General features: G+C 45.5%; 1 pseudogene; it reads left to right on the forward strand.

Moving 5' to 3' along the window:
- The first annotated feature begins 10,827 nt into the window (after window positions 1–10,827).
- On the forward strand, window positions 10,828–20,965 carry LOC129696076 (TBC1 domain family member 10B-like; annotated as a pseudogene).
- Window positions 20,966–72,089: the final 51,124 nt, after the last annotated feature.

Consider the following 72,089-nt stretch of genomic DNA (forward strand, 5'->3'; position numbering starts at 1 on the left):
AAGGAATGTTTCAAATGGCCAATACAAGCCCGAGATGGTTAGAGTATTCCAAATATGTAAAATGCCACAGATTGTCCGAAAGATTATTGCTTGGTCGCTTAAGTTTGAAGTCTAGTTTCATTGTTAAGGTAACATGGGCAATGCGCTTGCTTAATATCCTGTTTTGATTGATCGTGTATGTATTTGTGTTAAAATAAATGATCCTGTAAGAAATGATATATCATCATTATAAACCTGCTGTTCATGCAGTAGCAGTGACAACTCTGATAAATTTATCAGCTGTCACTTGGCAGAATTGAATGATAAAAAGATTACTTCACAATAGCATAGCTTAAATGCTAAAAGTTCGTTCCAATAATTCACTGATGTTTGGATAGGTTTATATTTCATAAATAAGGATTAGATGTTTGCCTCCAGTTGAATTTGGAGATTAACTTGAGCTAAATTTCAGCTTTTCTTTGGAAAGTCTTTGATTTATATTGCCATGACTTATGATGTGGCCTTTTCCAAATTATGCTTTTTTTTTAAAAAACTTTTGTGTTCAAATATTTGATAAAGAGAGAGATGTGCCCTGTCCTCACAATTTTGAAGAAAGAAATTTCTCATTGTCACTGAATACTCTATCAAATGTCTACGGGACACCTGTGGAGAGCAAACCGCCTGATTATGCACCACAGACTCGTTCAGTAATTCAAACGCTCAAGAAAAATAGAGACTGCAGAAAGTGACGGATATTGCCCTGTCCTCTTGGTACTGACTCTTCCAGAACTGAAACAATTTTCCTACAGGAAACTCTACCTTGCAGAAGATATACTAGTTTCTCTCATCAAAGATCTACAGCCATCTTTCTTCGCTCCATAATGCTGAGCCTAGCAAACCCATGAGTTCTTCTCCGCATTTTGTGTACCCTTTGGTTTTTCCAGCTCTGCATCCTTCCTTGAACACGAGCTACAGCACCTAGGCCTCTCTCCTCTTGCTGACAGTGGCAGTTTAGCTTGAGCTTCAGTACAGCTCCTCAATTCAAGTTCAGTGAGTTTATTGTCAGTGTCCCCTGTATAGGACCTTGCATTCTTGTCTTTGCTTAAGCACAACAGAAAATAGTAGGCATTACTACAAACAGATAATTGTGTCCCTATACCCGTATATAATATATACACACCCATGATTAAATAAACGTAAAGTGCAAATACCAGAACGTGTTTATTACTAATTCATAGTTTTGGTCTGACCAGGTCTAATAGCCTGATGGGCTGTGGGGAAAGTAGCTAGTCTTGAAACTGTGTGTTGCAGTCTTCATGCTCCTGTACCGTCTAACCTGAAAGGTAGCAGTGAGATGATTGTGTGGCCAGGATGGTGTTGGTCTTTGATGACATACGGCCAGCCTGTTGAGGCAAGCGACTGCGATACATCCCCTCGATTGGAGAAAGGTCAGAACCGATGATGGCCGGGGCAGTGTTACCTACTTTTTGTAGCCTTTCCCTCTCCAGGGCGATCAAATTGCCGAACCAAGCCACGATGCAACCGGTCAGCATGCTCTCTACTGTGCACCTGTAGAAGTTAGAGAGAGTCTTCCTTGACAATCCGACTCTCCGTAATCTTCTCAGGAAGTAGAGGCGCTCATGAGCTTTTTTGATAATTGCGTTTCTGTTCTCGGACCAGGAAAGATCTTCAGCACGCCCAGGAATTTGAAGTTCTTGACCCTTTCAACCTCGACCATGATAATGGGGCCTGTGTGTCCCCCCTCCTACTCCTTTCCTAAGTTGACAATCAGTTCCCCTTGGTTTTTGCTGGTGTTGAGGGCCAGTTTATTGCTCTGGCAACCATAGGGAGCATTAGCTCGTCTCGCTTTCTCTGTACTCTGACGCATCCCTAACATCAGTGATTACGCCCACAATAGTAGGTGTCGTCGCGAACTTGCTGATGGATTTTTCGCACTGGGTTTCGTCTATGCAGAGTCATGGGTATAAAATATGTACAGGCGGAGGCTGAGCACTCAGTCCGCCTGATGTGCTTCCGTGCTAATTGTTATCGCGGCTGCCACATTTCCACCATACGACCAGAACTGTGGTCTGTGGACTAGGCAGTGGCGGATCCAGTTTGGAGCAGAGGTATGCACCGGGGAACCAGTTTCTGCGAGTTTGGCTACCCAGCTGGAGGGTATGATTGGTTTAATGCCGAGCTTTAATCTGAGGACTACCAGCCTGACATATGATTTGCTTGTTGTCCAAGTGGTCCAGTGCGGAGTGGCGGGCCCAGCGAGATGCGCATCCACACCATTGATTTATTGTGTCGCAGTAAGCGACTGCAGTGGGTCCGTGGATTGGTCCGTAGTTCGGAGTTTGAGTTGCTCCATGATCCAACCTCTCAAAGCACTTCAATCCCCACCGCGTTAGATCTACTGGTCGATCGTCATTGGAGTCAACGTCACTTTCCTCTTCTTGGGCACCGGTATAATTGATAGCCAATTTTAAAAGCAGTGGGACCTCAGCCCGCAGACAGTGAGGGTTGGACAATTTCCGTAAAACTTCCCAGACGCCAGTTAGACCAGCATAGGTATTTCGAACACGACCCGGTATACCATCATGAACAGGGTTGCTTTTCGGTCGGGGTTCACCCCTCTGAAGGATTTCCTGACCATCGGCCTCTGTGACTGAGACTGAAATGGCCATCACAGCTACATGGGTGAACGGGATGGCACCAGCATTATTCTCCTCCTGTTAAAGAGTGCGTAAAACGCATTGAGCTCATTTTTTGGTTTTAAACAGTGAGTGATGTACACGGCATTCGAGCCCCTGCCTCCTGGTTTCGCCTTGTAGCGGTCATGCATTCGGCCCTGCCCAGCTGCCGAACATCTGTTCTCGTCCTCCATTTGGAGCCTTTTTGGCCTTTTTGATGGCCTTACCAGGTCGTATCTGGTCTTCATGTAGGCCACTCTGCACACCTTATCCACAACCTCACCTCAGTAACCAACCAGTAAGGCCTTTGCACTACTACTACACATTGGGTTTGCACAATCACAGTCTAATTTACTTCAAATAACTGACAATTAATTGTATATTATTTTGTTGCTGTTGTTTTTTAATTATTATTATTTTATTGGAAGCCATTGTACAAAACAGAATGACGTAACAGTTCTACAACTCCAGCACAGCTTCATTTTTAACATTTTACAAACAGAATATTGAATTAAAAACAGAAAGAAGGAAGGAAAGAAAAATATGAAAAGAAGAGAAAAAGAAAAGGAGATATACCCGTCGACCCCACCCCTGCGCGCCCGCTCACCCAGTTTAACAGTCAGTATTGAGTTTGTGTTCAACCATTTTATTGTTCAAGAAATTCAATAAAAGGAGAGCCGATATTTTTTAAAAAATGATCTGGTTTGTCAGTCAAGACAAACCTAATTTTTTTCTAGATGTAGTGTCTATCATTTCCATAATCCACATCTTCACTGAGAGGACTGTGTTCTTTTTCCAAAATTTAAGTATGTTTTTTTGATGCTGATATTAGACCGTAATCAAGAAAAACGTCTTTGAAATACCGTTAGTTTGACACATGCCTCTGATATTCCCTGTATTATTTGTTGCTGTTGTGCATCTAATCTGTGCCTTCAAAAACTGCAGCAATATAGACTTCCATTGTACCTGTTCAAATTCGATGAATATGACAAATAAACAGCCTTGAACTCTTTTTACATGGATTAGATTTAGTTCAGTGGAACTGCAGTTGTATAATTGGTGTGAGTGTTAATTTTTTCACTGTGGCATTACATCTTAGTGTGAACTAACAGATTATTTGGCTTTGACTCTGTCATCGGGGGGGGGGGGGGGGGGGGGGGGGGGGGGGGGGGGGGCCTGGCAGGGGGGGGGATGCAGTGGAGAGATATGTTTTTTTTGGCCTTCCAACACAACATGTGAGGGATGTTTATGTAAAATGTAAATTATGTGTGTCTGGGGTCTTTTGTTTGTCATGTATGGCGCAGAAACGGCATTTCGTTTTGGACCTCAAGGGGTCCAAATGACAATTAAATTGGGACTATTGACTATTGACTATTAACAGATTATTTACCATCTGACAAGGGACAGTTATCTACACCAAAGATCCTATAGACAGATCCTCTGCTATAGGATCTTTAATCTACACCACTTATTTATTTTGTTGTTCCCTTCTCGAACAGCTCTTTTTTCCCCAAGGCAATGAAACACAGTTAAAGTTTATGACCAAAAAAAATTCTTGAGCATTTTTCTGTAATTGGTCAAACCATGAACAAACCCTTAATACACTAGAGTACGGTCCAATTTTCCAACCGACCTCACTGCGGACATTAGACTTTTTCTCTTTACCAGTATGGTACAATATTGAAAAACTACAATCAGCATACTGCGCACTCTGGTGTTTTTCTCTTGTCTCTACATATTGTACGTGTTTGGGCTGATTATATTCATAGGAATATTATATTTATATTCATTGGATAGCACACAAAACAAGAGATTTTCACTGCATCTCAGCAGCCCTCCCGTGTAAACAATGGGACCAAATGGGTCGACTCAGTCTAATATCTCTCTATTTGTGTCCTAATCCATGTACCTGCCTTGCTTAAACATCGTGACAGTATCTGCCTCAATTACCTCCTCCGGCAGCTCATTCCATACACCTACTGCTCTTTGCATGAAAAAGTTACCCCTCAGTTTCCTATTAAATCTTTTCCACCCTCACCTTAAAACCTGTGTCCTTGGATTCTCGGCTTTCCTATTCTGGGCATCGACTCTGTGCAGCTACACAATCTATCCTCTCTTGATTTTGTACACCTCCATTTTTGACAACTCCATTTTGGATTGCAACCTTGTTGTGGTCGGGGAGCTTGTGTGTCTCAGTGGACCCTAGGGCTATGCCAGCGGGAGATTCATCTCCTGTTAGGGTCTCCCATGCGTGACAGGTCGAAGGGTAGAGGCTAGACGAAGAGCGATCCACTGGTCCTCCAGGTGGAGGTTGAGCTCAGGGCTAACAACCCTGTCTCGCAAAACAAATATGTTACGGAAACAGCAAATGAAAGGATCAACAATACTGGGTGTGATGGACTTGCAGGGCTATCGACACAATGGACCTGTCCTGGGTAGTGTCCAGAAGCTAGCCTCAACAGACAAGAGTGGAGAACCTTGTTGCTGCCCTACATGCCAGGATGAATAATAGGCAGTAAGTAAAAGTAAGTATTTTTGACCAACCAACAGTATCTACAATACCACCACTTTTGTGTCATCTGCAAACTTGCTAATTATGCCATATACGTTCTCATCCAAATCATTCATATAGATGACAAACAGCAATGGGCCCAATATCAAACCCTGAGGCACACCACTATTCACAGACCTCTAGTCCAAAAAGCAACTTTCCACCATCAACCTCTGCTTCCTGTAATGCAGCCAATTTTCTATCCATTCGGCTTCTCACCTTGAATCCCATGGGGTCTAACCTTTCAAAGCAACCTACCATGTGGAACTTTGTCAAATGCCTTACTAAAATGGGACTACTAAATGTTGGTGTGGGACTGATGATATAAGCTGCCTTCTTGAGGCAGTGCTTCCTTGGTAATGGGGAGGTGAGTACCCATATAACATATAACCATTATAACAATTACAGCACGGAAACAGGCCATCGGTCCTACAAGTCCATGCTAAACAGCTTTTTTCCCTTAGTCCACCTGCCTGCACTCATACCATACCCCTCCATTCCCTTCTCATCCATATGCCTATCCAATTTATTTTTAAATGATACCAACGAACCTGCCGACACCACTTCCACTGGAAGCTCATTCCACACCGCTACCACTCTCTGAGTAAAGAAGTTCCCCTCATGTTACCCCTAAACTTCTGTCCCTTAATTCTGAAGTCATGTCCTCTTGTTTGAATCTTCCCTATTCTCAAAGGGAAAAGCTTGTCCACATCAACTCTGTCTATCCCTCTCATCATTTTAAAGACCTCTATCAAGTTCCCCCTTAACCCTCTGCGCTCCAGAGAATAAAGACCTAACTTATTCAACCTATCTCGGTAACTTAGTTGTTGAAACCCAGGCGACATTCTAGTAAATCTCCTCTGTACTCTCTCTATTATGTTGACATCCTTCCTATAATTGGGCGACCAAAATTGTACACCATATTCCAGATTTGGCCTTGTACAATTTTAACATTACATCCCAGCTTCTATACTCAATGCTCTGATTTATAAAGGCTAGCATACCAAAAGTTTTCTTTACCACCCTATCTATATGAGATTCCACCTTCAAGGAACTATGCACGGTTATACCCAGATCCCTCTGTTAACCCCTGATGAATTGGGCAATGTCTACCACTTTCTGCAGCCTTTTATAGTTTTGAGTTCCGTCTATTTTCCAACCATGCCGTCATAAACGCTCCTCCCCCATACACTTAGAATTCCAAACATATGTGCTCTCTAAAAATTGACAAGGTGAACAAATGATAGGCCTGGTGCCCCTTTGTTCATATTTTGTATGATTTTATTTTTCAGCAACTCTGGAGACAAGTGGGTATTATGCTGCCTTTTCTGCAGACGCACCTCAGAAAGGACGAAGGTGCTCAGACCTACACACTCTCAGTGACAATAGGTTTGGATGTGGACTTGCCTGGTTACTTACCTCATCGCTCTTCAGCCAGCAGATGTAATCCCGGATGGCTCAAGTAATTAAAACACATAATTCTGATTATTTCCGTGATAGTTAAAACAGACTCAATTTTTTAAATATATTAAATTTGTAGGTTTCCGGATAGTATTCATTGGCCCTGGTTTACTGAACTCCCAACTTTAATATTAATCAACTCAATTGGCGGCAAAAGTAGTTTTACTGTTGACCGTTGATAATTTAAACTTCGGCGTTGTGGACAGCTTGGCCTTAATGGCCTGAATTCGTTGTGCCAACCTTTAAGCATAAGACCTGCAGATTCTGAGTATAAATAATCCTTGTAAGGTAGACAAACATGGCTGGAGTAGATTCCAGCGGGACGAAGTTGCTGATCACCTTGGCGACAGATTACGTTATGCGCGATAGGAATTAGGTGATCATTTTTGGGTTTCGAGGACCCTGTTTCTTGGAAACCTGCAATTTTATATCTCAGTAAATTTTTCTGTGGTCTGTGGATGCCTTTTTTTCCTACTCTGGAGTTTCCTTATGTCTTTATTTCTGATCCAGCCTGTAATCGTACCTTTTTGGGTTAGGTTTTGCATTTCCTCCTTGCGGGCTTTGGGAAGGCCATTTGTTAAATGGCTTCCATGACAGTAGAGTACTAGTCTTCATCTTGCATGGGGAGTCATGATGATATTATGTACTTTATTCATGTTCATAGGCAAAGTCCAACACCCCCGCAGTGGGCTGCACAATATCTTATCTGCAATCTTGAATGTGTATTGTTATTTTATTATTGTCTTGCCTTGCATGAGTCGTGAAGTGTCAAACTCATGGTTTGTGGCTTTCTGTGCCGTGTTGACTTTGCTTTGTGGCACTTGGGCAGTGAATGGTGAGGTTTTTGGTACAGGCTCTGTTCTCTAAAGCGTTTTAAATTTTGAAGTCTAGACTAGGTTTTAGGATAGTTGGCTAAGTGTGGGTCTGAGTGGACGTCTGGCAAACATTTAAATCAACCCAGCTTGATATTTATTATTTTATACCAGTTCCTACCCCGTTGGTGCTAAAAAATAAATCTTTGCGGCATGAAGCATGGTGTCCTAAAATCCATCAAGACATCGACTGTCAGAGTGGAGCTTATTTTGTCACCACGACTTGGGTATATTGATAATATCCATGTAAAGCCAACATCATTTGAGTATTATGTTTGTTGGCTACACTCTTAAATCCCAGCCACCTGGGAGGGCTGGTCCCCCAATGGAGAGTCCCTCCTGATCGTATTGTCACTATTGATGGCAGATGTTAAGGTGTTTGGACAAGGTAGACGGGCTTATTTGAAACAGTCGTGCCCGTCTGTGCAAGTTGGGTTTTTTGATGTCCGAAGCATCCAGGTGGCCAAGGCCACACAACAACACACATATAGGACCATTGAACACACACACACCCCACCAATGCACAGCACCCCACACACACTGGCAGCGGGAGGGACACGGATGAGTGTTTTGATGGTCGGGGCCTCGGATGGGCAGCTGCCGGGAGGAGAGTCTTCTTCCCAAGTGTTTGGATGAGCCCGTGGGCCAGTTTGCTGGAAAAACAAGAAACAGAAAACACAAAAAACAGAAGGAGAATGGGGGGGGATAGGTGCACAGGTGCAGGCAAGTCTACGGAGAGATACAGTATACTAGGAACGGGCGGCAGCCTTGTTTGGCGAGTGGAGCCAGGTGAAAGTGTGAATGGAATTGGTGCTAGATCGGGAGGGTCCGAGAACCACCTACTTCTGATGTCTGTTTTCAATGTGTTTTTATGCACAGAGAGCCATTGTCCTAGGGCAAATAAAGTTCATAATGGGGGTCAGGGTGGACTGGGGAGTTGGGCATCTGTTCTTTGGCGGTGATCTTCTTTGCCCTGCTAAGGCTAGTCGGAGGTGTAATGTCCATCAGGGAGGGGAGAGGGTAACCAATGATCCTCTTCGCTGTCCTGGTTACCCTCCTGATCCCTCTCCCTGTCTGCCATGGGGCAGCATGCCAATACTCATGCTGTAATGCAGTATGTTGGCTGCAGGCTCGGGGGGTCGATGGGTCGGGGCGGTAGAAAGGTCAGCAGCAGGTTAGAGTTCCAGGTTGTGCTTCCTGAGACCCTCAGGAAGTGCAGCGCCGCTTGAGGTGAGCCTTCGGAATGCACCGCTGTCGTGTTGTCCGTCCAGAATGTCAGCAGCGAGTAGTGGACGCCGAGAAACCGAAGGTTGTTGACCCTCCTCCACACAACTCGCCGTTAATGTGTAGGGGGGCTAAGTCGGTGCTGTGCCTCCTGAAGTCGACAATGAGCTCTTTTGTTTTCGTGGTGTTCAGAGCCAGATTGTTTTCTGAGAGCACCAGGTTGTCAACTTTCAGGACTTCCTCCTGTAGGCTGATGTCGTCTCACTTTGAAATAAGTCCGCCCACAGTAGCGTTGCGTCAGCAGCATTTGACGATGCGGTTTGTTGTTGTGGGCCCGGGGAGTTACAGGTCAGTAGGTGAAGAGACAGTATAAGAGGGGGCTTAGCACACAGCCCTGTGGGGAACCGTTACTGTCAACCTGCGAGTGGAGGAGAGGTGGGGGGCCACAGTCTCACAGGGGGCCCGGTTTGTGAGGAATCCTTAATCCAGGCACATGTGACAGTGGGGGTGGCGAGGAAGAGTGACCATTTTACCAATGAGGATTGTCCGGAGATGATTGTGTTAAGGCTGAACTAAAATCTCACAAACCATCACATCCGGCACTTAGCTCTCGCCCCTGCTCCATACATGAAAAGCTCCAATGACTCAGCACACCTGGTGGAGAGCTACGGGTGATGCATCTTCTTTGGTATCTGTTTTGGCGAAAGTCTCGAAGTCTGGTGGGGGTCGAAGTCCTGGTGTTAGATACAGGCAGCCTTGATGTGCTGGAGCGAACATCTCTCGAAGCACTTCGTGATTACCCCTAGTGAGGGGCAACAGGACGTTCTGCATTAAAAGGCTGGTGATGGTAAGCGTTACTTCGGCACCAGGGACGCTTGTGGCTGATTTTAGCAGGACGGATGACTGCCTGCCACAGTGAGAGATTGACAATTCTGGTGAAGATGAGAGTGAGCTGCGGCCTCAGTCAACGGCTGGGATGCACGTGCTGCTTCAATCCAGTCTCCGGAGCGCACGGTACCGTGGACAGTTTGGTTTCCCGTCCAGGATCACCCTTACAGTCTGTACCAGCAGAGATCATTCCTAAGCAGTGATTGGAAAATTCCTGTTGAATTTGAATCGAACGGGGGCTGGAGCAGGTGAGTCTGCGGATGTGAGCTTTTCAAGACGGCGAAGAAGATTAGCTTTTCTACCAACGAGTGGACGTGGGGTATTGTGACTTTGTGGCAAGGAAATCGGTAGATTACTGGCAATTGTATGAACCCGCGTCAGCTAAAGTGTATTGTATCCGAACAGTTGGACGTATGTAAAATAGGTTTTCAGGAGAAGCCATTTGCTTTTAATGCCGATGTTCGGCCAGCTCGCTTCGATGCACGGGCTGGCACGGTTCTAAAGGCAGCATCGCGTTAAGAATTGTAATACAAATACCCAGACATGGCGCCCGTGAGACCTGCATCTGATCCAGTGGGATCCTGAAGCCCGTTGTTTTTGCCTAAGCGCCGATGCAGAGAATGCTTTCTGTCCCACCTCTTGCTAAATAATACACAACATTTAGAAGGACTTTGGGAATTCTGACGTCTGGATCCTTCTCTCACGAGGGAATTCTATGCCTGTGAATATTTCAGTGCTGTCAGAAAATGTACTCCTATTTCAGGGTTTGGGCTAAGGGGTTCTGTAGACTACGCTGTAGTGGTAGGAAACAGCAGGTGAGCGCCTATCTCTGAGCACTGCCGAAGTCGTGGTTGGAAAGGGTGATTGGTTGCCTCTCCGGGTCATGGTGTCGTGTACCTATTTCTGCTAAATTCCCGATCAAATGCGTGTAAACCCGGAGAGAGGGGAGGAAGACTTGACTTGCTTGATGATAGGTAACTTGGTCCAAGCAAGGAGTCTACTGGCGTTCTGCAGTTGCATCTGCGATTTATTCAGACGCTGAAGTGAAATGCTGGAGTTCCTAAAAAAAAAATGGAAAGAAACCAGAAAAAAGAAATGTGTTCCTTATTTGAAAGGAAATGTCCTCTGCTGCCAAAAAAGAAGTAGAAGGCAAAAGATGTCCAGATCAAAAGAAATCCAAAGAGAGAAGAAAAGAAAAGAAAGGGGGAACATAGAAAACACAAGAAAAACAATTAGAGAAAGGGAAAGCGAGAGGAGAGCAGCAGGGGAGAGAAGGAAAAAGGAAAAAGAAAAAGAAAGAAAGGGGGGGGGAAGAAAAAAAAAGAGGAAGAAAGGAAAGAGAGGAAAGAGGAAAGAGGGAGAAGAGAGAAGAGGAAAGAGAGAGAAGAAAGAGAGAAAGGGGAGAGGAGAGAGAGGAAGAGGGTGGGGAGAAGAGAAGAAAGAAGGAGAGAAAGGGAAAAAAGAGGGGGAAGAAAGAGAAGGGGGAAAGAAAGGGGGAGGGGGGGAGAGGAGGGAGAGAAGGGAGAGGGGAGGGAAAGAGAGGAAAAGGAAGAGGGGAGGAAGAAAAAAAAAGAGAGAAGAAGAAAAGAGGAGAGAGGAAGAAGGAGGGGAAGAGAAGAAAAGGAGAGAGAGGGAAAAAAGAAGGAAAAAAGAGAAAAAGAAGAGAGAGAGGGGAGAGGAGGAGAAAGAGAAAAAGGAGAGAGGGGAGAGAGAAGGAGGAAAGGGAAAAGAAGGGAAGAGAAGAGGAGGAGGAAGAGAGAGAAAAAAGAAGAAAAGAAGAGAGGAGAGAGGAGAGGAGGAAGAGAAAGAGAAGAAAAAGAGAGAAGGGAAAAAAGGAGAGGAAGGGGAGAGAAGAAGAAGAAGAGGAAGGAAGAGGAGAGGGAGAAGAAAAAAGGGAAGAGAGAGGAAGAAGGGAGACGGAGAAAAGAAGACGGGGAGAGGAGAAAAGAAAAAGGAAAGAGGAGGAAGAAAAAGAAGGAAAAAAAGAGAGAGAAGAAAGAGAAAGAGGAGGAAAAAGAAGAGAAAAGAAGGAAAGGGGAGGAGGGAAGAAAGAAAAAGAGGAGGGAGGAGAAGGGGAGAGAAGGGGGGAGGAAGAAAGGAAAGAAGAGAGAAAGAAAAGAGGAGGAAGGAGAAGAAAAGAAGGAGAAGGAGAGGAGAAGAAAGAAGAGAGAAGAAAGAGAGGAAGAAGAAAGAAGAGAAAGGGGAGAAAGAAAAGAAAGAGGGGGAAAAAGAGAGAAAAGGAAGAGAGAAGAAAAGGAAAAGGGAGGGGAAGAAGAGGAAGAAAAGAAAAGAAAAAGAGAGGAGGAGAGGGAGAAAAGAGAGGGAGAGGAGAAAGAGAAAAGAGGAAAGGGGGAGAGAGGAAAAGGAAGAGAAGAGGAGGGAAGAGGGAAGAGAAGAGGAAAGGAAAGAGACAAAAGAAAACAGAGAGAGAGAAAAAAGAAGGAAAAAAAAAAGAAGAGGGAAAAAGAAAGAAGAGGAGAAGGAAAGAAAGAGGGAGGAGGAAGAAGGAGAAGAGGAGGAAGAGAAAGAAGAAGAAAAAGAAGAGAGGGAAGGAAAAGGAAGAAGGAGAAGAGAAAGGAGAGGGGAAGGGAGAAAGGAAGAAGGGGAAGAAAGAAGAAAAAGAAAGAGGAGAGAGAGAAAAGAGGGAAAGAAAGAAAGGGAAGAAAAGGGAGGGGAAGGAGAGGAGAAAGGAAGAGAGGAAGGAAGGAGAGAGAAGAAAGGGGGAACAGGAGAAAGAGAAGAAAAGAAGAAAAAAAGAAAAAGAGAGGAGAGGAGAAGAGAAGAGGAGAAAAGAAGAAGAGAGAGAGAGAGGGAGAAGAGAAAGAGAAAAGAGAAGAAGGAGAGGGAAGGGAGAGAAGGGAAGGAGGGAAGAAGAAAGGGGGAGAAGAGAGGGAGAAAGAAAGAGAAGAAAGAAGGAAAGAGAGAGAAAGAGAAAAAGGAAGAGAAAAACGAGAGGGGAAAGAGGGGGGGGGAGAGGAAAAAGGGGGGGAGGAGAGGAGGGAGGAGAAAGAAAAGAGAAAAGAAAGAGAAAGAAGAAAAAAGGGAAAAGAGAAGGGAGAGGGAGGAAAGAGAAGAGAGAGAGGAGAAGAGAGAGAGAAAGAAAAGAGAGAGAAAAAAAGAAAAAGAGAAAAGAGAGAAGGAAAGAAAGAGGAGAGAGAAAGAGAAAAAAAGGGGGAAAAGGAAGAAGGAGAAGGAAAAGGGGAAAAGAAGGAGGGAAAAAAAAGAGGAGGAAAAGAGAGAGAAGAAAGGAGGGAGAAGAGAAAAAAAAAGAGAAAAGGGAGGAAAAAGGAAGGGAAAAAAGGAGAGAGAAAGGAAAAAAAAAAAAAAGAGAGGAGAAAAGAAAGGGGGGAAAAAAAGAAGGGGGGGAAGAAAAAAGAAAAAAGAGAAGAGAGAAGGGAAAGGAAAAAAAGGAAAAAGGAAGAAAAGGAAAAAGAAAAGGGAAGAAGAGGAAAAAAGGAAAGGGGAGAAGAGGAGGGGAAAAAAAAGAAAAAGGAAGAGGGAGAAAAAGAAAAAAGAAAAAGAGAAGAGAAGAGAAAGGAAAAAGGAAGGGAAAAGAGAAAAAAAGAAAAAGGAGAAAAGGGGAAAGAAGAGGAAGAAAAAGAAAAGAAAGAGAGGGAGGAGAGAAGAAAAGAGAGAAGAAAAGGGAAGAGAAGGGGAAAAGAAAAAGGGGGGAAAGGGGAGCAACCAGAAAAGAAGAGGAAGGGGAAAAAAAAGGAAAAGAAGAAAGAAAAAGGGAGGAGGGGGAGGGAAGGGAGAAAGAAAAAGAAAAAGGGGAAAGAAGGAGAGGAAGAGGGGAAGAAAAAGAGGAGAGGGAAAAAGGAGAAAGGGGGGAAAAAAGAAAAGGGAAAAGAAAAGGGGAGAAAAAAAAAGGAAAAGAAAAAAGGAAAAGAGAAAAAGAAGAGGAAAAAGAAAAAGGGAAAAAGGAAAAGGGAGGAAGAGGAAAGAGGAAGAAAGGGGAGGGAAGGGGAGGAGAAGAAAAAACAAGAAAGAAAAAAAAAGAAAGGAGAGGAAGAAAGGGAGGGAAAAGAGGGGGGGAAAAGAAAAAAGAGCAGGGAGAGAAAGGAGAAGGGGGAAGGAAAAGAGGGCAGGGAGAAAGGGGAAGGAGAAAAAAGAAGGGAGAGGAAAGAGGAAGAGAAAGAAAAGGGGGAAAAAGGACGGAAGAAGGAAAAAGGGAGGGGAGAAAAGAAGAGGGAGAAAGAGGGGGAGAGAAGAGAAAGAAAAGAGAAGGGATAGAAAGGCTAAGGGAGAAAAAAAAGGAAGAAACAAAGAAAAAAAAGAAAAGGGAAAGGAGGGAGGGGAAAGAAAATAGAAAATAGAAATAAGAAAAGAGGAGGATAGAAAAGAGGGAGGGAAAAGGGAGAAAAAAGTGGAAAGAACTAATAAGAGAAAGGAGGAAGAAAAGGGGGAAGGAAAAAAAGAGAGGAAGAGGAAAAGAGAAGAAAGAGGGGGAGAGGAAAAAAGAGAAGAGAAAGGGAAAGGGGAGGAGGAAGAGAAGAAAAGGAAGAGAAAGGAAAGAGAAGAGAAGAAAGAGAGAGGAAAAGGGAAAAAATCAAAGAAGAGAGAGAGGAATCCAGGAAACGGGAGGAGGAAAAAAATAAAGGGTGGGAGGGGGGAGAATGGAATACATGAGGGGAAGGTGAAACGGAAGGACAGGTGGAAAATCGGGAAGGAAGGATAAAGGGAATATGGAAAAGAATACAACCGAGAACTCAAGAAGCACAGGAGGGGAAAGGAAACCAAAGAACACAAGGAGAATGATAATAAAAAGGGGGTACAAATAAAATCATATAATATAACAACTAAGTCAGAGGTCGCGAGCAGGTTGGAAGGTGAGGGGGGGGGGTGGGGCGACGGGAGGTCTCTAGAGGAACCAGGAGCGCAAAGAAAAAATATGGCTTAAAATAATAGGGGGGGCAAAGTATGACTAAACATGCGACAGAAAAAGAGCGATGTGGGACAACAGGGAGGTACGTAGTGGGGGTGGGGTGGGTGTGCACCCACAAAGCGGAGAAATAGACAGCGCGTTGGATTTCATAGGGCTTAGTTTAAAGATTAGCAAGTGTTTACGGACTTTCGCTTCAACAAAAAAAAACACTACTCGAGCTGGGCACCGAATCGTGAAGTTACTATATTGGGACAAAGACCTAGTACGGACAGGGCGGGGCCGGTATAGGGACGTGGTGAATTTAACGAGGGTGGCAGCTTCCACGGAGCGAGCGTAGATAGGGCAAAAACATAGACGGCAGATCATCAACGCTACTACATACTTAGCTACCCACAAAAACCATCTATGCAGTGGAGACCGCGTTGACAACCAGGGACGTCCCCTGGTCGCGGGCGGAAAAAATGCCATATGAGAGCGGTAGATGATGGGGCATAGGAGGGGGTCGTGACGCATCCTCTCCGGCGCACACAGGAGCGTGAGCCGGGTACGAATAAAAAAAAATACCATCAAGTGGCGACGCTGGACCGAACGGGTCAAAGTCGACGACATGGATCCCTCCCCACTCACTCACCCTCTACGCCCCCTCCCCCCCTCCTCCCCACCCCGATCCCCTCACCGTTTCCACTAAATGATCTTTAGTGCACCTCACCAGTCATTACGTGGGGGTAGACCTGTCCCCCCCCCTATAAGTGCGAACTCCTGTGTAACACTAAGCTCCCTGAGCCCCTGATCGGAGGGTGTCCATAGTCTGTCCCCGCGGAGCAGGGAAAGCGACCTGCTAGCTGCATGCTAGCATCAGGTATCCCGGTGTGTGAAAGCCAGGTTCGGTGATGGTCATAAACAGCAGTCACGAACATACGGATTCCAGCGAAGTTTGACACTTCCAGCTCGTCCATTTTGTGAACCAGGGATCTGGCGTTGGAGAGATACAAGCTCGGTAGAGGTGGCTTGTGTGGGCCGATTCCTAGCCTTTAGCAAAGCACCGGACCTGCGGCCTCGCTTCTGCTTCCTCTCCCTCCTCCGTCTGCGCCGCCTCCTAGACCCGACAACAATCCACGGGGAATGCACACAATTGGCCAGTCCTCCTCCATTTTCCCCCGTGGTTGGGACCTCAACCCTCCGCAGCCGTTGCTGCGGGCATCCAAATGGTAAAAGGACAAGGTACCAAGTCCAGGTAAGTCCAGAGTCGGCTCTTCCCCACCGGGGACCTTGGCTTTAAGTTGGTTGTAGGCCGCAGGCCGGCGGTCGAAGATTGAAAGTTTAAAAGTTCCATCCGCAGCCAGAAGCACGCAGACCCACAGGGCCGGCGGTTGAAGCTCCCCTCCAGGGGGTGAAGTTAAGACCATGCCAGGCCCCGCTGTAGAAGATGGCGTGGGCCGGCAGTGATGGCTTCTTCTTCCCCCGGGTCCCCCCCCGAGGGATCCCAGGCTGCGGACGCCGCGCCAGCAGAAACTCTGCAGACCGCGTGCAGCTTCAGGCTGCCGGCTGCCCCGGGCCAGCTAAACAGAACGCTACCCTCCGGCAAGCCCCAGCGAGGGCTCACCCGCTCCACGCCAAGAGTCCACGCTGCGTCCGCTGCTGAAGCCCCGGGCACGTCTCCGGGAAAGGCCGCGCTGATCCTCGCTGTTAGGCCACGGGGGAAGCGAACTGTAAAAAGTCGCCTCTCCATGGAGAAGGCAACCAAAACGGTTTCTCCATCACCCGCCCCCCCCATATCACCCCCCACACAAAACACACAAAGAAACATTAAATACATATTTTAAAACATACTAAAAAATAAAAAAAGTTGAAAAACTAACGCGCCACTGACAGGGCTGCCGTCATTGCAGTGCCCCCACCGACCTAGTAAGGGTGTTGCGGGCTGAAGGAACTGGTTTCCAAAGGGCTAGTATGGATATTGTGGGCCGAATAGATTCTTGGGCTGGCAGCTCAGTCACTCAACCCTGTTGTTGCCTGGCAGCTCAGCCGGTGTGCAAGGTCGCTAAAGACAGCAAGTCATGACCTCTATCTTAAAGAGACTGAACCACACCGACACTTCTGGGTTTTAAAGTCCCTCTCCCCCTCCCAACAGAAGGGTCGTGGCCTTCATGCCGTGATTGACAGGAGAGAGTATCTCTCAACATTTTTTAAACACTAATAACTCTTTTATTTTAAAGCGATGGGAAAAATCTTCGGCACCTAATGAATGGAGGGGGACTGAGTAAACATGGTCAAAAAATCACAGCCGTACGTGATAGCGTTTTTTTTTTTTTTTTTTTTTTTTTTTCTAAGATCAATATAAAAGCGCAAAACAGGAATTGGTCAAGGTTATGCTTTTAATTATATAGGAGGCAAAGCCAGCACTAATGAGGCAAAGCAGCACTAATGAGGCCAGGCACACTAATGAGGCAAGGCATCACAGCTTCAGCACTTCCAAACCAAACGAACACATGTTTAGGATTTCCAAATCAAAGGCAACACAGCTTTAGCATTTCCAATCTATATTTTCAAACCATATTAAGGACACTGCCAGGTCAATAAAACCACTCACACTTTAGTAGACATGTGTTCAGTGTTACTCACAGCCCAGACTGAGTGACGTGACGTGACGTGACGTGACGTGACGTGACGTGACGTGACGTGACGTGACGTGACGTGACGTGACGTGACGTGAACGTGACGTGACCCCTTTCACTCCCCCATAGTGCAGAGAACTGACTGAGGCACTCAACACTTCTGGGTTTTATAGTCCCTCCGGAAGGGGGGGTGGCCCTTGGGAGAGAGAATCTCAACATTTTTAAAACACTAATAACTCTTTTATTTTTCATCAATGGGAAAAATCCCCTTGCCCTGCGCAGAGTAAGATGGCCAAAAATCACAGCCGTAAGTGGCAGCGTTTTTTTCTAAAATCAATATACTGAACAACAGGAAGTGGTCAAGATCAGACTTTAGTAATATAGATTTTTTGTATATATATATTGCCTGTCATGACCTAAGGGCATCTGAACAAACTTCTGAAATTAAGCCCTTTTTAAAACATTGTCACTGATATAATATTTGAAATGTACAGCTAATTTACAATAAGCAAGGCCCTCAAAGCAGTAAGGTGATAGTAACCAATTAGTTGAATTAATAGGAAGGAACTGCAGATGCTGGTTTACACCAAAGATAGCCACAAAATGCTAGAGTTACTCAGTAGGACAGGCAGCATCTCTGGATAGAAGGGATGGATGACGTTTCAGGTCGAGACCCTTCTTCAGTTGAATGAGGTTGGTTAAGAAACAAATATCCAGCAGGATAATTAAATAGTGATTTTGGAGTATATACATTCCATGAGATGGTAGACATCTTGTTTACCATATCATCTGAAAGACAGTCTCTTCAAACTTCTAGAATATTTCCACAACGTTTGTTGGGCTGTCGTCCTTGATGTGTTCATGGAATTGGAGTGCGGGAACCATGGAAGAACATCTCAGTTTCTTTAGTCTCTCTATAAAACTAAATTCGCCCATTCTTGTAATATAATTATGGAATAATCAAAATATCCACTTGTGCCACACTTTCAGGGAGCTATGGACTTGTACCTCTCTTTGTATATTAATGCTCCTGATTCCTCTGCCAATTATTCTGTATGTCCCAACAGAACTTTACCTCAAATATTTAAAAAACATCCCCATGTCTGATTACATTTTCATCTGCTACCACTTTGCCCAACTTTTCACCTGGTCTATGTCCTACTGTTTGTTTAAACAACATTCTTTGCTATCTCCGACTCCACTAAAGTTCTTGGTGTTCACAGATTTACTAATCATAGCTCCTATAACCCCATCCAAATCATTTATATAATTTGCAAAGCACCAATCCCTGCAGTAAACTACTTGGATGCAGATTTCCAGTCAGAAAAGTACCATTCACCACTGCACTCCACCTCCTTTGACCATTCAATTTTACAACCAGTTCACCAATGCCCCATGTTCCCTTACACCTTGACCTTCTGAACCAAGCTCCCATGCAGGGCATTTAAAACATATTTACAAAAGTCCATATAAACACATCTATTGTTCGTTCTTCATCAATCTCATTGGTTACTCCTCAATAAAACTATCAGTTTTTAAAAAACATGTTAATTTCTTCTAATCAGTCCCTGCCTTTCCAAATGAATATAGATCCAATGTCTCAGACAACAATCCAACAATGATTCAAGAAAACCTCTTCTGTAGTCTTTATAAAATGTTCACACAAAGTGATTCTGAAATTTGATGTAATGTTATTGTCGAGATTAAACTAGTAATGCTTAAAGCATTCAATGTTTCACCCTTTACGCCTTTATTTATAAAGTTCAGGGTTCAGAATCTTCCTTTAGTTGTCTCATCAAGTCTCAGTACATTAAATGGTGTTTGTTTGCACATGTTACTGATGCAATTCATTCTGTAATTCCTGCACTTTAATTAAAATTGGATGATCAAGAGACTAGAATTGGAGGAGCCACACAGATTTTGTTAGGATTTAGTGTTGCAAGAGTGAGGAAGGGACAATGGCATGAAAATAATTCAGAACCTTAAATGAGCATTGTGAAATAATCAGAAAGTGTTAGAAATACTCAGTTGGGAAACCCAGAGATTTCCAGCACAAACATGAGTGTGGCTGAGAAAATCAGTAGGTGTGGGAAGGTTTTCTTGCACAAAGGACAAAATATCAGGTGGTTGGAATTTGAATGTGCATTGAGGAGAGAGATGGTGGCCTAGATTGATACAAAAGGAAGACAGGTGGGGGGGGAATGGTGCTCTGCGTAGAGTGGAGCTCATCAAAGTGATTGGTAAGTCTGATCAGTGACTAAATCAGTGACAAAACTTCTTCCCAATAATTTCACTGGAAATATTTGTTTGACATCCTGGCAAGCCTTAAGGGGCTATCCCACTTGAGCGACCTAATTGGCGAGTTCAGAAGACTTTGAAAAAATGACATGTGGAAGACCTCCTTCGACTATGTTGAAGACCAGCTCCGATTAGCTGCGATTAGTTATGACTAACTTTGGGAAAATTGGACACCGAATAGTGGAGAGTGAAGACGACCTCCTTGGATCTCCTTCAACCTCCCTTTGACGATGATGACTATCTACGACTACCTTCGACTACCTTAGACTAACCTCGATTACCTATGACTAACATGCCAACCTATTATGTCTAACCTACGAGTAAAAAAAAGTATCGATTTTTTCCATGGCGACCTTTTTTTACTCGCGGGCATTTATTTAACATATTGAGAAAAACGCCGCGACCTAGCTGAGGCCTCGAGTACACGGAGACCACTCTCGAGCATGAAGGACCATTACGAAGACCGCCTACGACCCTGAGTCGACCATGCTGCGAGTATGAGTCGAGGGCAAACTCGCCAGAACTCGCGGATTAGGTCGCCCAAGTGGGACTCAATTGCCCCAAAGATGAGATGGGAAATATTAAAGGATATGTGCAGTGTAAGGTTTGATACAAAGAGTGGTGGATGTTTGGAATGCACTGGTTTTGAAAGGCTTTTAGAGAGGCAGATGAATATGCAGGAAACAGAGGAATACAGATTACATGCAGGCAGAGATGATTAGTTGCAGAGGTGACTCGTCACCATATTCAACAGACAATATGGGCTGAAGTGCCTTGTTGCACTATTATATGTTCTATGTTCCTACAGCAGAAATTATGGCTTTCTGAAAGCAGATTATGGATAATCTAAAAGTAAATGAAAAAGTAAAGAATCAGAAATATGATGTTAAATGTCAAAAAATATATGCTTACGAAAGTAGCAATTGTATTTTCAATATATGAAAGTTTTGTTATACATTCCAAGCTAAAGATGTATGATATCTGATTTTTCATTTAAACATACTTCAGACATCTATTCTAGAGTTTTAATAAAGAAAAGAAACTCTTGGGCTTGTGCACAATCAGACAGTTTTTTAACTAAAAAAAAAAAATCTTATATTAAAATTCACACAAAGTTATCCAACATGGGAAAAGGCCATTTGGATTAATGCTCTTTGTCCTCTTCATAAACAACATTCAACATTCTGTGCGGCCATGAATCACATATTTCAAAATCTCTTATTTTCTGCCACTGTTGACACAATTTCTTTCAACAGCGGTAACATCTATCATTCAACCTTCCAACCTCTTTGTGTAAAGAATGTTTGACTTGTTTTCTGATCTAAATATTTGAGATTTATTCTTAATATCCATGTCCACTCAATTTAAACAACTCAATCATTGCAAATAATCTGTCTCTCTCTTCTATTCCATCTCTTCATAATTTTAAACAACTATAAAATTATAGTAGATTGAAAATGTTATCATCCTTCACTTCCATCAGATGGAATAAATAATTCTGTACAGTCACAGTTTCTCTCTTTTGGGCTGCAAGACAATTTATTTTGGAGTTCCTAGGGGTCTTATTTGATTTAAACAATATTGTATTTGAACAAGGTTTATTGGAATGGCTGCTAACACCCCACTGGAAGTCACCACAGCAGCTTTGTAGAATAATAAGTATTTCTTTGGTAATATGTTGCTGTTATGTGTTACTGGTTTGCCATATTTGACATTCTCAGCGGGTAAATTGTTTCTACACGAGCTGTTGCTTGGGGCAAGTGACAATTATACACATAATTTACCCAGTAATTTCTTTCTGATCTCTCATGCACTTCCCCACTTCTTTTGTGAAATGTCTTTGCAAGAGAAGAAATTAGGTTTCTTGTTTGAATCTCAAGGGTGAATATGCTTTTGTGTGAATATTTCGTTCCAGACAAATCTTGTATGAGAATCATCAACTTTCGATTAAATTTCAAAATGGTTTCCTCTAGATTATTCCCTGGTTACTTTAATGAAGGAACATTTGATTTTTTAAATTTGTATTATTCTGTTTTCAGTTTCAGCATCCAAAAGTAAGTGATTCCCAACATCCTCACATAATTTAGGTGCTAAAATATCTCTGAGGTAGCAAAACTGGTGACTTCTGACCGACATCCACTATAAACCCACTGACTCCCACGGCTATCTAGACTACACTTCTTCCCACCCTGTTTCCTGTAAGGATTCCATCCCCTACTCCCAATTCCTCTGTCTATGTCGCGTCTGCTCCCAGGATGAGGTGTTCCACACCAGGGCATCGGAAATGTCCTCATTCTTCAGGGAACGGGGGTTCCCCTCCCCAACTATAGATGGGGCTCTCACCAGGGTCTCTTCCGTACCCTGTAACACTGCTCTCTCCCCCCATCCCCCACTCGTAACAAGGGCAGAGTCCCCCTGGTTCTCACCTTTCACCCCACTAGCCGTCACATACAACAAATAGTCCTCAGTCATTTTCGCCACCTCCAACGTGACCCCACCACCCGCCACATCTTCCCATCTCCCCCCCCCCCCCCTGTCTGCTTTCCGCAAAGACCGCTCCCTTCATAACTCCCTGGTCAATTCTTCCCTTCCCTCCCACACCACCCCCTCCCCGGGCACTTTCCCTTTCAACCGCAAGAAGTGCTACACCTGTCACTTTACCTCCCCCCTCAACTACATTCAAGGACCCAAGCAGTCGTTCCAGGTGCAACAGAGATTCACCCGTATCTCCTCCAACCTCATCTATTGCATCTACTGCTCTAGATGTCAGCTGATCTACATCGGTGAGACCAGGCATAGGCTTGGCGATCGTTTCGCTGAACACCTCCGCTCGGTCCACATTAACCAACCTGATCTCCTGGTGGCTCAGCACTTCAACTCCCCCTCCCATTCCATATCCGACCTCTCTGTCCTGGGCCTCTTCCATGGCCAGAGTGAGGACCACCAAAAATTGAAGGAGCAACACCTCATATTCCGCTTGGGCAGTCTGCACCCCAGTGGCATAAACAGTGAATTCACCAATTTCCGGTAGCCTTTGCTGTCTCCTCCCCTTCGCAGCCCTCCCTAAGCCCTCGGGTTCCTCCTCTTCCTTTTTCCTTTCTTCTCCCCATCCTCCCTCCCCTTAATATTCAGGGTTATACATCCTATAGAAAGGACAGGCAGGTGGGCAGAGGAGGAGTTGCTCTGCTGGTGAGGGTTGGAATTCAGTCCCTTGCGAGAGAAGATATGGGGACTGAGGAGGTAGAGTCACTGTGGATTGAGTTGAGGAATTGCAAAGGCAAGAAGCACTAATTGGTGTTATCTACAGCCCCCAAATAGTAGCCCGGATGTAGGGTGTAAGTTGCAGCAGGAGTTAAAACTGGGATGTAACAAAGGTAATGTCACTGTGGTGATGGGAGATTTCAATATGCAGGTAGACTGGGAAAATCAGGTTGGCTCGGGACCCCAAGAAAGAGAGTTTGTAAAATGCCTTTGAGATGGATTCTTAGAGCAGCTTGTAATGGAGCTGACCAGAGAAAAGGCAATTCTGGATTTAGTGTTCAAGAAGGAACTGCAGATGCTGGAAAATCGAAGGTACACAAAAATGCTGGAGAAACTCAGCGGGTGCAGCAGCATCTATGAAGCGAAGGAGATAGGTAACGTAACGTTTCGGGCCGAAACCCTTCTTCAGACTGGATTTAGTGTTGGCCAGTGAACCTGATTTAATAAAGAAAACTCGAGATAAAGGAACCGCATGGCGGTAGTGACCATAATATGATTAGTTTTAATCTGCAATTTGAGAAGGAGAAGGTTAAATCGGAAGTGTCAGTGATGAAGTTGAACAAAGGGGACAATGAAGGCATGGGAGGGGAGCTGGCCAAGGTAGACTGGAAAGGGATCCTAGCAGGAATGACGGTGGAACAGCAATTGCAGGAATTTCTGGGCATAATCCGGAAGATGCAGGATCATTTCATTCCAAAAAGGAAGGGGGGTAGAAGGCACCCGTGGCTGACAAGAGAAGTTAGGGATAGAATAAAACTAAAAGAAAAGATGTATAACACAGCAAAGAGTAGCCGGAAGCCAGAGGATTGGGAAACTTTCATAGGGCAACCGAAGGAAACTAAACAGGCAATATGGGCTGAAAAGATTAAGTATGAGGGGAAGCTGGCCAGGAATATAAAGAAGGACAGTAAAAGCTTCTTTAGATATGTTAAGGGAAAAATAATAGCAGTCAAATGTGGGTCCCTTGAAGGCAGACACGGGTGAAATTATTATGGGGAAAAAAGAAATGGAAGAAGAGTTGAACAGGTACTTCAGATCTGTCTTCACTACGGAAGACACAAACAATCTCCCAGATGTACTGGAGGACAGAGGATCTAAGGGGGTAGAGGAACTGAAATAAATTTTTATGAGGCGAGTAATAGTATTGGGTAGGCTAATGGGACTGAGGGATGATAAATCCCCTGGGCCTGATGGTCTGCATCCTATGATCCTCAGGGAGGTGGCTCTAGAAATAGTGGATGCATTCGTGATCATTTTCCAATGTTCAATAGATTCAGGATCAGTTCCTGTGGATTGGAAATAGCTAATGTTATCCCACTTTTCAAGAAAGGAGGGAGAGAGAAAACGGGGAATTACAGACCAGTTAGCCTGACTTTGGTGGTGGGAAAGATGCTGGAGTCAATTATTAAAGAGGTCATAATGGGGCATTTGGATAGCAGTAAAAGGAGTAGCCAAGTCAGCATGGATTTATGAAAGGAAAATCATGCTTGACTAATCTTCTGGAATTTTTTGAGGATGTGACAAGTAAAATGGATTAAGGGGAGCCAGTGGATGTAGTGTATCTAAACTTTCAGAAAGCCTTTGATAAGTTTCCGCAGGGAAGACTGGTGACTAAAATTAGAGCACATGGTATTGGGGTTAGGGTGTTGACGTGGATAGAACATTGGTTGGCAGACCGGAAGCAAAGAGGAGTGAACGGGTCCTTTTCAGAATGGCAGGCAGTGGCGAGTGGAGTGACGCAAGGTTCGGTGTTGGGGCCGCAGCTGTTTACCATATATATTAATGATTTGGAAGAGGGAATTAGGAGCAACACTGGGCAGTTTGCGGATGACACAAAGCTGGGTGGCAGTGTGTACCTCTCACTGTGGAGTCCCCTACTACCACAGTTCTGCCTGACATCTGTCTCTTCAGCTTTGCTTCAGCGCCATATTTTGACTCACAGTCCTGTCTGCCGCTCAGAATGGCAGTGTCTTCTGTCCCGACAGCTTCCAAGAGGGTGAACCTGTTTTCAAGAGGTACATCCCCCGGGGTCTCCTGTACTCCAAGCTTCCTTCCCTTCCTCATTGTCACCCACCTGCCCTCCTCCAGTATCTTCAGTGTAACGATCTCGCTGAGTAGGTCCTGTCCAGGAGACTCTCATTTTCCTAGATAATCCAGTTGCCTTTTTCAGGAGCTGAACCTGGACAGACTTACCACAGTTGTAGCAGCCAGAGGCACCATCAGTGTGCCTGACTTCCCACATCCTGCAAGCATCACACTGAATCAGCTTGCCTGTCATTTCTTCGCTGTGTCTCACCCTCTCCAACTTTTGGTGTAGTCTCCTCCCTCAGCTTCCTCGCCGAAGACTCTAGAGCCAAAGACTTACATTTTTCTCACAAGGCAAAGACTCCCCTGAATATCTAATTATATGACGCAGGTCGCTTGTTTACATGGGTTTACTTTAGCTGTGGTTTCTAGGAATCAAAATAATGAAGGTTGTTTTTTATGTTGGTTTGGTCTTCTTTGTAGAAGGCTGAGCTTATGTTCCATAAATCCTTCCAGTTAAAGATGATGACAAACATAACAGCCTTGCCTTTCTTACTCACATGCTTTGCTCCATTGATGAGACAGTGGCAGCGGCAGGACTCACCAGTTGCAGCGGCCCCAACAGCCTGTCTGTCTTTTTTTTATTTTTTGTCTAGTTAAATGTAGTTGTTCGTGTTTTTTAATAATGTTTTTAACTGTGTATATGTGGGGGACGGGGGGGGGGGAGGGAGAAACTTTAAAAAAATCTCTTCCCTGCACGGGAGACCCGACCTTTTCTCTGTCGGGTCTCCGTTGTCGTTGGGGCCTAGCACAGTGGAGCGGCCTCCAACCAGAACGACCTGGGTGCATGCGGAGCAGGGGACTTACCATCGTGGGGCTGGCCGGCCTCGGAGCGTGGGGGGCGGTGGTGGCTCGCTGCTATGGCCCGACTCTGGAGCTCGGAAGCTCCAGCAACGCAGCTTCTGTGGACTGTCGGGATATCGGGAGCTCGCGGGTCTGGGTGGAGACTGCTTTCCAGAGCTCCCGCAACGCAACTTCTCCAGCCCGTCGCGGGGGTTGGAATGACCCGGAGCAGGGCCGTACATTGCCCGGTGTGGGTTAATGGCCGCGGGACATTCCAGCGCCCGCCGGGGGCTCCAACTTTGTGACATTTAGACCGGGAACGGGGCCGTACATCGCCCGGCACGGCCTAAAATGGCCGTGGGACTTATCATCGCCCGCCTGGGGCTTCGACATGGGAGAGAAAAGACTTTGCCTTCCATCACGGTGAGGAGGAGGTTTGATGGATGTTTCTGTAAATTAAATTGTGTGTATGTCTGTAGGAAATTGTCTTTGTTTGTATGGCTGTGGAAACGGAGTTTCGTTTGAGCCTCTCTGAGGTTCAAATGACATGTAATAAATATTGTATTGTATTGCTATTCAGGATGAGGATATTTATGAATCTTCGCAACATTCATAATCATAATAACCATAATCATACTTTTTTTGCCAAGTATGTTTTGCAACATACGAGGAATTACATTTGCCATACAGTCATACCAATAAAGACATACCAGTCATACATTAACTGCATGTTTGCCTCTAAACATTCAGAACTTACTGTAGCAGAGTTGCAGAGCCATGAACTGCAGCTAATAGGGTGGTTTAACTGTGCACAGCACACCGCTGTGGGCCAGCATGGGTCTTACATTGACATTATGTGCTTCCTATTGTGGAATACTGTAAGCCTTAAATTTACAGGCCATCTCAGAAATGAAAATGCAAGATAGTGGTGAAGGCAATGACCAGAGTTCTCTTTACAAGTCACTGATTGCACACTTGAAAAGCTACAATCTACAGGACTATTATCCAAGAATCAGAATTCAATCAGACTAAATAGACCATAATAAGCCAATAAATAAAACACATATTGGGTGGAATGGTCTATTTCTGCTTCACAAGATTAATTGACTAGACCACAGAGCTATGGCTGACACTATCAACCACTGTTGAAGCATAGCATTCTCAGAATAAAATATAATTTGATGGAGAGAGAGAGAGAGGGAGAGAGAGAGAGAGAGTTTTATTTTCATGTGTCGCTGATAGGACAATTGAATTCTTGCTTTGCTTTAGCACACCAGAACATAGTAGGCACAAATACTGAACAGATCAGTGTGTCCATATACCATTGCATAAATATATACACACATGAATAATTAAACTGATAAAGTGCAAATAAACAAATTATTGGCTATTAATGTTTTGTCCGAGCCAAGTTTAATAGCATGATGGCTGTGGAGAAGAAGCTGTTCCTGAACCTGGTCATTGCAGTCTTCAGGCTCCTGTACCCTCTACCTGAAGGTAGTGGGGAGATGAGTGTATGGCCTGGATGGTGTGGGTCCTTGATGATGCTGCCAGCCTTTTTGAGGCAGCGACTGCGATAGATCCCCTCGATGGACGGGAGGTCAGAGCCGATGATGGACTGGGCAGTGTTTATCACTTTTTGTAGTATTTTCCGATCCAGGGCGCTCAAGTTGCGGAACCAAACCACGTGCAAGCAATCAGTATGCTCTCCATTGTGCACCTGTAGAAGTTAGAGAGAGTCCTCCTTGACAAACCGACTCTCAATCTTCCCAGGAAGTAGAGGCACTGATGTGCTTTCTTTATGATTGCATCAATGTTCTGGGACCAGGAGAGATCTTCAGAGATGTGCACGCCCAGGAATTTGAAGCTCTTGACCCTTTCCACCATCGACCCATTGATATAAACGGGACTGTGGGTTCCCATCCTCCCCCTTCCAAAGTCCACAATCAGATCCTTGGTTTTGCTGGTGTTGAGGGCCAGATTATTGAGCTGGCTCCATTTGGTCCGTTGGTCGATCTCACTTCTGTACTCTGTCTCGTCCCCATCAGCGATACGTCCCACAACAGTGGTATCGTCAGCGAACTTGATGATGGAGTTCGCACTATGACTGGATACGCAGTCATGAGTATAGAGTGAGTAAATGATATTGCATTTCGTTGTCTCTGTACTGTACACTGACAATGACAATTAAAATTGAATCTGAATCTGAATCTAAAGCAGGGGGCTAAGCATGCATCCATGAGGTGCTCCCGTGCTGATTGTTATTGAGGCTGACATATTTCCACCAATATGAACAGACTGTGGTCTGTGAATGAGGAAGTCAAGGATCCAATTGCAGAGGGATGCACAGAGACCCAGTTCTGCGAGTTTGGTAACCAGCTTGTCAATGCAAACCAATGCAAAGCATATCAATGTAACGATTTTGATGAACATAATATATTACAATTTTGAATGAATAACATGATACTATAGTGGCATCTGCTGGTGCCTTGCGGTAGCCAAACCCTCGGATTGTCTGCTCCAGTCATGTGGGAGCGGGGAGCGAGATTCGCACGTATTTGTCGAGTTCATTTTTTCTAGCGCCACACTTGTGGATGCAACATCATTTATTGGCTGTCTTATCGACTTGCGTATATTCATTGTTTTACCGTTCGTAATAAAGTTAATTGAATTAAATCACCGTCTCGACTCGCCAAATTGGTGACCCCAACAAGTCAATCGTTTATTGGACACAGAGAATGCAAGCCGCCACCGTTCCCGACGCTTAGCAGAATGCCGTCGGCCTCAAGCTGCCGGTGTTCTGGGCCGAACAACCATAGGTTTGGTTCGCCCATGTAGAAGCGCAATTCCACCTCCATAGCATGGTGGTTGAGGACACAAAATACTCCCATGTCATCAGAGCACTCACGCAGGAGACAGCTTCGCGGTTATTGCATTTCCTGCAAGACCCGCTAGCACTCATTAAATACGAAGGGTTCAAAGCCCTCTTTCTTCGCACGTTTGGGCTCAGCCACAGAGACCGCTCCGCCTTCCTGCTACACATGGACAGTTTGGGCGATCGCATGCCGTCCGTGCTGAGGGCGGAAATGCTTGCCGTGATGGACGGCCACCGTCCGTGTCTGCTCTTTGAACAGGCCTTCTTGGAGCAGATGCCTGATGACATCCGCCTCATGCTCGCCAGCAGCGATTTCACCGACCCCATACAACTCGCCGAGAGGGCCGACGAACTCTGGCTGGCAAAACAGCAAGATGGCGGCTCCATCAACCAGGTTTCCGCTCCAGCGTGCCATTCGCCTCGGTGAGACCGTGGCGATGCCCTGCCCCTAACTTTCAACGCAGAGCTGCAGCAGCGCGCCGGGGTAAGCACAAATGGTGCTTACATCTCCTCCGCTGGGGCGCGGAGGCTCGACGCTGTCATCAACCCTGCTCGTTTCAGGGAAATGCCTCAGCCGATCATCTGTAGAGGCGATCACGATCGGCTCAAACAACCGCCTCTACGTCCGCGACCATCTCTCCGGAAGGCCCTTCCTCGTCGACTCCGGAGCGATAGTTAGTATCCTCCCACCGACCGGATGCGACACCCGTGCTGGTAAGCGGGGCCCAGTGCTCACGGCCGTTAATCGCAGCACCATCCGTACTTACGGCACGCAGTCCCTCACTTTTAACTCCCGCCCGTATGAGTGGACGTTCATTGTGGCCGACGTCGCACAGCCGCTCCTGGGTGCCGACGTCCTGCGGGCGTTCTCCCTCGTAATTGATGTGTGGTGGGGGTGCATGATCCCAACTGTACATATTCCCCAAAACGTCTGAAAGCAATGGCGAATGCAGACCGCTACCCGGTGCGCCATATCCAAGATTGTTTTGCCCACCTCGAGGGTGCTCCCTTCTTCTTCATAGTCAACCTTGTCCGGGGCAATAATCCGATTCCCGTTCACCTGGACAACGTCCCCAAGTCCGCAACGATCACCCCTTTTGGCTTGTTCGAGTGACCACGTATGCCTTTTGGATTAAAGAACGCTGAACAAGCATTGCAAAGGCTTATGGACAGGGCTGGGAGGGGTCTGCCCTTTGTGTTCATCTACCGATGGCATCCTGGTTGCAAGCCCATCCCAGGATGAGCACATCGTGCATCTTCGGAACTTTTTCCAGCGCCTCCTCGACCACGGCCTCATAATCAACCCCGCAAAATGCCAATCGGCCTCCATTTCATCTCCTTTCTGGGGCACATTGTCACACCTCAAGGTGCCACCCCTCAACCCTCAAACATCGAGGCCATTCCGCAGCCCCCTGGCCACGCACGGTAAAGGACTTGTAGAAGTTTGTCAGCATGGTGAATTTTTACCACCGTTTCGTGTTGGCAGCTGCCAACATCATGCGTCCCCTGTTCCAGTGCCTCGCGGGTAACCCGCGGGAGCACGAATGGTCCTCCAAGGCAAATGCAGCATTTGAGGGTGCCAAGACGTCCCTGGCTAACGCAACCATGTAGGTCCATCCGCGGGCCTCAGCCTCAACGGCTCTCACCATGGACGCCTTGGACGCGGCTGTGGGTGGCGTCCTGGAGCAGCTCGTCAATGGCCACTGGAAGCCACTGGCCTTCTTTAGCCGTCAACTGAGAGCTCCCGAGCGCAACTACAGCGCCTTCTACAGAGAGCACTTGGCGTTGTACCTGGCCAACAGGCACCTCCGCTATTTCCTCAAAGGTCGCATATTCAATGCCTTTACGGACCATATACCCCTTACCTTTGCTTTGGGTAAGGTCTCTGACCCGTGGTCTGCCTGACAGCAGCGGCACCTTGCTTACATGCCGGCGTTCACCACGGACGTTCAGCACGTCGCGGGCAAGCTCAACACCATTGCCGCTGCCCTCTCCCACCCTGCCCTCCCCTCCATTTCACCCCTAGACCATGGCGTGGACTACGATGAGCTGGCTGCAGCACAGCGTGCGGAAGCAGGGATGGCGACTACCGCACGGCTGTTTCTGACCTCCAGTTGGCCGATGCCCCATGTGGAGCTGCGGGCACCATGGTCCTTTGCGATGTCTCCACGGACCGGCCTCGCCCCATCGTCCCCACCAGTTGGCATCGCTGGGTTTTTGATTCCATCCATGAGCTGGCCCACCCATCCATACGGGCGACCTACACGCTGGTGATGGCCAAGTTTGTTTGGCATGGGCTCCCCAAGCCTGGGCCCGTGCCTGCATTCCCTGTCTGACCTGCAAGGTCCATCGGCACGTGCGGCCCCCGTTGCAGGATTTTTACATCCCCGCTGGCCGTTTCCTGCATGTCCACGTTGACCTGGTGGGCCCGTTGCCGGCATTCCGCTGCACCACGCATCTTCTCACTACCGTGGACCATTTCACGTGGTGGCCGGAGGGTATCACACTCTCGGACACCTCCGCCGCGGGCTGCGCTCGGGCCCTGGTGGCCAACTGGATTGCTCGGTTCAGGGTCCCGTCGGATATCTCCACCGATCGGGGGGGCCCAATTCACATCTGCTTTGTGATCTTCTCTAGCTCAGCTCTATGGGGCGCGGTTACATCATAGCGGTGGTCCTGTAGTGACATCTGATGGTGCCTTGGGGTAGTCAAACCCTTGGATTGACTGCTCTAGTCACGTGGGCACGGGGAGAAAGATTTGCGCGCCTTTGTTGAGTTCATTCTTTATAGCTCCACGCTGGTGGATGCAACATCATTTAGTTGGCTAGCTTCTCGACTAACGTTTATTCATTGTTTTACCGTTCGTAATAAAGTTCATTGAATTAACTCACCGTCTCGACTCGCTTAAATAATAGTAAATGATTATGCACACTGCATAATTTATGTTATTTATTACTTGAAGAGTAATGACTTAATTACATAAATAATTTGAATTACAATTCATGTTGCATTTATCTCAGCTGTCTTTAATTTGACATGGGCCTGTCCCACTTAAGTGACTTTTTAGGCGAATGCAGGAGCCTCTGCGCTCGCCACATGGTCGCCATATGTTCGCTAGTGGTCTCGGGTGAGTCACCTTTATGGTCGCAAGGGGTTCCCGTATTCTGGGAACTCGTCGCAGCCTCATGGGCCTGTCCCACTTAAACGATTTTTCAGCGAACTGTCAGCGACTGTCAATTTGCCGGCAGTAGCCTGTAAAACCGGGAACTGGAATGGCGACTGTCAGAGTAGAGCACACACACACACACCTCTCCTCCACTCGCAGGTTGAGTACCGGCTCCCCACAGGGCTGTGTGCTAAGCCCCCTCTTATACTGTCTCTACACCTACGACTGCAGTCCGGCCCACAACAACAACCGCATCGTCAAATTTGCTGACGACACTACTGTAGTCGGACTTATTTCAAAGGGAGACGAGGCAGCCTACAGAGAGGAAGTCCTGAAGTTGACAACCTGGTGTTAGAAAACAATCTGGCTCTGAACACCAGGAAAACAAAAGAGCTCATTGTCGACTTCAGGAGGCACAGCACCGACTTAGTCCCCCTACACATCAACGGCGAGTGTGTGGAGAGGGTCAACACCTTCTGGTTTCTCGGCGTCCATATCGCTGCTGATATCTCCTGGATGGACAACACGACAGCGGTCATCAAGAAGGCTCAGCAGCGGCTGCACTTCCTGAGGGTCCTCAGGAAGCACAACCTGGACTCTAACCTGCTGCTGACCTTCTACCGCTCGTCCATCGAGAGCCTGCTGACATACTGCATTACAGCATGGTATGGCAGCTGCACCATGGCAGACAGGGAGAGGCTTCAGAGGGTAACTAGGACAGCGCAGAAGATCATTGGTTGCCCTCTACCCTCCCTGATGGATATTTACACCTCCCGCTGCCTTAGCAGGGCAAAGAAGATCATCAAAGACAGCTCCCATCCTGCGTTTGGACTGTTCGACCTGCTGCCCTCTGGAAGGTGCTATAGGTGCATCAAATCCAGGACAAATAGACTCAGAAATAGTTGCTTTCCGAAAATTATAACTACTCTTAATTCAAATTCACACATGCACTGACTTCACAGCCCAACACCCGGACTTCCATCTGTATATATGTATATATGTATATAGCGCCACAGAATTGTGCACCTATCCCCCACCCCCCCTTCTCCCTTCTGTTTTTTGGTTTTCTGTTTCTTGTTTTTTGTACTAAATTATATGTATGCACTGAGTACGAGCAGCTTTCAATTTCACTGTACATGTATAATGACAATAAATGGCATATCATATCATATCTATATCTACACACATCACAATTTTTGATTGCAGAAAATGTTTCAGCACGTTGAAAAAATTGCGGCGACCATACTGAGGCCGCGACTCGTTCCCAGAATGTGGGAACTCCTCACGACCATGAAGCAGACTCATCAGAGACCAAAAATAGGTTGGCATGAAGATAATTGATAATCCTGTAGTCGTAGGTGCAGTTGTAGTGGGGTCGCCATGTAGTTGTAGGTAGTCAAGGTAGGCGTAGGTAGTTTTAGTTAATCGCCTTTGCCTACCGGTCATTTTCATTGGCTCAATGGTGAAATAAAACATAGGCGGGAGTTTTCAGAACCAAGGAAAACCGACCGGTAATGTTAAATGTCCACCGAACTTCACAGCTGTGTATCTCTGGCTTATTAAAAGTTATTTGGCTTCTTAACAGTTGTCTCCACTCCTTCTCCCCCTTTTTTTAAAGGACTTACTGTACACTGTGCTAGCCATCTTAATTACAGAGCCAACCTTCCTGTTCATCGTGGTGTGTGTCTGTATCACCTTGGCTTTGCACCATGTGAATGTCAGACAGCATTCCCCCCCGCTTGCCCTGGCCCCCGCCTTTGCGATGTGTTTGTGTGTGTGTGTGTGTTCCACTCTTGACAATCGCCGACAGTCCGCTGAAAAAATCGCCGGTGGCAGAGGCCCATTTGTAATAAAGATGACTTAAAAGGTACAGATTGAGGAACAATATTTTACTCCAGTAAAATCAGGCTTCATTCAGATTAATATCTCATGTAAACAATTTGCATTAAAATCACAGAGTAATAACATAGGCAACCATCCGCAATTACTAATTCTGAGGAGATTTCAATTGTGCTGTTTATTGATCCATGAAGAGAGAAATAGAAAAGCTTTCAGTCCATTGGCATAACAAGGGTAATAAAGAGCATGTTTGTTTGATGAGTTTGGATACTTCACAACACGAAATAACAATAAAGCAATGATATTAAATAGGTGGCGGGGGCATTGAAATATAATTGTGATGACATCTCTATAGTGCTACTGATGGCCCACAGCACCTCATAGATGACTAGCTTTGCTGTTAGATCTCTTCTTGATCTATCCCTTTAGACAATGATATTATCACATAACATGGTGGAGGATGTCCTCAATGTAAATCTTGGGCTTGATCCTCTCTTGTTTGTTTAAGATATTTCCATTGCAATTCAGCAATGTTTCGATGAAAGGTTTCTTTCTTAGTTGGCTGTAAGAGCTAATATAAAATGATATATGTGTTCTCAAGCCAGACCTAACATGTGTTTTGTGTTTTCTTTTAGCATAACGCATAGAATATAGAATAGTACAGCTCATGAAAGTGCCCACAATAAGTTAATATCATTTCCTCTACCCGCATGTGATCCATACACCTCCCTACACTGCATTTCCGTGCCTATCTAAAAGCCTATTAAATGCCAATATTATATCTGCCTCCACCATCAGCCCTGGCAGAATGTTCTGGACACTCGCCATCCCCTGAGTTGAAAACTTGGTCTGCATTTCTCCTTAATCTTTGATCCAATCATCTTAAATCTGTGCCCTCTAGTCATTGATATTTCCACACTGGGAAAATACACAATACAATTTATTTGTCACTTGAACCTCATAGAGGCTCAAATGAAATGTTGTTTCTACAGTCATACGCTCAAGAAAAAAAAAGACCCAAGACAAAAATGGATCTGACAGCCCACCCTATCTATGTCTGTTATTATTTTATACACTTCTATCATGTCTCCTCCTAGCCTTGAAAGTTGCTGAAAAAACAGCATACATTTTGTCAAACATAATTATAGCGGATCACCTCTGCACTCTTTCCAAATGCTCTACATCGTTCCTGTAATAGAGCTACCAGAATTTAAAAATATGCCAAAAAATATATTCACGATTTTGTTGCACAAAGGCACAGGCCAAATAAAAAAAACAATTCCCCACCAATAGAACCGTCCCATTGAATGCAGAGATTAAAACCATTACCATTTTGTATCTGAAGTATTAACTCTTCCTATTCAAACAAGAGGACATGACTTCAGAATTAAGGGACAGAAGTTTAGGGGTAATATGAGGGGGAACTTCTTTACGCAGAGAGTGGTGGCGGTGTGGAATGAGCTCCCAGTGGAAGTGGTGGAGGCAGGTTCATTGGTATCATTTAAAAATAAATTGGATAGGCATATGGATGAGAAGGGAATGGAGGGTTATGGCATGAGTGCAGGCAGGTGGGACTAAGGGGAAAAAAAAAAATTGTTAGGCATGTACTTGTAGGGCCGAGATGGCCTGTTTCCGTGCTGTAATTGTTATATGTTATATGTTTGAAGTTAGGATGCAGTGTTATTTGGTAAAGAATTGTAGACATTTTCCTTATATTTTAATTTATATTTTCAACCATTAAAGACAGGAAAAACATTTATAAAATTATTATTCTCTTTTTCTAATGGCCATTTGATTGGAGGTTAAAAATTAAAATTTAAAAAATCTTTATTTGATGATGGGGTTTTTTATGACAAAAGTCAGAATGCCACAGAACACAATAAAGCTTGGACTAAATTGTGAGGAATGTAATTAGGAGTTTCAGAGAAGAGTTTCAGAGAAGATAACAGTGCTTGCTGCGTGTTTGATGATGAATAAGCACAGTATAGGCGTCAGAAAAATATATTTAGTGATTAGATGGGCACAAAGCTGATGAAACAACTTAGATATGGAGAATGAATATATAACAATATAGGCAATGCAAACAAGCCACTGGATGGGAATGCATGATGAATGGCGAGAGATAGCACATTATGTAGAGAACAAGGGGATCATGGAGTATATGTCACAGATCCCTGGAAGTTGGTCGAATGGAAGATAAGGTGGTTGAGAGGGCATATGCGATACTTGCCTTTATTGGCTGAGCAGGACTACAAGAGCAGGGAAATCCTGCTGGATCAGTATAAAATATCATTGAGGCAATAGCTAGACTATCATGTACAGTTCTGGCCGGCACATTAAGAGGGTGTAGAAGAGATTTAAATGGATGTGTGAATTACAGTTATTAAAAGTGACTGACTAGTTTGAAGTTTATTTTTTGAATAAGGAAGGTATAATTGAAATGCATAAAATTATGAACGCTTAAACAGAAAGAACTACATTTCGTTTAGTGAATGATCAAAAACTAGTGATCTATATATATATATATATATATATGTTAATTTAAGCAGGGTTAGATTAGAGTTGAGGAATTTGTTTCAGCCAAAGATTAATAACAGGCTGGAATTCACTGCTGGTGCAGAGACACTAATCGTGTCTGAAGGTCAAATAGCAGATGCTGCAATCTTGAAGAAGAAGCAGTGCTGGAGGAACTCAGTGGAGCAGACAGACAGACAGACAGACAGACAGATAGACAGATAGACAGATAGACAGATAGATAGATAGATAGATAGATAGATAGATAGATAGATAGATAGATAGATAGATAGATAGATAGATAGATAGATAGATAGATAGATAGATAGATAGATAGATACTTTATTAATCCCCTCAGGGAAATTCAGATGTCCAGTAGCCAACACAGCCAGAACGTAAAGCAGACAAATAGATAAAATACGGCCAATACATAAAAGCAGTAAATACTTAAAAATAACCCAATAAATAACTATTAAAAATGCAAAGCATCCATGGAGGGAATAGCTACTGCTGTGGGTTGTGACCAGAGAGATGGAGAAAGCTGGAAGAGGGAAGTGAGGGCAGGGAAAATCCTGGCAAGTGATGGGTGGATATAAATGAATAGAGGGAACGATTGGCAGGGGGGTGTAGTAAGTGACAAAGGCCAGAGGGGCAAAGGAGACAAAAGGGTGTCAGATGAAGGAAGAAGAGGCAACATATATCCAAAAGATTGGAGGTGGAGATACGGATGTATGGGGAGAGGGGGAGGGGGGAAGAGGGGGAAATGAAAGGGAAATATGGAATTTGGGAATGGGTGGAGGGGGAAGGAACAGGGTGACTATGGTGGTGGAAAATGGTGGGAGAAACGTGGCTCATTGTGGTGTGGGGGAGGGGAAATAGAATGGAGGTAAGGAGTGTTACCAGAAATTGGAGAATGCAATGTTCATGCCATTGGGTTGTCAGGTCATCCAATCTTTAGTAATTCACCCCTTACCTCCCTTCACATTCACCTACCCGCCCTCCACACCAGTGTGCTCACATTCCTCCCACCTACCTAGTCACCATATTTCCTTTCTACTTCCCCACCCCCTCCCACTCATTCCACTTGTTCCCCTTCTCTCCTTGTCTGACACCATTTTGTCTCTTTCTCACCTCCCGCCTTTGTTGCTGCTCCACCCATCTTCCCATGGCTGGATTTAGATGAAGAGAGGCCCTAGGCTATTCCACGTGTGAGGCCCCTCCCAATCCCCCACCCCCACGATGAGAGGAAGATGGAAGAGTCCACCAGATTTACACCGATGTGCCGCCGAGTGTGGCCAATGATATAAGGGCTGGAAAGGTGCACTTTTTATTTATTGCCAGTGCTAGTGTCAAGTTATCGGCTTAAAACACTATTATTTAAAAATGGAGGGCAAGGAAAACTGAAGTGTTGTTTAGAGACTACAGTGCATTGTGACAGCATATGTAAGAAAAGCCTATGACAGTGCCAAAAAAATTATAAACCAGGCCCGTACAAAGCTTTTCAAAAAGGGGGTTGGCATGGCACGATTACACAAATGTTATGTGAAATAAGTGCACGCAGCGTATACCACAAGCGCGAAGCTTAAAGACCCTTGCAGCCATGACCCAGGGCCCACTTAAGGGTCCTGTAAGCTCTGGGGTTTTAGATGTTCTCTGGTGCATTCTGAGCCTTATTTTGGAGGATTTTTGCATTTCTAAGGGAGTAATCAGAGTTCCGGAGGCAGCACGCCGCAACGCAGGTGGTGAGTGGAGAAGGTGTCTGGGTGACAACACTTTGGCAGATTCAACAGGCTCTGATGCTCCTGTGCCAGCTGGTAGACCAAAACGTGAAAGGAGAATCCCCAAGAGATAAAACGATTTTGTGTTATAGATTATGATCCTGTTTATTATGATACTGTTCATTTTGATACTGTTAATTATAAAACTGTTTATTATGAGCAAGGAGTTTATTAAGGTTACAAGAGTGTAAAAAGTTGTAGCTGTAATGCATGTGTTTTGTGAGTTAAACACAAATGAAAATAGAAATATGTGATGTAAGAATTTAATTGGAAAGTATATTAGAAAGAACACATATTAATTTAAAGTTTAATTCTGGTAAAGGAGGGATGTCATGATGATGAGTCGTGATGATGATATGCAAATATCTTGACCTTTGTATCAGCTGACTTGGAGGTCAGATCGCATGTGCGCTGTGTAAGCCAAGGCAGGAGGCTATGGCTAAGTGAGATAATAAACACAGAGACCAAGGAATGTAACCTGTAAATATTGTGTCAGTATCATTATTATTCCACATCTGAGGCCAGGATGTGAAGGGTCACCTATTAATGTTCTCCAGAGATTCTGCCAGACCTGCTGAATTGCCCCAGCACTCCTTACTTTACTGGTATGAAATCTTATGGACCCTTACAATTTCTCCCTCCATTATTGTAGTGAACTCTATCCCTTACACAAATCGACTTGTCCCTTTTATGAAAAAACACCAGTTTGCATTGTCATGCTCTTTTTTTCTGGCCTGTGTTTTAGGGATTATTCAGGAGTTATAAAATTTTGTGTATGTAGCAGTCATTAATTCAAACAAAAACCAATCAGAAAATCTGTTCTAATATACATTCCAAACAGCAATCAGTTTGAAGTTAAAAGGATAGCTTTGCAAACAGAGGGACTATCTGGTTTTGAACCATTGTGTGCATACCTATGGCTGAAACAGACTGTTTTGTTAAATGTACGACGATGGCTTAAGTTATTTCACACCATTGTGATAAAGATGAAAGACGCCTCCAGACCAGATTTATTTTGCCACTTGGTACATTGGGCAAGGTCATAGGCATATGTGTAGAAATATGCAGATGCTTGTTAATATGCAAAATTATGTAAAATATTACACTACCTCCCACCTTGTTCTGGACTACACTTGCTCCCACCTGAATCTGGACCACACATCCTCTCTATGCAACATAGAAACTGCATCTAGCTTGTCCAATCCCTTAAGAATTTTATATTCCTCTGGACAACACCTCTGGATAACACCTTTCATCCCACCAGTCCTTGCACCAAACATATCATACACAACATTACCATCATCCTGCCATCTAGACTACACTCACTCCCACCATGCCTCTTGCAAAGACCTCTGGCTCTGCTGCAGCTGCTCCCAAGGTGAGACTTTCCATTCTAGGACATCCAAACATATCATTAGTTTCATGTGGTTTCTCCCTTCTGTCATACTTAGATCCATCACCTGTGTCTCCTCTGCATCCAATATTTCAGCTCTTGCTTCCCCTCCCCCTTGATGGACCAAGGATAGAGTTCCTCTTGTCCACATCTTTCATCCCGCCAGTCGTTGCATCACACAGATCATACCCCAACATTACCGTCACTTCCAATGTGATTCTCCCACTAGTCACAGCAATACATCTCCAGCTCTTTCCACATTACACAGAGACTGCTCTCTCTGCAACGTCTTGGTTCACTCACTTCTTCCCACCCAAGCTACCCCTTCCCCAGGTATTTTCCCCTGAAACTGCAGGAGATGAAACACCTGTCCTCATAGCTCCCCCTTTGCATCCATCGAGGGACTCCAGCAGTCCTTCCAGGTTACACAGAGGTTCATGTATACCTCCTCTAACCCTATCAACTGTATTCAATGTTCACAAAGCGGCCTCCTGTGCATTGACGAGACCAACCGTAGATTCGGCGAGCATTTTGTTGAACACATTTGCGCTTGGTCTGCCAAGGACTACTGAATTACACGGCTACTAACCAGTTCAACACCCCCCAACCCATTCCTACACTGACCTTTCTTTCCTGGACCTCTTCCATTGCCAGAGAGAGGCCACGTACAAACTGGCAGAACAGCACCTCATATTCCGTGGGTAGGTTACAATCCAATGATATGAACATTGAATTTCAATTTTTCAATTTTAGATTGTTTCACCATACTCCCTCCTCTAACAACCCCCCCTCCTCTTCCCCCCTCATCCCCCCCTCATCCCCCTTTCTTCTTCCCCATCCTTCCCCTGTCCATGACTATTGTAGCTAGTGAAATTGTAGTGAAACATCTGATGTTAACTTTGATCGTAAGAGTATGAAATGAATGTAATTGAGTAGAATTGAGTAAAGTATAGTTTATAACATAGATCCGTACAGCACTGGCATAGACCCTTTGGCCAACAATGTTTGTGCATGTGGGGGGGGGGGGGGGGGGGGGGGGGGGGAAACTGTTTAAAATTTCTTCCCTGTCTGGACTACTCACCATCGTGGGACTGGCCGGCCTCAGAGCGTGGTAAGCGGTGGTGACTCGCTGCTGCGATTCGACTCCTGGGGCTCGGAGGCTCCAGCAACGCAGCCGCGGGTCCGGTGGACTGGGACATCGGGAGCTCGCGGGTCCGGGGGGAGAGAGACCGCTTCCCGGAGCTCCCGCAACGCGACTTCTCCAGCCCATGTCGCGGGGGTTGGAACGACCCAGAGGGGGGACGTACATCGCCCGGCGCGGCTTCATGGCCGTGGGACTGACCATCGCCCGTGGGGGTTCCAACCTTGTACTTTCAGACCGGGAGCGGGGCCGTAAATCGCCCCGCGCGGCCTAAAATGGCCGTTGTACTTATCATCGCCCGCGTGGGGCTTGGACATTGGCGAGAAATTGAGAGCAGGGGAGAGAAAAGACTTTGCCTTCCATCACAGTGGGTTCACTGTGGTGGATGTTTGTGTGAATTGAATTGTGTGTACGTCTGTAGGAAATTGTCTTTGTTTGCATGGTTGTGTAAACAAAATTTTGTTTGAGTCTCACTGGGGCTCAAATGACAATAAACGTGTATTGTATTGTATTGTACAAGATTCATATCCATTTCCGGCATTTCCATGTGCCTATGTAAAAGGCTGATGACATCACAATGACTCTACGTGCTGCGTTTGTGCCACGAGCTGCCAGTCTGTGAACTGCCCGCCCCGCTCCCCTCCTCTCCTCCTTCCTCCTCTCACCCCTCTCCCCATCCTCTCCCTCTCTCCAACCTCCTCTCTCCCCCTCCTCTTTCTCCCTCCTCTCTCCCCTTCCCTCCTCCCTCTCCCCTCCTCCTCTCTCTCCCCCTTCTCTCTCCCCTTCCCTCCTCCTCTCTCTCCCCCCCTTTCTCTCCTCCTTTCTCACCCCCCTCTGATCCGCCCCCCCTCTCACTTCCCCCCTCCCCCCTCACTCCCCCCCCCCCCCCTTCCCCCCCCACCCCCCCCCCCCCCCCCCCCCCCCCCCCCCCCCCCCCTTAGTTAAACTCATCTGTCATTTCTCACCCATTTCTGCAGCTGAGTTATATCCCACTGTATCTTCAATACAATTTGAGTTTGGGAGATGCTTGAGAGAGAGTTTCAAAGAGAATGCCTGTTTCACATGATGAATTAAATAGATTACCAGCTTAGGCTCCGAGTGACTTTGTTCATAAGTTACATATTTATCATTACAGGTCCTCTGCAAAGGCATTTTCCCATAATAATATGGTGGTGCCATATGAGTTGTTGTTCTTTCACCATTCCATGGACTCAAGTCCAATTCTGACCCTTGTTCCTGTATGTTAAAGTTTGCATTCTCCCCACGTGACCACATTGGTTTCCTCCCACATCCCAAATGTCGTTGCTGCTGGCAGGGTAGTTGTTGGCTTTATCTTACAACTAGTGCAGGTGGGTTATAGGTGGGAATGAGTGTGGAGTTGATCGTTTGTGAGATAGACAGAGAGAGGCCAACTGGCCACTTTCTATGTCATGAGATGCGTAAAATAAATGAATGGCTGAAGGAGATAGCAAAAAAAATATTATATGACTCTCAGACTTACGGAATAGTAGTTTAACCAAACTATTTAAAGAGGTTCTTTGAGGGAAATGGAACCAAATGATGTGGCATTGTTATATCAATGCTGTAATGTTGTCATGTAAAATAGCTGTGTCCTGGCAAGAATTGAAACAAATTCCAAATATGATGCATTCAAATGTGAGTAGGTTTGTATGCTACAAATATTAAGTTGCAACATACAAATACGTTATATCACTTTGAAGTTGATAAACTGGATAAAGAAATAAAGAATTAGCATTTATATAATGTTACTAGACCAAGTGCAGACCCGTTGGGTCTGTTCCCCCAATGTGCTGCTGTGGGGGGGGGGGGGGGGGGGGGGGGAGACGGCATGCAGCATCACACACACTAACTATCTCCCCCCCCCCGCACTCTCGCTAATTACCCCCCTTGATATTATATTAATATTATTAATTTGCTCCTTTTACCCATTAACCACCCTATCTACTGATGCATAGCCCCCAACTTGCAGGCACACCTAGAGAGGGGGGGGGGGGGGTGTAGAGAGTGAGGGCAGAGAGAGAGGGGGCAGAGACACAGAGAGAGGGGTAAGAGGGAGAGGGGGATGGCGAGGAGGAGAAGGAGGGTGGGTGAGAGGGGAAGGAAAGGTGGGGGTGGAGGGGAGGAGAGAGAGAGGGTGAGAGTGAGGGGGAGAGAGGTGGAAAGAGGTGAGGGGGAGAGGTGAGGGGAGGGGGAGAGGTGAGGGGAGGGGGGAGGTGAGGGGAGGGGGGGGGGGAGGTGGGGAGCAGGGAGGGTGGAGGGAAGGGGTAGGGGTGTGTGGAGGGGAGGGGGGTTTAGGGGAGGGACAGTGGGGGAGGGGAGGAGGGTGGGAGAAAAAGAGGGGAGAAAGAGAGAGGGGGAGAGGAGAGGGAGGGAGAAGAAGGGGGGAGAGGAGAGGGGGTTGAGGACGGGGGGGGAAGAGGAGGAGAGGGTGGGAGAGGAGAGGGTGGGAGAGGAGAGCGGGGTAGAGGAGAGCGGGGAGAGGAGAGCGGGGGGAGGAGAGCGGGGAGAGAGGAGAGGGGGAGAGGGGAGAGTGGGGGGAGAGGAGAGGGGGGGAGGGAGAGGGGGGAGAGGAGAGAGAGGGGGGAGAGGAGAGAGGGGGAGAGAGGAGAGGGGGGAGTGAAGGGGGTGTGCTGAGAGAGGGGTGAGATGAGGGGAGGGGGAGAGATGGGGAGCAGGGAGGGTGGAGGGAAGGGGGTAGGCATGTGTGTAGAGGGGAGGGATTGTGGGGGAGAGGAAAAAAGAGGGGAGAGAGAATGGGGAATTTTGTAAAATCATTAATATCTCTGTCATTTTTCATCGACTGGAAAAATCCTCGGCACACACGCGGCGGAGGGGTGCTGTGAGCGAGGTGGCCAAAAATGACGGCCGTAGGTGGCGGCGTTCTCTCGGAAATCGCAGCACCAATCGCCAAAACCGGTCGAACAGACTTTTAGTAATATAGATAGATATTCAGGTCTCAGGACATCCCAAAGTGCTTCCCAGCCAATGAATTACATTTGAAGTATAGTTACTGTTGTAGTGCTAGAAATGTAGCAGTCAATTTGAACATGCCAAGGTCACTGTGCAGTGTGAAAAATGACCAATTAAAATGTTTTAATGCATTTGGCTGAGGATAAATGTTTCCCAGCATACTGGGATTATTTTTTTTTTGCGTGATTATGCGACTATAGAGTCTCTTGGGACATGTTTCTACATCAAAGGGGCTATATAAATGCATGTACTTCCTATCAAACAGAGCCAACCACTGCAGCAGAGAATAATTAATTAGATGACATTTCAGACAGAGGCAACTGACTATTAATTTATTTGAACTAGACTAAATGCCACTCTCTTGCGCTCTGTAGTAATGTGCTATCTTATAATTGGCCAACTTTTAATTCTTCATAAATGAGAGATTTGCAAAAAACTGTGCTCTCCTTGTGCAGAATAATGACAAAGGTACATTTTCAGGAATGATTTGAGGTATGAGGTCCTAGAAGTGACTGGTCATATCATAACTCTGGCTCTTTCAAAACAGGAGAAATCAATATATACAAGGTTGATGGAAAAACAAGTGGGCCACATAAAAATGTCATTATGTTATAAATGTCTTTACATTACTAAAAGGAGGGAAAATAATCAAAATTGATATACTATAGTGTTACAATGCTGAAATAAAATTCATTACCATCAATCCACAGTGGCTGACGAAAAAATGCAGATATGTTTATCAGCAAATAAAGATCAGTCCATTCTGTTTTCATAACTTTCTTTTAAAAATACTTTTTGATAAAGATGGGACTTCCTTGCACCCTTTTTACGTGCTTGCAAGGAGGCACATATTTTTTGCTCCTCAAGCTCTGACAATATCTGGCCTTCAGTTAAATTTATGGCCAGACATTGCCCTTTGAGACAATTATGGCCTCCCTAACATCCAAGCGATCCAGCTAAATCAAATGCTAGGGCAATGAAGTATGTCATATCTTAATATCTTATTTTAAAATCCTTCACACATACTGGTCAACATGCCTAGATCACTATCAAAGCAGCTGCTTTGCATATTAACCATGAGTAACTATTATTAATTGGACACCATTACCAAAGTTTTTTTGTAGATATTTAGAACACTCCTTGAATGCCACAGTCAATCCATCATAATTAACCTTATTATCAGCTTCATTGCCCATCCCATGATTGTCTAGTTATGTCTGTCTAATGCAGGAACCCCCGTAAAAACTGAGCAGTTAAAACAGCAGCTCTCTCACTAAATGATAATAGTACTTTTGGATTGGACTCAAGCTCTTGTGTTGAGAAGTGGTGCTCTAAAAGAGACGGCCAAAAATGTACTCCTTGGTCCCAGCTCATCTCCTCAATTGCTTCTTTGAATGCCACAATCTCAAAATATTATATTTTAATTGAGTGAAAAGGTTAGAGGTTTACCTCGGTTTACTTTTCTCTTTAAGCATAACGAACAACTTCATGGAATAATGCTAAATATGCAAAAATAAAATAAATACAGCAATTACCACAATTCCATGCAAGATGACCTGGGTGTCATGGTACACCAGTCATTGAAAGTAGGCATGCAGGTGCAGCAGGCAGTGAAGAAAGCGAATGGTATGTTAGCTTTCATAGCAAAATGATTTGAGTATAGGAGCAGGGAGGTTCTACTGCAGTTGTACAAGGTCTTGGTGAGACCACACCTGGAGTATTGCGTACAGTTTTGGTCTCCAAATCTGAGGAAGGACATTATTGCCACAGAGGGCGTGCAGAGAAGGTTCACCAGACTGATTCCTGGGATGTCAGGACTGTCTTATGAAGAAAGACTGGATAGACTTGGTTTATACTCTCTAGAATTTAGGAGATTGAGAGGGGATCTTATAGAAACTTACAAAATTCTTAAGGGGTTGGACAGGCTAGATGCAGGAAGATTGTTCCTGATGTTGGGGAAGTTGAGGACAAGGGGTCACAGCTTAAGGATAAGGGGGAAATCCTTTAAAACCGAGATGAGAAAAACTTTTTTCGCACAGAGAGTGCTGAATCTCTGGAACTCTCTGCCACAGAGGGTAGTTGAGGCCAGTTCATTGGCTATATTTAAGTGGGAGTTAGATGTGGCCCTTGTGGCTAAGGGGATCAGAGGGTATGGAGAGAAGGCAGGTACAGGATACTGAGTTGGATGATCAGCCATGATCATATTGAATGGCGGTGCAGGCTCGAAGGGCCGAATGGCCTACTCCTGCACCTAATTTCTAAGTTTCTATGTTTCTATTACAGTTTTAGAAAATATTTTTTTAAAGTTGAGTGCAGATTTCCAATCTGCTATTTGGCATAATAGAAAATTGAAATACATTGATTTATTCCGTATTCAAACAATGTGCAATTAAATCTAAAGTGGAAGATGAAGATGACATATTAGCCGAATACTGTGTGTAAAAAGCTCATCAATTTGATTCACTGCTGAATAAAGAGACAGATATTGCTAAACCTGGCTCCAGTAATAGGGGCATTAGGTGCTTTAATGAAATATTACTTGTCTCCCTGCTCCGTGCTCCCTTCTATCAAGGCTCTGACCTCCCTTCCATCGAGGGGATCTATCGCAGTCACTGTCTCAAAAAGGCTGGCAGTATCATCAAGGACCAACACCATCCTGGCCACACACTCATCTCCCTGCTACCTTCAGGTAGAAGGTACAGGAGCCTGAAGACTGCAAAGACCAGGTTCAGGAATAGCTACTTCCCCACAGCCATCAGGCTATTAAACTTGACTCGGACAAAACTCTGAACATTAATAGCCCATTATCTGTTATTTGCACTTCACCAGTTTAATTATTCATGTGTGTATATATTTATATAATGGTATATGGACACAGTGATCTGTGTTGTAGTCAATGTCTACTATGTTCTGTGTGCTGAAGCAAAGCAAGAATTTCATTGTCCTATACAGGGACACATGACAATAAACTCTCTTCAACACTTGAACCTCCCGTGTTCCAAAGAAACCAATCCAAGTGTGCCCAAAATCTGCCTGAGGAAGGGTCTAGACCCGAAACATCATCCATTCCTGAAATACTGCCTCATCCGCTGAATTACTCCAGCATTTTGCGGCTACCAAGTGTGTCCAACCTCTCCCTAATATCCCGCCATCCAAGCATCATTCTGGTAAACCTCCTCTGCACCCTTTCTAAAGCCTCCACATCCTTCCTGTAACTGGGCAACCAGAATTGCATGCAGTAGTCCAAATGCAGCCTAAACAAAGCCCTATAAAGCTGCATCCTGACTTCCTGACTCTTATACTCAATAGCCTGACCTATGAATGCAAGCATACCATATGCCTTTGTTCTCACTCTATCTGCTTGTGTGGCCACTTTCAGGGAGATACCCTTGGATCCCAACATCCCTCTGTATTTCAATGCTGTTAAGTGTCATGCAATTAATTCTGTATTCTTCTCTTGCATTTGACCTCTCAAAGTGCAACACCTGCAATTTGCTCCGATTGAACTGCCATTTTACTGTCCATTCCACTGTTGTCACTGCCTTAGTTACAGTCCATGACCCCAGCATTCTTGGCTCTCATCTGCAATCTCACTTACCAAATATATATATTGATATATTTCACCAGATTTTACTTCGGAGTCACGTGAGTGACTTCGTGAAGAACCCCGCTACGGCGCATGCGTGTCATATCGCATACACGCATTGAACGTGTCGAACCTGGGGAGGACGTCCCCTTGAACGGGAGAATTGCAAAGCCGGTGGACGGCAGGTAAGTGACTCTGCATTTTCACCCTGTATAGGAAATGGACAGAGCAACACGCAGAAAGGCTGTGAAGAAGCTGCAGGACGTCAGCGGTGAAGTTGCCGGGGACCCGCAGCAGCAGCCGGCGGCACATGCAGCTTGTACTGAAACAGCTGTGCCAGATTTAAACCCCGCGCCGGGAAAAACAAATTATAGACCGGGCGGGAAGGCTAATGTATAGCAAGATATAACCTCCATCCAAGTCTGAGGATTACTCACTTGTTGCAAGTTCAAACCAATATAGCAACTAAAACCACTGGTTGATTTCCATTTTTTGCTGCGAAAGTGAGCTCGAAAAGTCGCCGGTAAATACTTACCTATATCGCAGTAATGATGACCAGCTGCAGGGCATAGAGCAGCCAGCAGCGACCACATCTGCAGAGCTCGGAAACCAGTACGAGTGGCTGCAGCATGTGGGGCCGTCATCAACATGTTCCGAGGAGTACCGGGACGGCGAACAACGGCATTTGCAGCGGCCGGGAGCAACCAGAGCCGGTAGGCATGGGGACCGGTTGCGACAAAAACCGCGTGCGACTAGTGCCCGAGGGCACGAAAGTCGGCAGGAGCGGTGGGCTAAAAATAAACACCCGCGATCGACCAGTGCGGGAGAGCACGTAAGTCGGCTGGAGCGGTTGTCGGAGGAATTTCTCCACAGTGCCAGGCTCCAGAATATGGATAAAAGCCACACAGGCAAAGGTGTAAGTCCCTCAGCACATTGCCAGAAAAGGCTGCTGGACATTTCATCCTCCTCTGAAGAGGGTGTTCAAGGGCTGCCTGAGTCAGACTCTGAACAAGAGTCAGAGCCACGTTCCCATATGGGGGATGAGGGAACACAGTTGCTGGACATGGTGGGCAAATATTTCCAGCAAGAACAGACTGGCAAAGACCTAGAGGCCAGGATGCAAAAAAAAAAAATATATATATATATATATAAGTCCCACAGCAGTTTCCCATAAGGGCTGCATGAAATATCAGACGCCTCTGAGGAGGGTATGGAAGGTCTGACGGGGTAAAATCTGAGCAGGTGATGGAGCCACCTTCCCCTATTGAAGGGTGGGATAAAACAACCTGCTGAACATGATGAGCCAGTACTGCCAGCAGGAACACACTGAGAATGATCTCGAGAAGGATGGCTGTGAGTATTGAATATATGTCCACCCATCAACTTCAAGCTAATACTTTTTGCTGAAGTGTTGGCAAGGCATTTATACCCCGGGATATTGTGGTGCTCTTAATGTAGCCAGTGTTACAGGTGCACTTGCAGACATGTTGGGAAGGCCGTTAGGAGTCGGGATATTAAAATCCAAAATACTCTGAAAGGTCTCATGGCGGGCATAACAGCTTTGGCCCGCATGTTAGAAAAGGTGGACATAATTAGTGACCACAAGGATGCTATTGCACTATTTTTGCAATGTGCAGTTTTGAACTAAATATATTAGAAAGAGGGCCATTCAGCCAGCTCTAGACCCTAAGTTCGCTATACTATGTAAGCAAAGGGCTATAGACCCTGTTATTTGGGGGAGACCTGTCCAAACAGGTTAAAGAATTGAATGAGGAGGCTCGACTTTGGGCCTGATTAGAGCATCCAAAGGATATCTGGGGAAGACATTAACCTTATGTGCATCCTAAGAGAGGTAGTGTTTGTAATTATACTACAAAGAATTGGGCACAGGTACCCAGCAGCAGCGTCCTGTTTAGGGTTTTTGGCCCGGGACGACCACTGTGGAAGATGCAAAAGCCTCTACGTCAGCATCTACCCTAACCTAAACCTTTAGGCCCTCCACAACCGCGAATGAAACCAAGAAAATACTTGGTTACCACCGATAACCATGGAGGTAGGTGAATTTGGGGCTCCAGCATTAATAGGGAGCACGGAAGTTGGAGGGACATTGCAACTTCATGTTGAAGCTTGGTGTAATATATCTATGGACAGATATATCCTTAGCAGTTTTAAGGGATATCTGATAGAGTTTCTACACAAACAAAACCCTCCAGTACAACATAAACCGGACAGACAAACATGCTTACTAAAAGGGTAATGGAATAAACCAAACCTGAACAACAGGATTTGTCTCAAACATCTTTATTAGAAATAAGAAAGATGGGGGTTGCCGTATTATTATGGATTATCAACGCTTCACAATGTTGTGCAATATATTCATTTTAAAAATGGATACTTTTAGCAGTACTAAAGAGTTAGTTTGCAGCAGGCTACTTTATGGCAAGTATTAATCTTTAAGATCCTTACTATTCAATATCCAACAGGAGAAAAAATTTAAACCAGCTTTGGGACTGCTGCAACACAAAAATCATAGAGTAATGGCATAGGTGGATGATATCCTTATTGTGGGAATAACTTATGAATTGGCAGGTTAGGCAGTGGTTGCCACTAAACAATTGTTTGAACAACTGGAATTCATTGTCCATCCACTTAAGTCAAAATTGACACCATTAACACATTTAATATGTTAATGACTTTACTAATAGGGAAAGCCACAGAGTTCAATGGGCTCAAAATTATAGAGGCCATTTATTTTGGCCAATGGAGCTAACGATAGAAGCTATACAAGAATTACAATGTTGGGAACACAATGTTAAGTATTGCTCCAACCCAATAGTTATTCACAACCCGTCTGTGCTATTACAAACAGATGCCAGTGCAATTGGTTACGGTACAACTGATACCATCTCGAGCTATGGGGGAGATGGAATATACAAGAAGCTAACCTACTTAACACTAAGGGTATAAGTACTTAGAAATGTTAAGTGCATTTCATGGGCTAAAAATCTTATTGCTCAGGAATGAAACTGCAGCATGTTATATGGTAGATAGATAATACCTCGGTGGTGGCATATATGTCATATGGGTGGAAATATATCAACATCTTGTGATGAATTGGCAAATTCAATTTGGCAATGGTGTATCCAAAGGAATATTTGGTTATGGGCTACGTATCTACCAGGGATACTTAATTCAGTGGCAGACGCCAGGTCACGAAAAATTTAATGAAAATACGGAATGGATGTTAGACAGAACGATATTTGCTGAAATCACAGCAAAGTACGCAATGCCGGATATTGATCTTTTTTGCATCCAGGTTAAATCAGCAGTTACCAAGGTATATATCATGGGAACCAGATCCTGGGGCAGAAGCTACAGATGAATTCTCACTGCACTCGGGGAAATGGTTCATTTATGCATTTTCCTCCTTTCTGCCTCATCAATCGGGTACTACGGAAAATTCAACTAGACTCGGCATCTGGGATTCTCATAGTACCTGATTGGCCTACCCAACCATGGTTCTCGGTGCTTCAGGATTTGGTGCTAACACCATATATTACTTTAAGACATAGTCCTCAGTTGCTGGTGCATCCGGTGACTGGGGACAGCCATCCTTGCCATAATTATCTGAATTTATTGGTTTGTAGACTCTGAAAGAACCACTTCGGCATATGGGTCTATCTGATAGAATTGTGGACATGATCACAGCAGCACAGAGAACTTCGACTCAAAAACAGTATTTATGTCATATTAAGAAATGGACTAAATACTGCCTGGATAACAATCTAGACCACAGGGAGATGGATGTTCCAGCTGTGCTAGAATTTCTCACAAGCCTGCACTATGAAGGACTCAGTCACAGCACGGTCAATAGTGCTAGGAGTGCCTTGTCGAGTTATTTATGGGAAGGCACAGAAAGACAGGCTGTGGGCTCACATCCTCTAGTAGTAAAACTGTTACGAGGCATCTTTAACACAAACCCACCAAGGGTTAGATATAGCCAAATCTGGTATGTGAGTGTAGTCCTAACCATGTTACGGAATTGGTCACCGGCTACAGCATTAACGCTGAATAAACTCACTATGAATATGGTAATGCTAATGGCGCTGGTCACAGCGTAAAGGGTCCAGTCATTGCAGAAATTACGATTGGATAACTTCACTGAGGGGACAGGAAGTTTGATTTTCGTGATCCAGGACATTATTAAGCAAAATAGACCAGGATCAGCGGGTCAGGTCATAGAGTTCATAGCCTATCCGCAGGACGAACGCCTCTGTGTAGTGAAACACATTGTGTTATATATTGACAGAACAAGGGCTATCAGAGGCAATGAAAAGCCTTTTTTGATTAGCCATAAGAAGCCGTACCAAAATTCTCGACTCAGACCATTTCACGGTGGCTGATATACTGCTTAATTCAGGCAGGAGTGGACACTAATGTATTCAAATCTCACTCCACCAAGGCTACAGCTACATCAGCAGCTAATCGCCTTGAGGTACCGATGGACAAAATCCTCAGAACTGCAGGATTGTCATCAGAGAAAACGTTTCACAGATTACAACAAACCAGTTAGAAAAGAAGAAACGTTTTCGGGCAAAATTTTAAGTTCTATATAATTTATACCTGAAGCTTACAAGGTTTATGAATTGATTTAATAAATATGATTTACCATTTTTGTTTAAAATGTTGGTATGAATGTATTTCTTGAATACCAGTAACAATTTCTCCCAAACTACCAAGGCAGTTGTGAAGCTTGGACTCGTTCCACGGCATGAGGTCACAGAGCTTTGAAATCTTCACGAAGTCACTCACGTGACTCCGAAGTAAAATAGTAAGATTAAACGAGAACTTACCAGTTTGAAGTTTGATCTTTATTTTATGAGGAGGAACGTTGAGGGAATAAGTGCCCTCCGCTCCCACCCTCATATGGTCATATCTTAAACTGGTATCTCTTTAATAATCTTACTATCTTAGGTCATTATAGTGTATCTGTGACCTCACACCGCTGCTTTGAAGAATGACACGCATGCGCCGTAGCGGGGTTCTTCACGTATTCCCTCAACGTTCCTCCTCATAAAATAAAGATCAAACTTCAAACTGGTAAGTTCTCGTTTAATCTTACTATTCTCTTTACTTTGCTTCGTAACGAAAGGAACAACATGAGCTACTCTCCAGTCCTCTGGTCCTCATGTGTAACTAGGGAAGATCCAAAGATCTTCGTCAAGGCACCTGCAATCTCCGCTCTTGCCTTTCTCAATAATCTGGGATAAATCCCATCGGATCCTGGGGATTTATCCAACATAATGCTCTTCAAGAGCCCCACTACTTCCTTCTTCATCTGAAACTGCCCTTACATATTAGTATTCTCCACACTGATCTTACTGTCCCCTGTGTCTTTCTCCTTGCTGAAAACAGATGCAATGTAATCGTTTAGTACATCCCCAGACTCTAAACACAAATTCAATTCTTGATCCATGAGCAGTCCTACCTCCTTCCTTGTTATCCTCTTTGTTTTGAATATAGGTAGAGAAAAGCTTTGAGATTTGCTTTAAGCCGACTCCCCAAATGAATTTTGTAGGCTCTTTTGGCTGTCCTAATTGCCACCAGTTTTTTCATTCTTTTTATTCCACACATGCCCTGCCTGATTTCCCCATATGCACTCTCTTTTTTTTAAATAAATGTTTTGACCAAATTTACTTCTTTTTCATCCAAGGTTCCATTACTTGCCATTCCTGTTCCTCCTTTTTTCTGGAACATGCCAATTCTGAACAACACATCAAAGCAGATAAAGTTCAAAGAAATGTAGAATGTAGACAAAAATGCTGGAGCAACTCAGCGGGTGAGGCAGCATCTATGGAGCAAAGGAATAGGTGACATTTTGGGTCAAAACCCCACTTCAGACTGATGTGGGGTGGAGGGGCAGTAAAAAGAAAGGAAGAGGCAGAGACAGTGGGCTGTGGGAGAGCTGTGAAGGGGAGGGGAAGGAGGGAGAAAGCAAGGACTACCTGAAATTGGAGGTCAATGTTCATACCGCTGGGGTGTAAACTACCCAAGCAAAATATGAGGTGCTGCTCCACCAATTTACGGTGGGCCTCACTCTGGCCATGGAGGAAGCCCAGGACAGAAAGGTCGGATTTTGAATGGGAGGGGGAGTTGAAGTGCTGAGCCACCGGGAGATCAGGTTGGTTATTGCGAACTGAGCGGAGGTGTTGGGCAAAGCGATCGCCAATCATGCACTTGGTCTCACCGATGTGGAGCAGTTAACATCTGGAACAGCGGATGCAATAGGTGAGGTTGGAGGAGGTGCAGGTGAACCTCTGCCTCACCTGGAACGACTGCTTGGGTCCTTGGATGGAATCGAGAGGGGAGGTAAAGCGACAAGTGTAGCATTTCCTGCGTTTGCAAGGGAAAGTACCAGAGGAGGGGGTGGTTTGGGTGGGAAGGGAAGAATTGACCAGGGAGTTATGGAGGGAACGGTCTCTGCAGAAAGCCAAAAGGGGATGAGATGGGAAGATGTGGCCAGTGGTAGGTTCCCGTTGGAGGTGGCAAAATTGTTGGAGGATTATCTGTTGTATGTGACGGCTGGTAGGGTGGAAGGTGAGGACAAGGGGAACTCTGTACTTGTTACGAGTGGGGGGATGTGGATCGCGAGTGGAGCTATAGGATATAGAGAACACCCTGGTGAGAGCCTCATCTATAGAGGAAGGGAATGTAGAATGGCGGCGGCGCGGGCACACCGCGACGCCCTGTGTCTCCCTAGAATGGGAACAATAGCAACGATCCCCTTACCTGCTTCAAGGCTGCTCACTCGGAGCAGTCTTGTACTCATCTCGTACAGCCGACAGGAACTTCTGGACTTCGGTTCCTGCGGCTGCAACAAGTTTTTGGACAATTTCCCTCTTCCGTCTGAGCTCATCAGAGCAACAGAGCACCCGACTGGAGACCGCCAGGTGAGTCGCGGGGTTGGAGACCGCCATCCGACCCGCGGAGCCCAACCGACCCTCGGTCCTCACCGGATCCCCGGCCCTCGCCCGACTCCCGGTCCTCGCCCGATCCCCGGCCCTGACCCAACCCCCGGTCCTCGCCCGATCCCCGGCCCTCGCCCGACTCCCGGTCCTCGCCCGACTCCCGGTCCTCGCCCGACTCCCGGTCCTCGCCCGACTCCCGGTCCTCGCCCGATCCCCGGCCCTGCCCCGACTCCCGGTTCTCGCCCGATCCCCGGCCCACCGGATCCCCGGTCCTCACCCGATCCCCGGCCCTGACCCGACCCCCGGCCCTGACCCGACCCCCGGCCCTGACCCGACTCCCGGTCCTCACCGGATCCCCGGTCCTCACCCGATCCCCGGCCCTGACCCGACCCCCGGTCCTGGCCCGACTCCCGGTCCTCACCCGATCCCCGGTCCTCGCCCGACGCCCGGTCCTCATCCGATCCCCGGCCCTGACCCGACCCCCGGTCCTGGCCCGATCCCCGGTACTCACCCGATCCCCGGAGCCCAACCGTCCCGCGGAGCTGGAGAATGCCAGGTGAGTCCCGGAGCTGGAGAACGACACCCGACCCGTGGAGCTGGAGAACGCCGCGGAGCTGGAGACCACCACCCGACCCGTGGAGCTGGAGACCACCACCCGACCCGTGGAGCTGGAGACCACCACCCGACCCGTGGAGCTGGAGACCACCACCCGACCCGTGGAGCTGGAGACCACCACCTGACCCGTGGAGCTGGAGACCGCCACCCGACCCGTGGAGCTGGAGACCGCCACCCGACCCGCTGGGCTGGAGAACGCCACCCGACCCGTGGAGCTGGAGAACGCCACCCGACCCGTGGAGCTGGAGAACGCCACCCGACCCGTGGAGCTGGAGAACGCCACCCGACCCGTGGAGCTGGAGAACGCCAGGTAAGCCCCGGGGCTGGAGACCATCAGCAGAGCCGCGGGGCTGAAGACCGCCTGCGGAGTAACGCAGACGCGGAGCAACGGAGCGGCAGAACACCAGCGCGCACCAAGCCAGCTCGGCCCACCAGAAGCACCAACAGACGGCGACGGGTACGAAAACACCGCCGGGGACGCAGAGGTGGGTTAAAGGCCAGGTTAGAGCTAGCCCCACACAGGGCAGCGATTCCTAGCCTTTTCCTCGCCAACGTGCGCTCACTGGCAAACAAAATGGATGAACTCCGGCTAAGGATCACCTCCCACAACCGGATCAAGGACTGCAACATCTTGATCTTCACTGAAACTTGGCTCAACACTGACGTTCCTGACAGCGCCATCCAGCTATCGGGGTGTCATTTACTCCGAGCGGACAGGACATCAGACTCTGGTAAGACCAGAGGGGGGGGTCTGTGCATTTATGTAAACAAAGCATGGTGCACGGACTCCACCATCATCGAGAGTCACTGCTCAGCTAACCTTGAATTCCTCTTGGTTAGATGCAGACCGTTCTATCTGCCCAGAGAGTTCACCTCCACTGTTGTGACTGCAGCCTATATCCCTCCTGATGCTAATGCCAAGCTTGCAATGAAAGAGCTGCATACTGCCATTAGCAAACAACAGACGCACAACCCCCGAGGCAGCCTTCATTGTTGCGGGTGACTTCAATCACTCCAACCTGAAGACTGTACTCCCCAAATTCCACCAACATGTATCCTTCCCCACTAGAGTAGACAAGACACTGGACAAAGTCTACACCAATATGGCTGAAGCTTACAAAGCCATCCCCCTCCCCCACCTTGGTCAGTCTGATCACGTCTCATTGTTCCTGCTCCCTAAGTACTCCCCACTCATCAGACGGGTTAAACCAACTGTAAGGACAGTTAAAGTCTGGTCAGAGGAAGCGGACTTCACACTTCAGCAGTGTTTTGGAAACACTGACTGGAAGGCGTTTGCAGCCCAGGCCACCCTTGACTCTCACACGGACATTGATTCCTATACATCCTCTGTTCTGGACTTTATAAACTCCACCATCAATAGTGTCACCTCCCTCAAACAGGTGACCATATACCCGAATCAGAAGCCATGGATGAACAGCGAGGTCAGGCTACTGCTGAAAGCACGGGACACCGCTTTCAGGTCAGGCGATGCTCGAGCCTACAGTTCATCCAGGGCTAACCTGAAGAGGGGCATCAGGAAGACCAAGCACTGCCATAAGCTCAGGATTGAGGAGCACTTCAACAACAACTCCGACCCCCGACGCATGTGGCAAGGCATCCAGGCCATCACGGACTACAGACCCTCCAACATCACCCCCACATCCAGCGACGCCTCCTTCCTTGAGGAGCTGAATCACTTCTATGGCCGCTTCGACAGGGACAATCTAGAGACAGCCATCAAGGCTGTGCTACCTGCCGATCACCAACCCCTCACACTCACCCCCTACGACGTGTACGTGGCACTGAGTAGGACTAATGCACGTAAGGCTGCTGGCCCTGACGGCATCCCCGGGCGAGTGCTCAGTGCCTGTGCTGCGCAGCTGACAGACGTCTGGACTGACATCTTCAACCTGTCACTTGCCCAAGCAGTTGTCCCCACTTGCCTTAAAGCCACCTCCATCGTGCCAGTGCCAAAACACTCCACTGCGGCAAGCCTCAACGACTTCCACCCAGTTGCACTTACCCCCATCATCACCAAGTGCTTCGAGAGGCTGGTCCTGGCACACCTCAAAAGCTGCCTACCCCCCACACTGGATCCCTATCAGTTTGCCTACCGCAAGAACAGGAGTACGGAGGATGCCATCTCAACGGCACTTCACTCCGCCCTCTCCCACCTTGACAACAGAGACACTTATGTAAGAATGCTGTTCATCGATTACAGCTCAGCATTCAACACCATTATTCCATCAAAACTGATCACCAAACTCGGTAACCTGGGCATCGACCCCTCCCTCTGCAACTGGATACTGGACTTTCTAACCAACAGACCCCAGTCTGTGAGGTTAGACAAGCACACCTCTTCAACCCTCACCCTGAACACCGGCGTTCCTCAGGGCTGTGTGCTGAGCCCCCTCCTCTACTCCCTCTTCACCTATGACTGCACACCTGTACATGGTACTAACACCATCATCAAGTATGCAGATGATACAACGGTGATTGGCCTCATCAGCAACAACGATGAGCTGGCCTACAGGGAGGAGGTCCAGCACTTAGCAGCATGGTGCGCTTACAACAACCTGGCCCTTAACTCCAAGAAGACCAAGGAGCTCATTGTAGACTTCAGGAAGTCCAGAGACGGCACGCACACCCCCATCCACATTAACGGGACGGAGGTGGAACGTGTTTCTAGCTTCAGGTTCCTGGGAGTCAACATCTCCGATGACCTCTCTTGGACCCACAATACCTCTACTCTGATCAAGAAGGCTCATCAGCGTCTCTTCTTCCTGAGGAGACTGAAGAAGGTCCATCTGTCTCCTCAGATCCTGGTGAACTTCTACCGCTGCACCATCGAGAGCATCCTTACCAACTGCATCACAGTATGGTATGGCAACTGCTCTGTCTCCGACCGGAAGGCATTGCAGAGAGTGGTGAAAATTGCCCAACGCATCACCGGTTCCACGCTCCCCTTCATTGAGTCTGTCCAAAGCAAGCGCTGTCTGCGGAGGGCGCTCAGCATCGCCAAGGACTGCTCTCACCCCAACCATGGACTGTTTACCCTCCTACCATCCGGGAGGCGCTACAGGTCTCTCCGTTGCCGAACCAGCAGGTCGAGGAACAGCTTCTTTCCGGCGGCTGTCACTCTACTAAACAACGTACCTCGGTGACTGCCAATCACCACCCCCACCCCCCCCCCCCCCCCCCCCCCCCCCACCCCCCCCCCCCCCCCCCCCCCCCCCACCCCCCCCCCCACCCCCCCCCCGATTTTTTTTTTTTTTATTCAAATCTATGTCGCTCTTCAAGGGAGATGCTAAATGCATTTCATTGTCTCTGTACTGTACACTGACAATGACAATTAAAATTGAATCTGAATCTGAATCTGAGAATTGTACATTGTTAGCTGTGAGGAAGGTGACGATGCGGCATACAATCAGTCAAGTGTCATCAAAACACCTTAACTTCTCCACTCAGTCCACCTTGGCATACACAATTTTTTTTGGGCACCAAACAAGCCTGTGTTATGAAAATTTATTTCTCTAACTTTAAGTAACCCTTGCATTTCCTCTCTCTCTCCGTCCTTCCCCCACCCTATTTCTCCAACTAGTTTCATTGTCCTGATTAATTTTATTGACATTTCACTGATTGTATGCCTCATTGTCACTTTCCCCTCAGCTAACAATGTACCATTCTACAATTCTTTGATCATCATCTGCTTTGATCTGTTCTTGTCACACCTTGCCCTACCACATCTCTAATCTCCCCCTCCCCGAATCTCAATCTGAAGAAGGGTTTCATCCCGAAACATCACCCATCCCTTCTCTCCAGAAATGCTGCCTGCATTTTACTCCACCATTTTGTGTCTATCTTCAGTGTAAACCATTATTAGCAGTTCTTTCCCACACATGGCACTCCTGAATTTCAAGCAACTGATCTTGAAGTGACTCCCACATGCAGATGTAGATTTCCTCAATAACAATTGCTCTAAGTGTACCCTCCAAAGCTCCTGTCTATTAACATTGTATTTTGCCTTACTCCAATTTAGTACTTTCCCACAAATTCCACCCTTCTCCCAGTTCAAAACCATCTTAAAAGTTATGGAAGGTACACAAAATTGCTGGAGAAACTCAGGGGGTGCAGCAGCATCTATGGAGCGAAGGAAATAGGCGACGTTTCGGGCCGAAACCCTTCTTCAGACTGAGTTATGGAGTTGTGATCACTATCCCAAAAATGCTCTTCCATTGAAACCCCATTCTTCTTCTTGCATATGGCATGCAGAGCATAAAGTTGTTAGACAATGTGTTCTGTTTGATCTTCTAATTGTGCACACCAGGTTGATTGCATTCGTCGAAACAGGGTGGACCACGTGAAGGTTGCAATCTCCCACTCCTGAAAACCCATTCATCTGGCGAGGCTCATTTCCCAGTACCAGGTCCAGTATGTTTCATTTTCACCTTGGACTATTCACATATTGGTTCAAAAACTCTCTTGGATATACCTCACAAATTCTGCCCTATCTAAACCTTTGGCACTGTGCAGGTCCCAGTCAATAATGGGGAAGTTAAAGTCACTCACTAAGACAACCTTGATGCTTTGGCGTCTTTCAGTACTCTATTTACATATCTGATTTTCTATCTCCCGCTTGTTATTGGTGCCCCAGGAATACAATCGAATGCTTGCACCTTTCTTATTTCTAAATTCTATTCCCATTGCCTCAGTGGACAACCCTCTAGTATGACCTCAATGAGTGCTGCTGTGATAGTCTCCCCGTTTAGTAACCCAACTCCTCCACTTTTTTGCTTCCCTCTCGATCACGACTGAAAAACTGAAACCCCGGAATATTGAGCTGCCAGTTGAGTTCCTCCCGCAACCATGTTCCTGAAAAGACCACAACCAAATCTCCTTTATCTTGTAACAAATTAGAAGTGTTGATGGGCTTTCTTTATGATTTCTTCAAGGTGCTGGGTCCAGGACAGATCTTCAGAGATATCCAAGCCCAGGAACTTGATGTTTTTGACTCTCTCCACCACCGACCTCTCGATGAAGAAAGACCTTCAACCTTCCTCGTCTAAAGTTAACAAAGTTGAGAGGAAGTTTGATGTTCTGGCACCATTCAGTCAGATGCTCAGTCTCCCTCCTATACTCAGTATTATCCTGATGGTAGTTTAATCTCTGTTTTAAAAGATGAAGTCGGAACTGTGACTGACTACACGGATTGGGTATAAAGTGAGTGGAGCAGGGGATTGAGCACACAGCCTTGAGGTTCTCCTATGCTGATGGTAATGCAGAATGAAGTGCTGCCAATGCCTACCAATTATGTTCTGTTGATGAGGAGATCGAGGATCCAGTTGCACAGGGATATTCAGAGACCGAGTATCCTGAACTTGGTAAGAAGTTTGGAGAGGCTGACAAGCTGTGGTCTATGAATATCAACCTGATGCAATTGTTTTTATTGTCCAAGTGCAGTGTGAAGAACCAGCAAGATCACATCTTCTGTTGATCTATTGTGGTGATAGGTAAATTGTAATGGGTCCAGTTTCTTGTTGAGGTAGGAGTTGTTATGCACCATAACCAACCTCATAAGGCACTTCATCACCATGGATGTTAGTGCCACCAGTCGGCAATCATTGAGCCATGTCACCTTATTTTGGCATCATTGATGCCCTTTTAAAGCAGGTGAGAAGCTCAGATCTTAAGAATGAGAAGTTGAAGATGTCCACAAAAACTCCACCCAGTTGGCCCAAGCATTTTTTTTTTGAGAACATGATCAGGTCCAGACGCTTTCCGAGGGTTCAACCTCCTGAAGAAATATGAAGCAAAGAGTTGAACACTGGAGATGAGTGACAAAAAAGGCAACATTTGACCAAAGGTGGACCTAAGGAGCTTGATCAATTTGCAACATGCTTCAATTATCGAAGACGTAATTTTTGGACAAAATTACGCTGCTCATCACAGCGTCCGAGAACCTAGGATTGTCATTGTTGATCAACTTTCGATCACAAGGCAAGAAGGGAGGATGTTTGCTGATGATTGCACAATGTTCAAATCTACTCCCCTAAGGAAATGAAACAATCCATGTCACCAAGCTGCACGAGGTAGACTCATAGGTTAGACTTATATTACACTTGTTGTAGGCGGGAACCATTTCCAATAGAAGAGAGCAAACCACCTGCCATTGACATTTAATAACATTACCATCCTCCTTCGATCTGTAGAAAATTGGAAAAATCCGATCCACTCAATCACTATCCCTTCAGAATATTTTTAATCATGTGATAGAAAACATTGTTGACAATGTTATGAAGTACTCCTATTCATCAATGGGTTTAGCCAAGACAATTTGATTCTAAGCCTCTTTGCAGGACCTTTGCTGCAAAACTATATCCTGCACTCCAATTTTTTTCTTTGTTCTTCCTGATGTACTTGTATGTGGTTTGATTGTATTCATTAATAGTTTTATCTTATTTAATTAGCGATGCAAGGAAAAGAATGTTTGAAGATCAAAACATGGCAGAAAATGTATGGACCATTGGAAAATGGTGATCCTTGCCTTCCTGTATGTTTCTGATACATGAAACACATGTGGCAGACATAGAAATATAGAAACATAGAAAATAGGTGCAGGAGGAGGCCAGTCGGCCCTTCGAGCCAGCACCGCCATTCATTGTGATCATGGCTGATCGTCCCCTATCAATAACCTGTGCCTGCCTTCTCCCCATATCCCTCGACTCCACTAGCCCCTAGAACTCTATCTAACTCTCTCTTAAATCCATCCAGTGACTTAGCCTCCACTGCCCTCTGTGGCAGGGAATTGTATAAATTCACAACTCTCTGGGTGAAAACGTTTTTTTTCTCACCTCAGCCTTAAATGACCTCCCCTTTATTCTAAGACTGTGGCCCCTGGTTCTGGACTCGCCCAACATTGGGAACATTTTTCCTCCATCTAGCTTGTCCAGTCCTTTTATAATTTTATATGTTTCTATAAGATACATAGATAGATACATAGAAAATAGGTGCGGATACATAGAAAATAGGTCCATTCGGCCCTTCGAGCCTGCACCGCCATTCAATATGATCATGGCTGATCATCCAACTCAGTATCCCGTACCTGCCTTCTCTCCATACCCCCCAATCCCTTTAGCCACAAGGGCCACATCTAACTCACTCTTAAATATAGCCAATGAACTGGCCTCAACTACCCTCTGTGGCAGACAGTTCCAGAGATTCACCACTCTCTGTCTGAAAAATGTTTTTCTCATATCGACATCCCCTCATCCTTCTAAACTCCAGTGAATACAAGCCTAGTCTTTTCAATCTTTCCTCATATAACAGTCCCGCCATCCCAGGGATCAATCTCGTGAACCTACGCTGCACTGCCTCAATCACAAGGATGTCCTTCCTCAAATTAGGAGACCAAAACTGTACACAATACTCCAGATGTGGTCTCACCAGAGCCCTATACAACTGCAGAAGAACCCCTTTACTCCTGTACTGAAATCCTCTTGTTATGAAGGCCAACATTCCATTAGCTCAACATCTCAACATACTGGTGAAATACAACTTCAAAGCACCATCCTCCCAATGGCAGGCTAGGTGAACCAATATGAGCATTTTCTCCAGCCTGATAGCCTCAGAATGGAGGTCTTACTCTAATTGGTCAGCTCCAATGGCCATGCTACATTGCTCTTTTGTTTGATGCCAGATTCATGACAATCTTTTCCACTGTGGCACTCTGGCAAAAGTTTATTCGGAACTCTACCATGGTGACCCTGGTGATCCAGCGATGTCCTCAAAGCTACTTTGAAAAAGAAAAACACACAATTTAACCAACTGTAGGGGATATGGGGATAAGGCAGGAACGGAGTACTGATTGGGGATGATCAGCCATGATCACATTGAAAGGCAGTGCTGGCTCGAAGGACCAAATTGCCTAATCCTGCACCTATTGTCTATTGTCCATTGCCTATTGACCTCATCAACTACCTTAGAACCCTCAGAACCACTGTGGAATGTAGTCATCATTAAACACAAGAAATTGCCAAAGAAACAGTGAAGGATTGAAAAGGAAGAATGCACATGAATGTGATGACTACTACATTCCAATTACCAGACGGACTGAACCTGTAATCCCTGTAATGAACTGCACACCTGTAATTTGTGTGCAGTTCATTAAACACCGAGATGGCAATATGTTAATGCTTTTGATATTTGGCCACTACTTTCCTCTTTGCTTTTAGTCCAGTTGAATCTGTTACTTGCTGCTTATGCAACATATTACCATTGTTTCCTTTAAATGAACCACTGCAAGAATTATTTAAATATATAATTACAGGCCATTTTGAAGTTAATGCAGTCGACGAGTGTTCGTGGCATTTGAATTCAGCTGGAACTCAATCAACACTGGTGACTAGAAAATATTGGAATCGGGCCCTGACATTTGGCAAAGGTCTGCAGCTATTTTTATGGCTGTACTGAATATTTTTATTAGCTGCTACTTAACACTTAGCCCAGGCAGAATTTGACCTGGACTGGCTCCTAATCAGCCTTTTCTGTCTCACATCTCCCTATCATCCTCAGGCAGCGTAACAGCTGCTGTTGTTCAAGCAATGTGCGACCTTCTGGCAATGGCTTGTAAGACCACACTGATTAGTCTCACAGCTGGAATAAGAGCTGATTGGAATTGAAATTATCGTGAACATGAATCAAGGGGCCTCATGACTGGGGAGATATTAATAATATCCACTGCATAACAGATCATCAGTTAATCCCTCAGCAGATGGGAGACACTGCCTCTGTAAAACGTGAAACTGGGCATCTCATGAACCTCATCACATTCATGGGAATGCCAAAGTCAGATTCATAGATACAGTGTGGATACAGGCCCTTCAGCCCAACTTGCCCACACCAACCAACATGTTCCAGCTACACTAGTCGCACCTGCCCGTATTATGTCCATATCCCTCCAAACCTGTCCTACCCATTACTTGCCTAACTGTTTCTTAAATTTTTTTTTAAGTTCCTGCCTCAACTACCACAATCTGTGTGAAATAGATACCCCTCAATTTCCCTTTAGAAGTTGCCTATTGAATATTTCCCCTCACCTTAAACCTATGTCCTGTAGTGTTTTACAATCAACAAAATTAACTCTGAAGTATAATCATTGCTGTTAACGATGTCACACATCTCCACCTGACAAGACTTTACAAACTGATCATTAAATTTGTTTCCAGAAGTAATGATTGTGAAATGATATTGACCTAAAGACGAGGGAAGTCTTAACATAGAAACATAGAAAGTAAGTGCAGGGGTGGGCCATTCGGCCCATCGAGCCTGCACCACCATTCAATATGATCATGGCTGATCATCCAACTCAGTATCCCGTACCTGCCTTCCCTCCATACCCCCTGATCCCTTTAGCCACAAGGGCCACATCTAACTCCCTCTTAAATATAGCCAATGAACTGGCCTCAATTACCTTCTGTGGCAGAGAGTATTCTTCTAGTATTTCTTTGAATACCAGCATGGGATTCAGAGATGCAAGGAACTGCAGATGTTGAAATCTTGAAATCTTGTCAAACTTTAGTGTAAGCCACTATGCGCAGTTCCTTTCTACACAGGCGATGCTTCATGTTGGGACTCTTCTTCGGATTGATAGGAGTAGGGGGATGAAAGCTGGAAGACAAACACTGTTGAGTGATCCACAACCCACCAACACATTCAGAAACTTGCGTGAACATTTTATCCATATGACAAAACAAATCAGCATAGATTGTGTGCCCAGGTCCTGAACTGCACACGCCGAGTTTCTCCAGCATTTTTGTGTACCTTTAAATTCACAAGCTTTTGTTTCACAAGTGACCTTGTTATCAACTGAGCTATGCTTACATTTTCAAACAAGAGGACATGACTTCAGAATTAAGGGACAGAAGTTTAGGGGTAATATGAGGGGGAACTTCTTTACGCAGAGAGTGGTGGCGGTGTGGAATGAGCTCCCAGTGGAAGTGGTGGAGGCAGGTTCATTGGTATCATTTAAAAATAAATTGGATAGGCATATGGATGAGAAGGGAATGGAGGGTTATGGTACGAGTGCAGGCAGGTGGGACTAAGGGGAAAAAAATTTGTTCGGCATGGACTTGTAGGGCTGAGATGGCCTGTTTCCGTGCTGTAATTGTTATATGTTATATATACGTTATATGTTATATGTTATATATGTTACATTTGAAAATACTCAAAACTACCTAGAGAAACCCAAGTCTCCCTTTTCCCAGTTACAAGAAAATGCATATTATCACTTACCAAAGTAATTGGAGACACAGCATGGAAGCATGCCCTGAGTCCATGCCGACCAGCAATCCCCGCACAATAACACTATCCCACTCACACTAGGGACAATTTACATTTATATCAAACCAATTAACCTACATACCTGTGTTCAAGAAGGAACTGCAGATGCTGGAAGATCGAAGGTACACAAAAATGCTGGAGAAACTCAGCGGGTGCAGCAGCATCTATGGAGCGAAGGAAATAGGCGACGTTTCGGGCCGAAACCCTTCCTCAGACCCACATACCTGTACATCTTTGGAGTGTGGGAGAAAAGCAAAGATATCAGGGAAAACCCATGCAGGTCACGGCTATTCTTTACGGGTATAAACTCCATAAAGACACAAACCTGTAGTCAGGATCAAACTCGGGTCTCTGGCGTTGTAACGCAGCAAATCTACTGTTACGCCACCTTGCCGCCCATAAGAACTGTGAACTTTAAAAACAAATTGTCACTCAGTTTACAAATTGCAAAGTAAAAAAAAAAATCTATGTTTCAACCATGACATGGTTTAACACAATCATTTCTGAGTAAGAGGATTTTATGCTGCAAAAACGTGAGTGCAAAATCTTGGTTGACACAGGAGTGTGATATTGAGTTACTGCCATCTATACAGCATTAAACTCTGAGATGGTTGTAAACGTTTCTATAGCAACAAAGAAGAGAGAGCAGGGATTTCACCCCAGTATTCTCAGCTATTTTTATCCTTCCATTGATATCACCAAATAGGTTTTCATCGATAATCTCATGGCTGCCTGCAGAACCTTTGCTTTGTACAAATTAGCTATCACAATTCACCATCTTACCATATTAATTCCGGCCAAATTGGAGATGCCGGGACATTAAAATTGAGTAAAGGCTTCTGTGCTGCTAGGCCACTTGGTCAATTTAAATGTGCCTTCTGCAGAAATGGGACAAGCTGCAGAATGGTGCCAGCTTGTCTAGAGCCCAGGTAAAAGTTGCAGGGAATGAATGGGACATCTGCAGGTTCATACAATTAGGTGTAAATTGCATGAAACTGATTGGGTGAATGCAAACCAGACATACACATTGTAAATAATGTTGCAAAGCTTTACTTTGCTAATTGATGATTGGTCAAACTGTTGAGCCTTGGAGGAACTGTCCGAATCTCAGGACTATGTTTGCATTCTTTTAGAAGTTTCTTTCAAATACAATGTATTTAAGATTATATTATTGGGTAAGGGAACTGTCAATTATGTGCTGTTATAATTAATATGTGTGATTGGTTTGTTGGGGTGGCCTCCCCCAAGTAACGTCACGCCCTTAGTTTGGAGGGGTGTAAGAGGGTGTGTAATTTTTTGGGGTGTGTCGGTTGGATGTGACTTCTGTTCTGTTTGCATAAGATATTGTTGCCTTGCGTGGGTGGATCAGCAACCATCCATGCAGTTTGTTCTTCAATAAAGTAAGGTTTTGGAACCAGCGTTTGACTTAGTGGTTGACTAAACCAGACTAAGGGGGTAAGCCTAGATACCGGAATTTACAACCACAGTGACTCAAATTGAAGGATATATATATATACATATATACATATGTCAGGACAATTATATATATATAAATAATTGTCCTGACATTATGAAGAATTATGTATAAATGAAAGTTAGCATATCCACTCAATAGAAATGAAAAATGTACTCAATGAAGGGTCGGCCAAACTACAAAGCTAGATTTTTGATAAGTAGAAGGTCAAACCCAAGAATATTTTCTTGAGCAATATAATCAAATAATTACAGCAGAGAATGAGGAACGAGACTAAAATTCTGAAAATATCTCAATGAAAAAATTGACATGAAATAGGGCCATAAAGTGACTGCCATTCATATTCTTATTTCATACGTCAAGTACATTCAAGATTCAAGATTCAAGATTCAATTTAATTGTCATAAACGTCAAGTACATCAAGACTATGCCAGCTCTCAGAGCAATCCAATAAAAAAAACATGGCCTCCCATTTTCGTGCAACCTATTCTTGCTTACGTGCTCATCGACTTCTCATCTATCTACAGAAGGGGCAATTTACAGTGGCCAATTAATTTACACACCCACAGATCTCACTAGAATTTACATCAGAATTGTCCATACAAAGTTTGTCTTTATATTATTTTGCTTTGCTCCTTATCTTCTTCTCTGAAGGCACTGTTCGCTCTGTATCTTCCCAACATATTGAATGTCTCTTTCCTATCTACTCTATCCCTCCATGATCCTTATCCTTTTGCTTTCTCACGTTTATCCTCCGATGTCCTTCACTGGTCTTTCGATATCCATATATCCAAAACAAATGGGCAGTAAGAAAGAACAATGGCAAGGGACTAATTGGGTACACAAACAATAGGACAATTGGGAGATGCCCGAGTTGTTATCGTCACACATTCCTATGTAGTTGGGTAAATTCTTTCCTTTGCATACAATCCAGTAAAACCATACTTTTGATAAGGTCAATCATAGACAAATGTAGAGGTCCAATAATGGTTGTGTAATAGTAGACAGTACACAAAGAGTTGCCACGTTTCTGAGGCCTACAATGCTTCAAAGTTGTTAAGAGTGCAGTCTTTCTTGGCCTTAAATCTCTTTTGTCCTGGCGGCACCAATCCTCTCCTCTGTCCGCCACCATTTTGAAAAAGGACCTTTGTCCAGCGTCTACCATGATCGCCGACTTGCTCCACCCTCCTCCAGTCTTCGGGGTTGAGCGAGAGACGAGGCTCAGATGACACCGGGTGGGTTCCCGGTTCCTTGGCAGGCAAGCCAGGCCTGCTGTCGAGGTATGCCTGCAACTTGCCAGGAGTTTCTGCTGCCCCACGCCGCTCACCGTAAGCTTTGACGTCCATGTCGAATGGTTGCAGGACCATAGACTGCGATCCTTCCCTACAGTGCCTTGGCGTTGGCTGCACCGAACTTCAGGGACTTCCTCAGCTCATCCCCCTGCAGCTTGTAATGTAGCAGTCAGCAGCTTTCCCTGATGGACATCCCATTGTGTTGGAAAACCTCTGGGTTTCAACAAGACCATAGTGTGCCTTTTGTAGAAACAAGGAACTGCAGATGCTGGCTTATCAAGGAAAGTCATGAAGTGCTGGAATGACTCAGCGGGTCAGGCCACATCCCTGGAGAATATAGATAAGTGACAATTCAGGTTAGGACCTTTCTTCAGGTTAAAATCAATCCATTAAGCATATTGTGGAAACCAAAGAACAATAATGGCTTAAAAGAAAAATCTTTCCTCGGGAATCCTAGTCTGAACGATATGGAGTTTCTACATAACATATCTGGTTTCACTCTTATTCAAGATTCAAGATTCAAGATTCAAGATTCAAGATTCAAGATTCAAGAGTCAAGATTCAAGATTCAATTTAATTGTCATTTGGACCCCTTGAGGTCCAAACGAAATTCCGTTTCTGCAGCCATACATTACAAACAAATAGACCCAAGACACAACATAATTTACATAAACATCCATCACATCGCTGTGATGGAAGGCCAAAAAAAACTTATCTCTCCACTGCACTCTCCCCCCCCCCCCCCCCCCGATGTCAGAGTCAAAGTCAAAGCCCCCGGCTGGCGATGGCGATTGTCCCGCGGCCATTAAAGCCACGCCGGGGGGTGCGAGGTCGCACACCGGGTCTTGGTGTTAGAGCCCCCGGCGTGCGCTTGCAGAGTCCCGCGGCCATTCCAAGCCACGCGGGGCAGTGATGTCAGGCCCCGCTCCAGGAGCTCTTTGACCCCGCAACTCGGGCGGGAGAAGTCGCCGTTGCGAGAGCCCTGAAAAGCGGTCTCCCTCCAGGGACCCGCGGGCTCCCGGTGCCGCCGTCCGCCAGACTCGCAGTTGCAGCCTCCGAATCTCCGGAGGTCGGGCCGCAGCAGCAGCAGCGCTCCACCACCGCTCCACGCGCTCTGGACTCGGCCAGCCCCGCGACGGTGAGGTGAGTCGGCACCAGAGTCCCTGGTCTTCTCCTGTTGGAGGCCGCTCCTCGTTGCAGCCCCAACGACAACGGAGACCCGACAAAGAAAAGGTCGGGTCTCCCGTGCAGGGAGAGATTTAAAAGTTACCCCCTCCCTCCCACCCCACCCCCACACACATACCCCAACAAAAAATAACAAAAACTACATAGAAACATAGGCAAAAAATAATAAAAACGCAGACGGGCTGCAGAGGCCGCTGCTGACGAGAGTCGCGCCGCCTACCGAAGAGTATCTGATTCATCTTGCACCATAATAGTAATAATAAACAAAGGAGCTCAGAAAAAAATATATCTATTTAAGAGTGAGTTCATTACCTTTCCAGCTCTGGTGAGGTTACTGATGTTTTCCATTATACTATGAAGCAGACCTTGGGTTAGATCAATCTGTATTAGAACAATTTCCCAGATGGTGTCTGCACAACACTCTCATGAGATGTTTAGTTTTTGGCTATGTGATTTTGTATTCATTCACCCACAATGTCTTACGCACTTATTGCCGTTTATTCTTCCTGCGTGTACTTGATCACTTTCCTCCTACCTATCTGAGTTTCCTGATCTGAATGGGGCATTCTGCCTCAATACTAATAGCAAGTTCTTCAGACCAGGAATTGAAAGAGAGCTGCATGTAAATCACGGCAGATCAGCTGGGATCTAAAAATAAATGATGGGTTAATATTGTGATTATTCTTGACAATACATGGCAAGCGTCATTGAAAATATTCAAGAGGGATCTAATATGTTTAAATTATTAATTTCGGAATGTGTACCACCTTTTATTAAAATAAAATTAAGCTTGATCAAGACTGCTGGAAACTAAATGCACCAAATTTGGATATATCCATTGAAATAATGACTGACAAGAAAAAGAACAGAATGATGTAGTGGAAAAGGAATGATATTAATAAACAAATGAAGACACAACCTAAACAAAAATTGAATAAATAAATAAAGTATAACTGTTTAGATAATTGTTGCCCTGATGCGTTTCATAAATCAGATTATTTTAATTTTATCAAAACAGAACACTGGTAAAAATATAAAATAATGGGCAACATTAAACAGATGCACGACTTGACCCTGATTTGCATATTTTCCATAAATATTACAGAGCTTCTTAGGCGGCACTGCCGGTGGCACAGTGGTAGAGTTGCTGCCTTACAGCGCCAGAGTCCCGTGTCGTGGTTCCGATCCTGCCTATGGGTACTGTCTGCGCGGAGCTTATATATTCTCCCTGTGACCTGCGGGGGTTTTCTCCGAGATCTTCGGTTTCTTCCCACACATTTGTGGAATTCCCTGCCACCGAGGGCAGTGGAGGCCAAATCACTGGATGGATTTAAGAGAGAGTTAGTTAGAGCTTTAGGGGCTAGTGGAGTCAAGGGGTATGGGGAGAAGGCAGGTACGGGTTATTGATTTGGGACGATCATGCATGATCACAATGAATGGCGGTGCTGGCTCGAAGGGCCGAATGGCCTCCTCCTGCACCTATTACCTATGTTTCTACACCAAAGATGCCCAGGTTTACAGGTTAATTGGCTAGGTCTAAATGTATAAATGTAAAATTGTCCCGTGTGTGTAGGATAGTGTTAATGTTCGAGGAACGATGGTCGGTGCGGACTTGGTGAGCCAGTTTCCACGCTGTATATCAAAACTAAACTAAACTAAACAAAGACTGAAATTGAGGAAGAGGAAGAGAAGAAGCAGCACAAGTGAGTCACATCTTGGAATGTAAGAAGCAAGAAGCTGGAAGCTCTGGGCGTTTGTGTGAGGGGAGCATTAGGAGTACTGGAATTCTTCAGAATGGAAAGGGAAGCATTATCTTGAATTGAAGGACCCCATGAAGAAGAATATCTTCTTGAAAATCTAACAATCTTGAGATTGCACCTTTCTTTTATCACAATGGTTCCAGGGATGAAAGGTTTCTGTGAATTGAGTAGCTGGGATTGCTTTGCTCTGAGCAGAGAAGATAGAGAGGCATAGCTTCCTTATATATTTCCCCATATTGCTGCTCTGTAAGGCAAAAAGTCACTCCATAACTCCATATGGAGTGAATAAGGCTAACTCAATATGGCTAAAAAGGACTTTCATTCTAAACTGGAGGATGGGACGGACATTGGTGGCTGTGACAGGACTTGTGTGCAGGATCTGATTACATTGCATTGGCGATGGGTGATAGATGATGGGTGACATGTCCAGCCCTCCTCCTCCAAACCCCATTCTGGTTAGTCGTGAAGCTGGAATACACAACCTTCGGCCACATGAATGCATAATTATCTCTATTTTGATCACACATTAGGTGGATTCTACAATCTAGCAAAGCAGTTCCCCAGAACCACCCAGTCCTCACCACCCAGCGACAACCCCTTCTCCCATCTCCAACATTCCTCCTTCACCCTGTCCCCTTATATTTCCCCCCACTCCTTTTTCCTGAACCCTTGCTGAACTTGCACTGGTAACACCCACCCCCACCCACCTCCATCTACCCCTCAATCCTCGCCACTAAAACTGCCGTAAGTATTTCATGTAGCAAAAGTGCAAGCATGCATCCCTTTATGCATACTAATGTTCAGTTGTGTGTGGGGCAGTGAATATCGCTCATCATCAACAGACCTGTTCAGAGTGTTTTCCAAGTCACCTCCATAATCAAACCTTTTTTGTCAATTTTATGATCACTACTAATGTGTTTGCTCAATCACCACATTGTACTTTATCATTGTCAGACCCTCCTCGCCCGTGGCTGAAGAGCATTGGAATAGTATCATATGAGTCAGTAAAATAGGTGCTCTTACTCCGCAACAAGCATTTGCCAACCGACTGATCTCTGTTCAAAATATGTATAGTGTGTCTCATTAACACTATCCCATACTCACCTCTATCTGATCTTTAGTAATCAGGACCAATAGCAATCCCAACCCTCAGAGGGTAATTATTTAACTTAGTCATGATCTTATAATTGCTGCTATGCTGCCAGCCTAAATCACTTTTTCATGCTTACAGATAGCTTGCAACCTTGTGTACTTCAAGCTGTTTTGTGTGAAGAACATTCCTCTATGGCCATTTCATATCCTATCCCACCTCCAATCCCCTAAGATTTCCAACCACAACACCTTTTGTAACCAGCTAATCTGACAATGTGGTACAGGAATGGACAACACCATTTCTTCTCTCCTTTTGACATGGTTCATTTCCACCACGGATATTTTGCACTATATCCAGCACTATATCTTGCAGAGAAAATGCCTCATGTATTTGAACACCTTTTAATGGTGTCAGACATCCCATATGTTCCCTGAGATAATATGTCGAATGACATTCCCTTTGTGTTCCCATTAATCGACACGC

This window comes from Leucoraja erinacea, chromosome 4 (genome assembly GCF_028641065.1).
Source record: "Leucoraja erinacea ecotype New England chromosome 4, Leri_hhj_1, whole genome shotgun sequence".
NCBI classification, from domain to species: domain Eukaryota; kingdom Metazoa; phylum Chordata; class Chondrichthyes; order Rajiformes; family Rajidae; genus Leucoraja; species Leucoraja erinaceus.